Below are 69,168 nucleotides of genomic sequence, written 5' to 3' on the forward strand. Positions count from 1 at the left end.
TTGTTATTGTAAGAGGTTAGCAACCCCTTGCGGCGAAAAAAATTACATATTGTATCTTTAAAGGCAGGGTAGGCAATTTGTTTCTAAAACACTTTTTGCCAAATTTTTTTAAAGTGTCTTTATATACCAATACATATCTAAACACAGCTCATTGTTCCATTCGGACCGAATGCAATGATTGACTGGGCAACTGTCACTCTCCCTCACTGCTATGGCTACCAGCCCTGCTGCAACAGGAGCTGCCCACATGTGCGCCCTCGGTTAAGAACACGCTCATTTCGGAAGAGGAGAGGCGCGTACCGACCGCAAGCCATGAAGTCTCACAATTATGGCAGAGAAAGAGCCAACAGTGCATTCATCGTGGAAGCTCTAACATGCAAAACACCATATGTGTTCTGAATCTTACACGAAATTCACTTTCGTCACAGTTAGCAAGCTAGCTCGTTACCGAATCAAACTCAATATATTTTACACTTTACCAGTATCGATATGCTAGCTTGATAGTGAGTACTAACAGCCATGTTGGTTGTTTATATTCATAACGATAAAGTTAGGTATTTTATTACCTGTGATCAGGGGCCCAACTACCCAGTGTTAGAGGGGTATGCAGCAACAATTTTGGCGCCCCCCAATACACATACATTTATATATATATATATATATATATATATATATTAACAATGTTAACAAATTATAAAAAGTTACAGAATAAACAGTTACAAACATACACATATACACATACATACACACACACACATATATATATATATATAACCAGAGATATTGCATTAGTGGTTTTCCAGATTCTTGTCATTTATTGTACATGCTACCTTATATTTTTTAGTTTTCAGCTCAGCAACCTCGGTTTTGCATATTCTAAACTAGCTAGCTCTGGCTGCTACATTCCCAGAGTTAGCAAACGTTAGTCTGTTAACATGAATATTTGCATCACATACCTGTTGCATTTCACCATCCACTTATTTAGCTGCTGTCGCATCCCTTTACATGCCATCTCCTTTAACCTCCTTCTTTTTCTATTTTTAGCCCCCGACCTCTTTTTTGCTTCATTCATCTTTTTCGAGTTTCAACGATAACGCACTCCTGTACTGCTCACTCAGCGCTCACGCACGCCCCCGCCCGCTCGCGATACCCTTCTATGTCAAAATAAATTCTATGATGGAATATTATGAGGGCGCCGGCGCCTACTCTAGCCTGTTAGTCCTCTAAAATTTATATAACTTTTTTTATATTTAACTTGTATAACTTTTATATAAATGTATAAATGTGTATTTAACCATCGCTTTGGCGCCCCCATGATGCTGCGCCCCTATGCGCCGCATATAGCGCATACCCACTTTTTGCGCCACTGCCTGTGATTCTGACATGATGTCACTCCATCGCACTGCGCTCCTCTCCGCTCCGCACTGGTGAACGCGTCCTCCAGCTTTGTGCGTTCAAGTGTTTTGGGGACGTGGCTTTGGAATGAGCTCAGAAGGAAGGGTGGGAGTTTCTCTGTTGGATACTTTCAAAATCCAGCAGTTTTCTGCTAGTTTCTCAAACTTACCTACCCTGCCTTTAACTAAAGGTAACAAATACAACATTTGATTTTAATAATGTATTAGTAAATGTTGAAATTAACTAAGATTAATAAATGCTATAGAAGTAAATTCATGTAAACTAAAGAAGTTATCTAATGAAACCTTATTGTAAAATTTTATTAATTTTGTAATGTGCCTTTGTATAGTAGTACTTCAGGCACTTTTTATTTCAGTCTTTCATCTAATATTTTATTTTTATTTCACCTTTATTTCAGTACTGAAAAAAGTATTTTTTATAACTTAGTTTAACTTATGATAACAACACTGAAGTCACAGAGGACAGAAATGAATTTTAAAAGTGAATCCAACACACTCTTGAGGCAATTCGTAACTTTTCTACATTTTGGCAAATTGGTGGTTTGTACGAATTTATACGGATTATCGCATTTCTATGTTCACATACGATCTGCTTACTCCACACTGATGGTTAGGTTTATGGGTTGTGGTGGTCGTTTAAAAACAAATCATACATTCCCATTCAAATCACATCATACGAAATTTATTCGAAATCGCCACCTCTTAAAATAATTACATTTTATCATGAGATTGTGTTGGTGGCATCAGGATGTCGTGAACACACAGCAACAAAGACAAATCTGAAAATATATATGGCAAAGTAAAAGTTGTTCAGTCAAGCAAGAGCAGAAGTGACCATGAAATACTCTGCCATGTGATTAAAGAACGAACGATGTCTGATGAATGTCCAGGCAGGAGAAGAAATTGAAGCGGTGGAGATGAAGGATCACATCAAACCCTGTGAAACAGACTGATAATATGTGAATGCGTTCTGCTGCAGTCCAAACCCATGATTTATTCATACAGACAGCAAGCGGGGAGAAGGAAATGGCAATGGTGGGAGCTGACTGTTGAGCGGCTCTCAAGGACGCTGTTGTCTAGCGCAGATCCAGAGACGAGCGCTCTCTAAACGGGCCTCTCTGTATGCGCGATCTCACTGTCGGCCCTTCATTAATTCACGCGCAGCTTTCCCTTCATGCGCCGCGTTCACACTACCAATGGCCGTCTGGCCCTCAGGGACCCCGGCAGAAACACTGTGTCTTTTGAAGAGTTATTTTTGCTCATTTTATGTCCTCAAAGGTGCGGTAGATTAAACAGACTTGTGAATACAGAAAAGCATGGGGAAGAACCTCTCCAAAGTCCTCTGTCACTCACATACAATCTCAACCTGTGTGACTTACTAGCTGTCAAATGGGTTTGATTTGTCAGGATAATGGATCCATGCCACGTTCGCAGCGAATAGCTTACATGTAGAGAGAAGCAGGAAAACAATGTGATGGCAATTCTCTTGTCAATGTTACTGATAATCCAAAAAAAAAAAACTACCCTGAAGACAAACGCTGCGTCTGAAATCGCATACTGAGTAGGTACTACATTTGAACTTACTTCGCAACCGTTAATGAAAGTATGTTCTATATAGTATGAATGTGTGTAATGGAGGACAGCTAGTAAGAGCTGTGTGAGTAAACCTCACTCCCCTGATCTCAAGACGTGCTTTCGGCACAGACGCTAGAGACTGCGGTCTTTAGCCTCATTGTTGGAGAGCTCGTCTAACGTGCCGAAAACCCGGGTTTGAGGCCAGGGGAGAGTAGGACCTGAGGGGTTGCATGTGTGAAATAAAAATGTAATCCGCACGTACATCCGTCATGTTTTCATTATCATGTGACCTACCAACGTCAGTTATGTCGTTTCACCTCCATTCATAAACCCCTTCCTGTGGCCTCATGCGATAGTAAAGTGTCCATGACTGTGTACTTCAGAGTCTTGCTGGAAATAGTAGGTCATCTGGGGACTTTTCGCCTACAGTTTTTTGAAAACTATGTATTCGGACATACTGCTCGGTTGGCATACTGTTTTTTGCATGCTATATAATAGGGAAGTATTTGATTTCGGACGCAGTCGTGTGTCCGACTGCATCCCGCAGTACTACAAACACGTCCCTACTAAATACACCTCCTACCTCAAGTTCCCATACAGTGAAACAGCCATACAGGATGTCACCAGAGCCCCTCCCAACCTTTAATTATTATTTAATTGTAATTTTGGATGCAGCTAAAGTCTTCCCTCAATGGTTGTAAAGATCATAAATGTATGTCTCGTGGGAAATCACCTTTACAGAGAACTGTTATGTAAAACGCTTTTGATAATTTGACAGATATTTTGATAATATGACAGAACTGCACTCCTCTAGCAAAAGTGAAGTATACCTTTGAGACAAGAAAAGAGATTAGGGAAACTCTGCGGCCATATCATTAGTGGACAAACCAGCACTTTTGCCTTTTGTCTCACGATCTGGTTTTAACCCTATTGTCTTCCCATGGCTTACTATTAATATAATTAACAGGATACTGAATTTATAATGCGTAATGAAAGGAAATATGAAATTAAACATCAAATGTATTTCTTACTGATTGTTTTAGATCTAAATATATCTTGCATCTCCGCATATTGCATGTACCACATATTATGCGGTTATTTTATTTTATGTTCTTTTCTTCTTTACTGTATTTTATATGCATTCATTTGTATATATAGGTTTCCTTTACAGCCCTTATAAGTATTTCATGATTGGTCTTGTCAAGTGTAGTAGTTATTTATTGGGGGATATCTAATTCATAAATTTAGTCTCAAAAGGATATTGACTGTAAATAATATGATGTGGTGCAATAATATTTGTTAAGGTCACTCTTAGACATTTTTGTATACTGACCTTCAATTTTATTTGTTGACCGCTAATTTGAATATTCACACATTTCCACCCTACATGGAACTCAATGTCTATTGTGGTTAAATCCCTGCATGGTATTTTGTGGTAATATATGATTTTTTAAAGTTCATAAGTTCATCAGTAACCTTTTCCAAAGGGAAAAAAACCCAGAAATTTTCAATCACTAGGGCACTGTTTCCTGAGAATAACACAACTGGCCACTGTGCTCACATATGATGAAAACTGTGAAACTGCAGACACTGTTTGACATTTAACACTGACATTTTTAATTAAGTCAAGAGGGGTAACTACAAGTTAGTCTGCATGCTCACCCACTCGCAGTGCACAACAACTATATAAAACACTCTTATCTGTGTGCTTTCTCAGCCTCTGACTTCATAAAAGAGTTAATTAAATGTGTAGCCACAGCTGAGAGTGAAGCTGGCCAAGTGATATTGATCGCTGAACAGACTACATTAGAGGATGCTGTGGGGTCTCAGGCTGTAAACAGCCGAGTTGAGTTGTGGTGTGTTGTAGCCTGTGGGTGTGTGAGTTTCAAGTCCTCCCTCCGCTATTCCCTCTGTGATTTAAACTAGTTACAAATGTCTACTATCAAATGACATAGCTATAATCTTTGCAACACAAACAGAAAATGCATGGTTTAGTTCCAAACACGAGGAGTGAAATGTTACAATTCACCCCATAGTTTAGGTTAGTTGTAATATACCCTGGGGTGAGATGTAACATTATGATATCTACCGGGGTGATATGTAACATAGTGAAATAATGATTATGATTTAAAAAATTGTTTTTTTGAAAGCTTTTTTATTCAACACTGTATTTTCAATATAACTGATGTTATAGTCTGTGTAATGTATATAGTGTTTCTGTGTGTGTGTCACTCTCAGTCATAGTAAATGACCATTTTAAACTGAACTTGAAAACAAACATTGTTTGTGTGTAAGCATGTTTGTTACTGTCAGTCATAGTATTGGCCATAGTGTGTGTGTTAGTTTGTAACATTTCATTGTTGTTACAACTAACCCAGAGTCATGTAGCCATGAACTAGCTCACCTTACAGCTAACAGGGAAACCATTAGCACTAACAACTTGCATGAAAAATATCGGTAACACTTTATTTTACAGTGTCCTTGTTACATATGTTACATGTAATTACCATAGTAATAACAGTAAATTATGCCTAATAACATGCAATTAACCCTCAACCAAATCTTAATCCTACCATAACCCTATAAGTACATGTAGTTAATTAATATTACACTGTACTTAAATATTTAATTAAACTATATCAATGACACCTTAAAATAAAGTTAACGGTTTCCCATACATTCATTTATTTGTGGCGGCCCGCCACAATATCAACGCTGATCGCCACACATTGATTTTCGATTGTTTTTTTTTTTTGTTTTTGTTTTTTACTAAGCCTAAAATCGTATTTGATTGCAGAGCGCCGTAACGCATTTGCGCAGCACCACCTCTCGCTCGTCCCTCTCTCTCTCTCTCTCTCTCACTCACCCGTACCTCTCTTGCTCTCTCTCCCTCATGGGACACCGCTGCACAAATCTGTCCAACACAGCGCTGTCAATGTGGGAGACCCAGCTTTAAAAAAAGTTATTAGCCAGCATGCAAGGAGCCTAGCTAATAAGGAGAGCTAAGTTATTGTTAGAATAAGCTGGATTTTCGAGGCTACCATGCTGTATATAGCTGGTAGTCAATATCAATGCACGCGTGCAGCCACAGTTACGCTGTCATTCTGTGGGAAACAATGAAAGTGTAACCAAAATATCTACACAGACACACAATAAACATAAGTTAAATTTTATGACTTTAACTACAAAGCAGAAATTCCCATAACAAAAAAAAAACTAAGTAAAAAAAGTTACTTTCTTACCTCAAAATGGTTTCCACTCTAACATCTGCTGTGTTTGCCACAGGGCTCTACTTTATCACACCTAAACTGAGCATGTGTGAAGTGAATCAGGTGATTTGTAACTAGTTCCTGATTGGACAAATTGGAATTCTTACAACTGACCTGTGTTACAACCATCCCTGGTCTCTCCAACTCATATTGCTGTATGAGGATACAGATACGTTCACTCCATGTGTGAAATAAAATTTTCTCTTATACAAACTTAATAACTTGACACGGGTTTATCTTTGTAAGTGTTTTTACCTTTCCCAAATTTAGTGACGTATCATGTTGCATTTTATGATTTACTGCACTCTGTTGGTGGCGATGATGTGAGATTGTTGTGGGCGGGAGGTGTACTGCTGCTTTCCTATTAAACTGAGCGTCCATCTTTCCCTGTCTGGCTGTTCGTTGTGGTGACAGAAGAGATGGGCATGGTGAAACATGATTAATAATTCTGCTTTGATAAATCTATTCTACCTAATTGTGGAATGTGGAAGACACTTGCTTGAGGGGAGATGTTAAGAGTTACTGTAAAGGTGAGTTTGTTCAATAAAAAGATTTTAGATGAGGACCTCCTTTGAGTGCTGGAGGGTAAAAACAAACATATTGATCACCCTCCTGTTACCTTTGAGCAAGTTGTCTAGAAGGTTGAAACTGTAAGGCCACACAATACCTTCACAGCAGTGCCATCTTCGATTTTTAACGGGAATGAAAGCGGGGCCGTGAGGTATAGACATATATCTCTTCTGTGGTTTGTACTGTTATTTAATGTGTTCTTGGATTGTTCTGCTGACGCAACACTGCATACATATTTTTCAGGGAAATTTCAGTTGGCAAAGAGACCCCAGACAAAATAAGCTGTGGTAAATAAGTGAAATAGGAGCTTTTTGCAGCAGATAGGCTATTGAAAATACGGCAGGTCTATCATTCACGCTCAGCCTCGATTTCGCACTGCTCTGAATAAGGTCTATAGGGTGATTTTATCACTGAAGTTGCCAGGTTTCAGTACTTTTGGATGTTCCTTCTGCAAATTGTTGTCAGAGAACAGCCTTTTAATGTGAAAACACCCCTGCACCCACTGATTTAGCTTTTCTATTAGTTTGAGATTGGCTTTAGATTTTGCAAATGGAGTCAGACTGTTTTATCTGATACCATAGCCAACAAATTGGAGGACGAACACTAACACAAAATTGAAGACAGATTCTTAACTGAGGTAAGTGGTATCCTGTTTTGTTTTAATTTACTTTTAGCAGAGCCCTCACTATTACTAAGTTTTTACACGCACACATAAACGTTTGTGAGGATATTGGAAAAGTAATTATTTGTCATGAATAATCCATATTCTGAAGAGAACCTTGGCCCATGATGGTAATTGCATTCTCTAGAACTCTTTTGTTCTAATTTTTTCACAATAATTGCTTTCCATGTATGTGTTTTCTGATTATGTCTGTGTGTGGTGGGACAAATATTTGTGTGTGCACAGGTATTAATACAGTTTGAATTGCTGTAGCACAGGATTTAATGCTCTACTGTCACAGCAGGACCAAAGCTTTGTAGCTTCCTTCCTCCCCAGCGAGAGCTGAAGTCCAGTAATAATGAGCCCAGTTGAAGCTGGTACAGAATGCATGTTCATCTGGGACCAGACCTGCTACTCCCTAAGACATTACATCCCATAGGCTGATATGACCTGCTGCATTTCTTAGACTAAACTCAGCACAGTTTCTGCAGACCCAGCAGACCTTTCACTCCTTACTGTTTCTGTGTTAATTGATCCAGTGAAGTCAATAAAGAAAGAGTGAACGCGGGGGGAGTTTCGAGGCAAACAGCGAGGTATTTTTGTCATCATGCCAGTTAAAGAAGCAAAATTGCAGCATATTGTACAATTGCTGCCAGATTTTATTACGATTTATTTGAAATATGTTACTGAAACATAATCTTGACAAACCGTTTTGAACATTTCCGTCTTTCCTCATTTAAATAGATGGAGCTGTACCTGAATGCCAAATTCGTACATAATACCCACGCAGAGGTGTTTTTCAAGATGGTCACCAGGAAGAACTCTTAGGTAAATTAAGGCTTTTATTTACATAGCCTATTTCATCACACAGTGGATAATTGCTACATAGAGATGAAAAGTAAAAGAAAAAAATAATGAAAAATTAAAACAAAAGGAAAAAGAATTAATTCAATTCAATTCAAATTTATTTGTATAGCACTTTTCACAATTACGAATTAAGGACTGACTCCTTAGTGTGTATCACCCACACTATTTTAATAAGAAAAAATTCCATGCCGGCTTATTGTAGTGTAATTTCTTTAATTTAGTCCCGTCCCTTAATGGCAGATACTGTTAAAATGTGACCAATCAGAGTTTTTGATTTTAATTTAACCAGAGAGTCTTTTCCACTCTAGGTTAGCAATTTTTGTTCTGAATAAGATGCAATGTGAACCCTTTTTCAAAAATGAAAAAGTCTTTGCAAGACTGAAGAGTGAATTGGAGAAGTTCAGACCAATGGATATAGAGCTTTTCCTCCATTCCTCTTCTCTCTTGTCTCTCCACTATCTCTATATCACATGACCTTCGGATCGTGTTGAACATGAGTGTAGTGTGCAGCGGATCATCTGGGGAATCTGCCCCTGGGTTCATTATTAAAAAGTTTCTCAGGCAGAGAATACAGCAGCTGCGTCTCAGTGGTTCAACATCTGGGGTCTGTTGAGGAAGCAGGGGGGCAATGATGGGTTGTGAGGAGAGAAAAGATAATTGATTAGAGTCATTAAGTAATTAGCACTGCAGTATGCAAGGAGAGAAGGGGTAAACGTGAGGTACAAATGAGGCATGGAGGCTATATCTGGAAGTCGATACCTGCCATGCTCAGTGTTGACATCCAGTTAATAAACTCTTGGTGGTGTGTCAGTGGTCTGCTGAGATGAATATAGAACCAATGTCAATAGAAATGTGATAATACTTCTGGGTGAGAAAAAAGTTCCTGAATAGTGACAAACTTTGGGCTCTCGGGAAACCGAGGTGTCTGATTGCATCATCTAAAATTCACAATCTTCATGTTCATCAGAAAGAGAGGTCATTTTCATAATAACTTAATTTTCATCCATAACCTGCACACAATACAATCTACATGTTGCATCCCTGAAGACCTTATTATCCTGATGTTTGAGGGGTCGTCATTATATTCATGTTCTTGCCCTTTGTACGATATGCGAATATAAACTAACTTACTGTTAGCAAACAACATCTATGACTCTTCTATCTTCTTCTGCATTAGTTGCTTTTGCTGAACTCTCATGGTACAATCAGTCGTACAGTCAGTCTCATTTAATGAACCCGCACCCATTGTCATGCTCTATTATTATTATTTATGATTGTTTTTCTATGATATTCATTCGCATCTATGCATCATTTAGAGAATCCACAAGATGCTTCTATGGAAATCTGACCTAGCCATAGGGCCTCCAATTTTTGAACCTGAAAAAAATGAAAAAAAGTCACCTGACTGCGAGACTTTAAAATCGATATGACCAGACTGCAGTTCCTGGCTCTCCATCTTTTATGCACTAAATATTTATGCAGACACTCCACAGAGTGATGTGATGGCCAGGGAGCTTGTCAGTCAACCCCTCACTGTGGATACCCTATCTATATATAGTCCTATCGATTCTAGAAGTTCCTCATGCAGTTGCGATGGAGCACTAATATGCAAAAGTATCAAAAAGCGCTAAAAAAATGATGTACCTGTGCAAACTGTTCTACAGCTCAATATTTCAATAGATTCCTCCGATAACAGCTTCAGTTGTCATAAGGTCCGTGCTCTAGGGAAATTGAACCTGTATAAGTGAAATGGTTCCTGCTTTCCTAAAACAGCCCCAGGGCAGAGAGAGGGAGAGAAGTATGGAGAGCGATGGAAAGGTTCGAACGCATACCAATAGACAAGCTAAAACCTCATTATTCCAGCTGTCACTAACTGAAGAGATGACATAACCAGGTCTCTATTCTATTCGTTGGCAATTTACAAAATGCTTTTTTCTCATTTTTTTCACCAAGCGTCAATGTCTCGGTTGCGTGCCTTGGCCTTTATGGAGTATTTTAAGCAGTTTATGAAGTCATCTATATTTTATAACAGTGTGACAGTACATCTACACTGACAATCATGGGCTTCCTGTTGGTTGTTTGAGCGATTGCTAGGTCAGCTGCTGCGAAGCACAGAGCAATTATCGGATGTAGTGCCTCTCAGGGGCGCTGTATTTCAATGGAAAAATCACAATTGAAGTTAACCAGGTGCTAAAAACATTAAAATAAAGCTTTGCCTTGAGTATTTTAATTAAGTCGTTAGTTGTGTCCCAAACTCTACCATCTAGTGTCTACATTTTATTTATTTGTCATCCAGCATCAGATTCTTAAGGAAAGCTCCAACACTTGAATGCATGAAATGTCAGGCATTACACAGGTATATTAAGTTGCACCTTTTTAAAAGAAATTAACACTTTTATTCAGCTAGGACATATTAATCAAACGTGACAGTAAAGGCATTCATAATGTTACAAAGGATTTTTCATTTCAAATAAATGTCGTTCTTCTGAACTTTCTATTTATTAAAGAATCCTGAAACCTGAAAAAAAAACGTATCATGGTTTTCACAAAAATATTAAGCAGCTGTTTTTAATATTGATAATAATAATGTTAACACTTTACAATAAGGTTCATTGGTTAACATTAGTTAACTACCTTAGTCAACATCAACTAAGAATGAACAATACTTCTTCAGCGTTTATTAATCTTAGTTAATATTAATTTCAACATTTACTAATACGTTATTAAAGTCAAAGATTGTATTTAACATTAGTTAATGCACTGTGAACTAACATGAACAAACAATGAACAGCTGTATATTTTTAACTAACATTAACAAAGATTAAGCAATACTGTAACAAATGTATTGCTCATGGTTAGTTCATGTTAGTCAATACATTAATTAATGTTATCTAATGAACCTTATTGTAAAGTGTTCCCATAATAATAATAATAATCTATGTTTCTTGCGCAACCAATTAGCATATTAGAATGATTTCTGAGGTATCGTGTGACACTGAAGACTGGAGTAATGATGCTGAAAATTCAGCTTTGCCATCGCAGGAATAAATGACATTTTAAAATGTATTAAAACACAGTTTTAAAATTTTCACAAATAAATCACAATATTACTCTTTTTACTGTATTTTTGATAACATAAATGCAGCCTTGTTGAGCATGAGAGACTTTCAAAACCATAAAAAAAATCTGACTGACCCCACACTTACGGTTGCGTATAATGAACTGGTTCAGTATGGATAGCATCAGTTTGGTTCCCTGACCTACATTAAGGTCTAGATGGTGTGCCTCCATATTTAGCTGTGTGAAATTTCAAATTATTATATCTGGTGAAGACCAACTCTCTGACATACTTTTATGTCTCAGGTTTATTTCTATAGTTTCTCGAAGTGTCAAGATGCTGTTAGGGGGAAATGCTTCAGTTTTCGTTAACATGTTTCCCAGACTAAATATCTTATAATGTTTGAAATAGATTTCATTGGATTCCATTAGTTCAGAAAACCAACTCCCACACAGAAACCATTCAGACTGAAAATTGCTGAATAGCTCTATCGATCACCATATTTCTGGTCACGTATGTGCATGTTATGAGGTTCAGCGTGGGAGCTTTTTTTCTGATAGCAAGCCACAAATCCCATTAAAGGAAGAAAATGAGAGAGAGATGAAGGTGGTGGGAATGCTCATAAAAACAGAGAGGTCTACTGGGACGCATGTTCATTAGCACGGCCCATGGAGTTGGGACAAATTACCTGTATGGATGATTCATTACATTTGCCCTTTACTTATCTCTCATCTTATTTTATTTTCCTCGGGCCAGCTATGTCCCAAACCCCGTCCCTTCGCTATCATCTGTTTAATGGTGTAAATGGTATTGTTCCCAAAACATATTAGGGCCTGACTAAACCCTGGTTGTATTGTGCACCTGCTGCTGTGTGTCCTGGTCGCTAATATATAGTTTATCTGTAATCCGAATCTGTGTGCAGAAGAGTCCACTGTGGTCACTTTGCTGTGATTGGTCACTGGAGTATGACTTCTATTTTGATCATGCTTTTAAAGGGATAGGTGACCTAAAAACGAAAATTCTCAAGAAGTTCCAAAACTGTATTTTTCACTAAGTTGTTTCTAGTTCTTTTTCATATAACTACAATTCATACACAATTCAAATGCCTAGCTTCCAAACAACACCGTAAAATTCATCCATGCAAGAGTTATAGTGCAAAAGATGTGAGCACAGCATTCCAACAGCACATATTTACATAGAAAAACATGGCGCAAAAACGTTCTATGTGAACTTGCTTTTCCTTTGCCATTCGAAAACGTCATGTTTGAACTATTGTCATTACTATTATGCAACAGTTCAATAAACAAGTTAATATTGAGTAACTTACATTTTTTGGTACGTTTACATGACAAAGATGTACTAAAAACAGCACATCCTGAAGGAGCAGTTTTCCTTTGCATATTTGTGCATACACAACGTTGTTAAAACAATCCCCATTCACACGGATCCGTGAAACAACTAAAAACGCTGTAGCTATTATTCATGCCAGACCAGTAGTTGATGATGTCACTTTGATTAAAGAAACACACACCAATAGACTGAACATGTAATATGCATGCGCAGGACGTCACGTTAACGTTTTCACAAATTCGCTTTTTTGTAGTTTACACGGATACGACAATGGTATCATTTTCAAAAACGCAGATGCAGTGTAAATTAACGGCCAAAACACATAAAAAGTTTTCCTTTTTTTAGCTGAAAACGCTATCGTGTAAACGCCCCCTGATGATGATGATGATTAAGCCTTCGATTCAATCCTGATCCATGGTGACTAAATGGATGAACAATCTATAGAGAGATTGCAATTTGAACAAGTTTGTCCAGTGTCTTTCCTGCTGTTGTTAAGATTGTGTCAGGCCATCGAATTGCAAGTCTTCCCCTTTATCTTGATACATCTGTCTTAATCATGCTGTCCTTCTCCAGTGATAGTTCCCTCCTAATCGTGTGACCAAAGTAGGCAAGGCGTAATTTGATCATCTGTGATTGTAGTGACATAGCTGGCTCGGTTTTGTCCAACATGAATTTGTTTGTTAATCTCGCAGTCCATGAAATTGACAGAATTCTTCTCCAGCACCACAATTCAAATGCATCAATTCGTCTTCTGTCTCCTTTCTTTACTGTCCAGCTCTCACATCCATAAATAACCACTGTAGAAATCTGGCTGTTTATGACATATTTTCGTTTTCAGGGACGTGTCTTAGACTTAAACATTTGTCTGACGCCACGTTCAACTTTGAACCTTGACGTTTCTCCATATTCAGTTCAAACTGTTGCTTCCTGTTCGATATAAAGATTTTTCATGAGAATGATCAGATGGTTCAGAACGCCCATGTTCTTTAGACTCACCCAGAATTTCTGGTGGATCCACACAGTCAAAAGCCTTGCTGTAATCAATAAAGCATAGGTAGAGGCTTTTCTGGTATTTATTGGCCTTTTCTAATATCCATCTTAAATCTGCTATGATGTTTCGAGTTCCTGTACCTTTTCTGAAACCGAGTTCTTCTGGCAGTTCTCTCTTGACATGGTTGTAGTTGCCACTGAACGATCTTCAATAGAATCTTACTAGCCTGAGGTATGAGCGCGACTGTTCGATAATTGTTACAGTCGGTGGTGTCTCTTTCATGGGTATGAGAATAAACAATTTAAAGCCATTTTCCTATTTACCATATCTGCTGACATAGTGTTGTGATGGCTTCTATGGCTGCTTTGGAAGACTTGATAAGCTTTATTGGTATGTTATCACACTTGAAATGTCCCCTATAAGACACAATATTGCCAGTAACTTTGTCTGTTTTTGCTCCGCCAACTAAAATAGTTCCAAACAAAGCAGCAGCAAACCGCTGCTCATCTCAGAGCGACACGTGGTGTTTTGTTCCTCAAAATTCATTTGATTCAGCATATGAATCGGTTTTGTAAATGATTTAAATATTCATTCTTAAGAATCTGTGAACGATTGAATGATTCACTCAACAAAATTGTCGGTTTTGAAGAAGTCCGCATTTTTTAATGAACCGATTGAATGGTCGTTTGTCGCCACCTACTGGCGTAATGATGCAACCTGCAGAAAGAGTCATTAAAAAGTCCCAACTAATGCAAAGACTTGACAGCAAAACTGTCTGGACAGCAAACCCAAAGAATCGGAGTGTTAAAAACCTTGAAAGATCCTGGCCCTGTTGGACAGTTTCACATTCTTTAAAATTCCACAGACGAAATAGCACAACATGAATAACATGAGGTTGAGTAAATAATGAGGAAATGAACAATCCCTTTAAATAAAATTTAAATAACCCTGAGTTTTTCTTGCAATCTTGTGTCCAGTGCTAATTGGCAGCTGGGTCAAAGCTGTTTATTCTGGGCTTCTACTTTATTTATATTTCATCAGTGACACATCAGCCCTGAGAGTGTCTGCCACATATGCAGTCAGACATGGCAGATGGCGCCCGAAGGGAGAACGCACGCTTTGACCGAGGCAGATGTGAGCCCGTCCGCCTGGACGCCCTGTTTCCAGAATAAATAAGGGATTATATTGTTATTAATCCACATTGTATCTGTAAATCCCCAGATGTGTTTGCAGAGGTTTCGTTTAAAAAACGAATTGAGCTGTCATCTTTGTTTTAGTACAGAGCCTGTCAGACAAAGTGGGTTAAGATTTTATTAAGCTACTAGAAAATGTAGCATTGTTCTCCCCTGCAATGACTGCCATGTCCTATTTAGCCTACAGGAGAAAGTAAGAAATAATAAAAAGTTTTTGATAAAAAGTTAGTTTTTTAGCATTCCGGAAAGCAGAAGATTTGCTCAACTTTAATACCCTAGACGCAATTCACTGTCCTCTAGATTGCATAGATAGATCACAGCATCTGCTAAGAGCTTGGCAGACTCGTTTTTTGTCATCACTTCTTTATTCATTCATCACAATCAGCCGCTACCCTTGCTGTAGGAATGGTCATGAAAATGGAGATAAGAGAGGATCACACTCATCCATTTTGAGCAGCTCCACCCTCTCTTTCTTATATATATTTTAAAGGTAAATCTCAGCGGTGCTTTCTGAGCACTAGTCAGAGGCTCACCAGCGCAGCAGTCTGTGGCTCCAGGGAAGACCTGTCAGGTCCCGCAACGCTAGCAACTTCACCTGATAAATAGCCAGATGTAGGACTGCACAACTGATCGAAAAAAATAATCAATATAGCTATTACCACTGCTCTGATCAACTAATTGTTGCCGATTACAGCATTCTTTGTCACCGCAATCAAGTGTAGCGTCAGTTCTGGCAGGTCACGCTAGTCAAGCTCTCATCAGCTGACTCGCAGCTGATCCACGTCTACAGGAATATCACTGTATACATATATAAGCTCCTTCAGTATTATCAGCAGCTATCACATTTCTCAGGAGCTAATTACCCTCCTCCCTCCCCAGCTCCTCCAGCTTCCCCCAGAATCAGAATAAATTCTCAAATTATGTTGTACTTTAAAATCTTGAATTAATGATATCTGCATACATTCATGTTGGTTCTGTTCTGTTTACCCTAAGGGGGGTTATTGGTGCTCTTCGTGCTCTTATTCATGCTAGACTGCATGGATGCGCATGCAGGGAGTTCTCACCCAGAACAGAACCGTACCGCCAATCCAAACTGTGCTAATTGTCAATCGTATTTGACGATAGTGGTCCTGACAGAAGTGTCATTGTAACTAATCCAGGGTTTTTCGTCATTCCAAACTGAATTTAGAATGCCTTTTTAATTAATGAATTTGAACTGAGATAGAAAACAGAATACAGAAGTGCAATTTGAATGTAAGGAAGTGCATTTGAAATGAACTGAAATTCATATAACTTTAATTTTTCATAAAAGTTTGTCATGACAGACTTTAAATCTTTGCTTACTAAAGCATTGTTTGAAAATTACGGGGAAAAAACTTGAAGTTTGAAGCTATATAAACCAGATAGATAGGTTGGTAGGTAGATAATAATTTAGTTATAAAACATAGTAGTTATAATTGTGCATCATTTAAATTATACAAATTTTGTCAAATTATGAAAATGTTATTTTAGTATTATATACTATTCTTTTTTAATGTTTTAAATTAATTTTTATATTCTAATATGTTTTCGTTTTAATTTTATTTTTTTAATTTTGTTCTTGTAATGAGTTGTGTCCAAAAAGGAAGATGAGGAGACTAAGAAACTACAAATAAGGTACTACTATCAAAAGATTGCCTTCTACAAAAGCAGATAACCAAGCATGATATAGCTATGTAACAGTGAGTATTTAAACTTAGTCAACACCAGACAAATGAACAAAGGGAATTGAAGGGTATAAATACACACATGTTGAATACAAATAGGTGAACCAATTAATGCATAACCATGGAAACTAAAGATGGCAGGAAACTAAGGACAAAGGAAACAGGATGTAAACTAAAAGTAAACTGAAAAATTAAACCAAACACAATGAAAGTTCTGTGCATTTCTCATTTTTATTAGTTTTTTTTATATTTCAGCTTAATTTTTTTTTTTAGTTTTAGTTTAAGTAATTTTAGTACAACTTAAACTTATTTTATTTCAAAGGCCAATGCAACATTTCTAAAAAAAAAAAAAAAAAAAAAATTTTTAAAGTTATATTTTGTGTCATCTAGTATTTATATTTAATTTTATTTCAGCTTTATCATCTAATGAAAATGATTTTGCAAACGTTTTGGTTAACAACAACAACATTGATTATATAGTTGTGTGTATTTGGGACACATAAAATGCCAATAAAAATGTTAATATGTAATTTCCAATATGTCATTTCTTTTTTTAGATGTTTTAGATGTGTTGAAAATAGTCTTTGATTCTATTTTTTGTAATAATAAGATGTGTAATTCCACTGCAGAACTTTCTGCTCTATGACATGACATATTACATGCAGACTCATATTTACCTGCAGTTTATTTCCACTAGGAGATCATCCAATCATGATGAATCAGATGATAAATAAATATCGCGCACAGATGTTCACGTTATCAAGGGAGGTGTTTTTTAAAAAAAACTTTGCACTTGTTATGTCACGCTCTCAGACAATTCACATTGAGCCTGCAATTCCATAGCGGCTTCTGGCATCAAACCCATCTGTTGCCAAAAGTTTTCTTTTCAACTTAGCCAAAATTGATTTTATTCGAGGGACTAGTTCCACACGCTTTACAGCAAAATCAAATCAGCACGAAAAACTGTTTAAGCTCTTTCTTCCCCTGGAGTTCACTGCTAAAGAAAATAATTCAAATGACGGTACTCCTAGGATATGGGTGAAACTATGCCTGAAGGCATCACTTGAGTTTCAGCTGTAAGGAAGAGCTGTCTGGCAGCCATTTACCTCAGGCAGAGATCATTCCAGTGCACTGATGCGTTACAGTGCCTTGGAGACCGTCAGCAACTTCTCGCTTTCTCCAGAAAAAAGATAAGGGAAAGTGCACTCTTATGGGTGTTCAAAGAAAAATGGACTGAGTATGTGTCAAAGGTCAGGAAAGTCTGATGGCATCAACTGAAGGCTTTGTGCATTGCCCTAGGAGAGGATGCAGGGACTTGTTTCATCTGTCAGAGAGGAACCTGTCTTCTGAGAAACTGCTTTACTCTCTCTTTCTCACACACGGTCAGACCTCAGGCGCCTCGACTGGCTATAACTTCTGGCATCTAACTTCTGACCAATTTAAATGATCAATGACTAAAACCAGGTTCACACTGTATGATTTTGGCCACAAATGACAGCCAATTACTGACCATTGTGATCAAATTTTACCTCAGATGAAATTCTGGCACTGTCGGAAGATTTGATGCACAGTCCTGCAGTGTGGCTTCTCCTTCAACAAACATCAAATCAAAAACCATTAGGTGCACTGAACCCGATGACGCAATTAGTGAGACAACATCAAACAAACACTTGCTCCGCACACATCGTCTTCATTTTTTTTTCAGTTTCCTTTTCAAGAAAAGCCATGATCAAAATTAAAGCTAGAGATTGTTTTTGTTTGCTAGCCACCATTTCAATCCCGCATGTGAAAGCAGCTCACAGTCACCAAGCATGTTAGGTATTGATGTAAAACTCCAGACGAGTTTTCTTGCGTTTTTAACGTGTCTTGACTGCCGTACAGTGTGGTATGAATGATAACTGAGATCCTACTGTGTGACATGGCTTACAATGGGGATTATGTTTGTACAGTCTGACAAGCAACAGTCGTAAAAGACTATTATAAATTGTACAGTGTGCACCCTCCTTAAGACCAATCCCCAGATACGCAATTTATTTCCCACTAAATCAATGCGATCTTTGTTGTCTTTGTGGATTAGTTGGTTGAATTAAAAACATGCAAAAAAGAAACAAAACAAGACTAGAATCTTTATTAAGTCATCTTATTGTGCCATAAAACTGAGTAAAATAAAATAAGTTAATAAGTTGTACTTGTACTGGTGTATTTGAGACAGCTGTGTAAGTGAAGAGTTTGAGACGTGTGATGTATGAAGAAATGTAAAGATCAGAATATTTTTAAATATTTCAATTAAAATAATTAAATTATCCTTAGTAACACAAAAGAGCTGGCCGTTAAATAAAAAAGTCAAAGCGTAATTAGTCTTAATAAAAATAAAAATAATAATAATTTAAATAAAGATATTTTAACTAGGCCGTTTTGGAAATTGTGTAATTACAGATGGTTGTGGTAAAATCTCCCCTGCCTTGACTGTCTAAGACAAATGACAGTGTATTGGGGGAAGCTAATAAGATAAACACCAAAATAGTTCAAGGCTGACAGCAAAATAAAAGCCATCCATCAAGCGAAGGCTGCTTGGACGACCTGCTGTGGCATCTGAGGAGTGCTATGGACTGTCTGCACCTGTCCCATCTGTAGACAGCCCAATGTTAGCCTACACATGCTAAATAACATCTACAAACACAACCTTGGTGCATTAGTTAAAGGTGGGGTATGTGATTTGAAAAACGACCGTCAGATTTTGAAAATACACAATTCAAATGGTCCTACCTTCTTTCCTCCAACGCTGGCTCTGACTCCACCCATTCGAAGAACATGGACGCGCAATCATGCACGAGCAAAAAATTAAGATGCGCGAGAGATTATAATGACGATTTACTACTAATCATGGAATCGGCTTTACTGACGAGATGTGCATGCGTCACGAGCTTTGAGTATGCGCATGAAGGGGGTCACGCGCGCTGGGGGGAGGGGGGTCTGGTGCGACCGCTTGATTGACGAACTTAATGTCCAATGATTCCAGGTGGTCTTGGAAATCATTGGCTGGAGTTTTTCGAGTCCTGCCCGTTCCACAGATCATTAAATTGCTTAATTTTCATTTCAGTGCTTCTAACTCAGTGGCTGTAAGTGTGTTAAGAATAGGATTTCAAGTTATTTTGAAAAAATAGACAAAAAAAGAGAATCACATACCCCACCTTTAAGTTACTTGTGCAACTAATATTGTTAATATAATTCCTTTTTGATTGATTATTAAATAGTTTAATAAGGTTTGTACTGTATATGTTAGGTTCCATGACAGAATTCAACATAATATAAAAAATTTATATTACTATTGGAACTGCCAGTTTGCTAAGTTTCAAATGATTATTAAACAGCAAGGACAAAATATGCAAAACCGGCAGCCCTTCCGGCGCACTTAGTGTCTAAATTCACTCACTCGTTTTTATTCACTCCTTCAAGTGGACTATATTTGTAGGGGGGTATAGGGGGCGATGCCGAACACAGCCCTAGTCTCAGCCTCGGCACACAGAATTGGAAACACTTTAACACTGGTTGAACTTTACAATATGTCCGGGAGCGTGTCGCGTTCTTTAATGGTCCGCATGGAAACAAAGATGCCGTGATGCCAATTCCCCTCATGGAAGAAGCAAGCCATTGTGTTTACAACTGTGACAACGAAAGCTCATATAAGCCAATAAAATCTGCTATGAAGTCCAGACCTTTTGCTGTCAGTCTGAAGGTCTGGCTATGCGAGCCTATTTATATGCAGGCTTGTGCAAAAGTGTATTTTTATAAAATGTTCATGCAGCATCATAAACAAATCGAATCATTTTCCAACTTGTCAGTCAGACCTTCCCCAGTTACTCTCTTTTATGATGATTTATGTGCTTTAAGGCCAAAAGAAGATCTGCCCATGGCCTCATATCCCAGCAATCAAATCCTAGCGGTGCTTCTAGTGACCCATCGGTGCAGCATCCACATCAATCACAGCGTGTGTTTAAAATGTGTTTGTAAGTCATGCATTCAAGAAGCCTCTCACCTAATGAACTGTAATTAATATCCCCTAAATACTGAAGAACAACCCAGGGAGTTATAGCGGATTCATATTTTTCTGCTGTCCAGTGTTTGAAGGATGTTTCTTCCAAATGATTTTCCAACTTAATATCTGGACTTTGAGAAATGATCTGCCATGCTGCCATAAATCTTAATTAAAAACTAGCACAGTTGCCTTCCTCATAGTCATGTTAGAGTGATCAGACGTCTTTGCTTCCAGGGAGGGTCCCCCTTTTTGGTTGCTTGTCCAGAGGTGCAGATGTCCTTTCCTTGAACACGTCCCCATTTTTACTGTCTCAGTAAAATAATAAAGTGTAATAATCTTAATACTGAAATGAAGTGAAACAACCTAATGTGTAATGCACATTAAAAATGTTATTTTAATCATTTAATTAAAAAAACAAATCATTGTGTGATTTCATTTTATTTTAGTCAATGTATTCTATTTTATTTATTATTTTTTTTGTTTTTTTAATAAAAATGATTATCTCCATGTCTGAAGTTCACTGAGTCTGATAGCTGTAAGCTGCTAGTAAAAACAGAACATATATATGTGGATGTAAAAAAGTGCTTCAGTTATTACAAAATTCATCAATTGATTTCATGCGCAATTTCAATTATATATTAAGCTGAACTAATAAAGCCTGGTTTTCATTTCAGAAATGTGGTCAGCTTATCATGTCTAAGCCCCTTAAATGTAAAGAGTTCAGAAGTGATAGTTTACTGAGACTTTCATTAAGCTAATCATTAGAGGTATGGAAGATGAACTTACTGTGAACACGCTATTTGATCAAACGTTAATATCACTGGCACACAATGAAATTTCACTAATTTTCATTATTTCATTCCCAGTTGTGATTAAAGGGATCAAGGTGTCATTCGGCATATGTATATCCAATAGCGAGCTCTGTTTGCACTAACTAGCAGCTTGCCTGAGCTGTCTTCAATAAGAGAGAGATAGACTTTGACAGGCTTTGGGAACTTTTCCTTAAACTTCAGCCTGGCAACTTTCTACCTCCAGCAATATTAAAAGTTACACTTCGAACAGTTTATTCCGAAACATGGGATGTCATTAAAACCCATTTTCAACTGTAACTGCATATTTTCCCCTCCTGAATGAAGCTGTCATAATCATAATAATCCCCTCACAGTATTATTCCTCTATTACCTGTATAATCCAATTCTAGAGGAATCATTTTAGAGCTGCAAACAAGCAGCCACGAATGACTCTCACTAGGCATATTGGAAACCTCTGCAGTAGTAAGATAAGCCTATTTGATTTGCCTTATGCCATTTATGCTGTTCACAGGGCTTTTCCTCCTCGTACTTTTTAAACCGCTGGGTTGAAACTCAGATTCCTCATTTGTATCCATGGTAATCGATGCACACTTGTTTACATTTTGACTCTGATTAGTTCAGTGTGAGTGCGCCCTGAATGATCTCAATGATGACTTTCCCTGCAGCTGCATGTTATTTGTGCTGGCAAAAGATGACTGGTTCAATAGAACGAATCTCTTTAAGGTCTCTGAACTAAATATAGTGCTTTCATGTAAAAAATCTGGTTAATTACTTGGCATGTTACTTAATACTTACATTTAATGCTCCAGTTTTCTCTTTTTGTTTGATAATATAAAACTTCTGTACCAAAACGGATCTAAAATGCTCCTCTAAATCTACATTGCTAATATTTAAATGGCTTTACCAAGTCATTATGTTTTAAAGGTTATTATTTCAAAATCTGCATATTTTGGAAATATTTACTTTTCTCTTTTTTTGTACACACCATTATTGTCAACACTAGAAAGCGGCGAGTACAAGCATTCCATAATACTGTAAAGCCTGACATGTGAAGAAATATGAATTATATATGTGTGTGTGTGTGTGTGTATATATATATATACAGTATACATATGGCCTGTTAAACTGTTTAATTTATATATATGAAAAAATATATACTTTTGTTGTTATTAAGTATCCTCATATTTGATACATCAGTCCTTTATGGCTCATATAGTATGATTTAGGAAAATAGGGAGAAAAAAACTTTTATTCAGAGGCCCAAACTGAGCAAAAAATGTGCAATTTTGCTGATATTTATGTGTCCAAAATCATAAACATTTAATTTAATGTAAATCAATGAGTTCTTTATAATAGTATGGAAGACTACTTGCATAAAATGAAGTAATATGATATTTAAATGCTTAGTTTGATGATCAAAGATTTTTATTGTGGGGGACAAAACATAATGCATACAACCCAATAATAATTGTTTTTTAGCAAAGCTTTGATCATGTTGATAGTTTTGAGGCCTTAATTTCGAGAAATTTGTGTTTCAAATATGATACAGTAGGCTTTATAGGGTTAATAACCCACTCTGTATGTATGACTGACCTATTATGAGCAATTATTGATAAAATTTCAATTAACATGGTCTATTCTTGCTCGACCACAACTAATGTGTTCATTGTGCTCACACCTGATATTGGCTTAAACAAACACAGTAGTAGATCGATGGTGCTGATTCAAAGGTGAAATAGGAGGAGGATTATTCATAGTCGTGACATTTCAGTAAAACATTGTTTTTACCAAAATATGTTGGCATTTTATAATCAGTACAAGCTATACAATTAGTCCAGTGAAGTGTCAGGTGGTGCATAGGGAGCTGTGTGAGATGAACACCGACCTTTTACAGGACAGTTGAGATGGGAAGAGCAGAGAATGGAGAAATTAATAGTTTCCTGTTTTAATGAAGCGTCTAATTAACTCTGAGAGTCCTTATAAAGACCTGGAGACTCATGCAATAGTCTACATAATAGCTTATGCATTATGATAAAATTACCATGTCCGTTAAGCTCGGTTGTGCTAACCTTATTATCAAAGGATGAGGTAGCATTTTGATTCTAGACCAGCCTACCTTGACAGTGCTTCAAACAAAATAATTAACATTTAAATGTAGTTTTGATTAATAATCTACCATATAATAATCTATCATTCGTTTTTGTTACAGAGAACTGTTTCATGAATAATGTGTGTGTATATATATATATATATATATATATATATATATATATATATATATATATACATATATATACACTACCGTTTCAAAGTTTGAGTTCTGTACGAATTTCAAATGTTTTTAAAAATTTTTCACACCAAAGGCTACTTTTTTTAAATCAAAAATACAGTAAAAACTGTAATAGGCTATTGTGAAACAAAGCATTTTTAATATATTTTAAATTAATTCCTGTGATGGCAAAGTGAATTTTCAGCAGTCTTCAGTGTCACGTGATACTTCAGAAATCATTCTAATATGCTTCCAATAATAAATTGTGTCTAATGTACACGCTTTTTCTATAAATAACGATACTTATATTAGCCACAAGGTTGCGCCCTATGATTAGATACAGAAGTTCTCCCTTTTTCATATTAGCTGTTTGGTGAATTGTATGGCTAGATTACAAACTAAATGGGTTTTACCAGGTTAACAGACAGTCATCTCCTCCATTTCCCTCCTGAAATAAGCAGACCCCTCATAATATTCAAAAAGCTTCAAAAACAATCAGATAACATAGCTATGAGCTATCCTTGCCAATTGTGCATTAAACTGACTAGCAGGCAGCAGGAATAAATCAATCAACAACAATAAATATAGAAAACTCTCACCGTCTTATCTGAATGTGAGAGTGTGACCCCTTGTTTAATACCAACAGCTGCTTTGCATGTCCAGTCAGATATTTTTAGGTGTGACAAGCACAGAGGAGACTTGCACACAAGATTTTAAAAGGCAAAAGGACAACAGCTCAAGCTATCACCCCACACAAAACACTGTAAAGAACACACTTTTGATGGCCAGGTAGGACAAAACATGCTTGTCTATTCCTTAAATTTATGTTTATGCTTTCTAAATGCTTTTTTATTGTAACACAACAGATTTGATCACATGGCTGTTGCGATGAAGAGTGCATGGATAGCTGTGCTTTTTGTGATAATGGCAGCCAGACTGGGCGTCTCTCAGGAGGAGAACACAGAGCTGGCTGAGCAGGATAGCAGGGAACCTTGTGCCCGCTGGATGAGGGGTGTTTCTGGAACCCCAGGGTTCAATGGAATCCCCGGGCGGGATGGACGTGATGGGCATGAGGGGGACAAGGGAGATATCGGAGATCCAGGTGATTCATTAGCAGACTCCCAATAGTATTTAGTCCCCATGAAAAATACACTTAAACCACACTTTAATGTCTAATGTCAAAAAAAGACCCTAATTGGTTCCAATAGGCCTACAATTCACAGAAAATCACACTGAAAAACAGACGAATAAATAGGGTAAACAAATAAATCAGGTTAAAACAATAAGCATAAAAAAGCATTTGCCAAAATACATACAGTAAATATGTACAGTTGAATATGTAAATACAGGATACTTGGAAAAAAACTTACATTACAAAATGCATCAAAAATGCTTTTATTTTACAGTTGCATTTGGTGGTGGGGGTTAATTCCAAACCTAATCAAAAGAGTTACTAGAAAATTACAGGTAGGTGAGTCCGATCATGGTTTAAGCTAAACTCTGCAGGAAAGTGGCTCTCCAGGAATCCATCAATTGGGTACCCCAAAGAACCTTTTAGAGAGCAGTTCTTAGAGGAACCTTTTTTTGTGGAATGAAAGTTCGCATGGATGTTAAAAGTTCTTCATTGAACCATCAATGCCACTAAAGAACCATTTGCAAGGCATGTTCATGACCCGAAATGAGAAAAAGTCACAAAAGTTCAACAAACACATCACAGGTTAACCAGTATTTCTGACAACTCAAAATTCTAAATTGACCCGCAACATAAAACTGTGAAACACAAAAAATAATTTGTGAGTGAATATACCTTTGTGGACTCTTCTGTTAACAAGAGAAAATGTTGTCACACAGCAGCTTACAGTAGCGTCTTGAATATTGTCTGTATGAATGAATGAACACAAAACTGACTGGAGCAGCTCCGGTGGACAACAGTGACTGGGTCTAAAACCCTCATACCTCAGTCACTGAATTTTACAGGAAACCACACAAAACTCGCAACACACTTTAGACATGCATTTGTGCTGTGCTGTGCTATTTACAGGTGTGAGTTTGGTTATAGAAAGTATAGTTCTCACTCCCGTAAATAACTGAACTGTGTGTGAACGTAACCATATTAAGGATTCAAATACAGGACTGACAACCGTATTCTACTGCTCTGTGGCCTAAGTCTCTTCAATTATCTTTGTCAAGGCTCCAAAGGACCAAATGGAGAGCCAGGTGAACCAGGGGACGAAGGACATACAGGCAAAAGAGGATTTCCTGGAAACCCAGGTCTGAAAGGAGAAAGTGGAGCGGGTTCCTTCCCCTACTACTCAGCTTTTAGCATGGGACTTACAGGTAAAATCCCCCCCTCTAGTGGAGCTCCAATCCACTTTACAAAGACCTTCTACAATGAGCAGCACCACTACGATGACATCTCCGGAAAGTTTCGTTGTGCGATCCCTGGGATCTACTACTTCACATATCACCTCACTATCAACGGGAAGGATACCAAGGTAGCGATGTTCCAAAATGGCCGGACTGTGGCCTTCACTCTTGACCAGTTCCACAACGGAAATCTAGATCAGGCCTCTGGAGGGACGATTTTAAATCTGTCTGCTGGAGATGAGGTTTGGCTTCAGTTGTATGATGACATATTTGATGAAGGGATTTATGCTGATATCAACAATGACTCCACCTTCACTGGCTTCCTTTTGACTCCTAAAATCTTAAGCAACCCATTTGACAACCGCAGACGATGACACCATCTGTATTTGTATCCATAGGTTCACTTAATCTCATTGAACAGTTTAATGGAGCATGCAAAGCTTATTTGCAGTGTGTTTTTTTATATATATACTGTCAATTTTAGATTTATAGGCCAGATCACAGGGAGTCTGCATGCCCACCCACTAAACATCACATCTAGCCGACTGGCTTCCTTTCAATACAGCAGTGTAGTTTTGCACACATCATCCTAGCAGATCAATGTTCAAGGTCAGTATGTGTCATCATACATGCTGAGCTATGACCTTATAATTATATTTTTGTTTAGAATGTGTATTGGGGTGTAAAATACTTGCAATCTTCTACGTTGTACTCTTTAATCGCTGTAAGTATACTATCGTTTTTAATTAACCAAAATAGCTTCAAAGCTGATGAGAATTTATATTTATTAATGTCAATTAGTCGGTTTCTGTCTCACAACTTTAACTGTGTTCTAGAATTAGAAGAATCCTCTTCATTATGGAATGATTTAGCAAAAATCTGGCAAATTATAAGACTGCTAAAGTTTAAACTACTGTTGGGGTGCTTATTAAATATGGATTTGCATGCTAATTTAGTGCAGGCTATTTCATTATTTTTTAGTGTGTGCATGTCAATTTCCACTCAATCCAGTCGACATTTCTTTGTATAGCACTATTCACATTTCACAATCGTTTCAAAGCAGCTTTACATGAAATGAATGAAAAAGTGTCCATAATTAGTTTATTGCATTGCTCTGTGAATGCCAATAGGAGTTGTGGCATACTAGTTTACTTGTATGATATTCCAATCAAAATAAAAAAAAATTATGCCAAAAGCCTTTTAAAAAAATTAGTTCATTTATTTGTATTGAATTGAAAAACTATTTGTTTGTTAAATTTTGTAGTTTGTCAGTAGAAATCTTACATTGGCAAATAAAAAGACCTCAAGATCATTGAAGCTTTTATTTGAAACATTCAAAGAAAAACATCTTAGAAATATGCAAACAAATCACAAAGCATCAATTTGGCAATTTAAAAAAGAATACAAATAACCAAGGGCCCAGAAGTTCATTAAATATTAATTTGAAGCGAGATTGTCTGTTGAATCTAACCAAAATGGGAGAGGTGATCATGATTACAGTACATTCATTCAATTACACTATTGATCTTTTATACACTTTGTTTGGCTTATTTTTCCCTCCACAAAGATATGAAGAGCTAGGAAGAGTGCTCCTCCGTTAGAAAATAGAGCAGTCAATCTCCTAGAGAAGCTGCGACACACAACCAGGTTACATGGGTAAGAAACAAAAAAATCCCTATACAAGTGCTGTCAAACTCCAGAGCTAGGAAATTTCAGCAGCTCTCGAAAATATTGTGTGAATCAAGTGAAATCCTGTGAAACTTATCTGCACCTTTACTACAAGTGTGCATTTCCATATTTATCTACAAAAAACACATTCTGTCCTGATCTACTATTTTTGGCATACATTGTCACAGGGATTTATTTATTTCTGTAGTCTCCATTGTAGGCACGGTGGTCATCCTGGCCAGGATACCGACCACCATATCCTCTCAGGACATCCTGAAAACTAGTCGCTCCTGGTTCCTGGGGGCCGTATCCTGCATATGGATCCTCTTGTCCACTCATGTAGGGCTCGTATTGCTGCTGTTCATAGCCTGGGGTCTCAGGGTAGGACTCTTCTCGATGCTGGGGGACCTCCTCGTGGGATTGCTCCTGAGCTGGATGCTCCTGTTGTGGTGAAGGATTAGCGGGTTCGGCCGCCTCGTAGCGGCGCAAGCGGCAGTTTCTGTCATACTCTGGGTCGCAGTCAGGATCAGGCTCGACCACCCCATTTCTGGATCCGTCAGCATTCAGGTGAGGCTCGTAGGCTTCGGGCGTCTGTCTGTGCACAGCACGACGGGGCTCGTTTTGGGAACCCAGTGGGAAGCACTCTTCATCATACCCAATGAAACAGTCATATCCCTCTTTGGTCTTCCCACGAGGTCCCAAAGGATGTTGAGTTTCCTCCGGTTGGTGCCTTGGAGGCTGGAACTGTGTAGGCATGTGTCTTCGCAGGTCAGCCCCAGCAGATGCATCTCGGTACATGGCGTAAGGGTCATGATGAGGGCTCAAAGGTGACCGCATGGCACCGGCTTCAGAGGCGGGCTCGTCCTTCAGATCTTCAGAGGCCAAGCTTCCAAACCTTGTGGCTGTCAGAGGGTTGCAGTTATTATCATAGAGAGGGTTGCAGGATCTCTCCAAGCTAGAAGGTGGGGTTTCGAGGTTCTGCGAGGATGCCAGAGCAGCAGCATAAGCACAGTATGGGTCAACCCGAGGGTCACAATGGGGATACCGTAGATACAGACTAGACGGCGCCTTCTGGGCCATATGGGGTACGCAGTGAGGATCCGTCTTTGGGTCGCAGCCGAGATGGGCGTAGGATGGGGCCGGGGCAGTAGCGGGCTTGTATCCGTAAGCAGCACGGAGATGGTACTGCAGACACTCAACATCTTCTGCATCACAGATGCGCAACAACTCAGCTCTCTTCTCAGCTGACAGGAAGGGTTGCACCAACGGAGAGTAGTAGTAGTAACTGGAATGTGGATCCTTCACCACAGGGGTGTGGGGGTAAGCTGGGGCTTTCACTGGAGCAGGTGCAGGGGCTTTGACAGCAGCTGGGGCCGGAGCCAAGTAGGGGTAATATGAGTATCCCTTTGAGTACATGCAATACGGGTCTCTGTAAGGGTCACAAGACTTGACTGGGGCAGGCACTGGTGCCTCAGCCTTGGGCTTGGGTCTGCTGGTGTACGAGGCCACGCAGTTTGGGTCATCAGACTCGTTACAAGACTTGTATATGTCTCCTAGGTGCTGGAGGTACAACTTGTAGGAACTGCGTGACTCAGCCCGATTCTTGTTCTGCAAGTATGCCAGATAGACACGATCCAGCTCTGCAACCTGAAAGTTGACAACGAATGATCTTGATTCAGTACTTGGATTATACAACCAACATAAAAAACATAAGTAGCCTGAATCATACCCTAACTTTTTTATAGTTTTAAATTTACAGTAAGTATTTTCACGTGATGGCCAATAACCGATAAATGGCCGATATTAAACTTTTAAAACTTTTTTTTTAAATAAATTTATAAAAACAATTAAATTAAAAACAAATGATAGAATAAAAATAAAACACTAAAAACAAGTGAATATTGACATCCCAACATTATAATCTGCAGAATTAAAAATGGTTATTCATTTTCAGATTTGCTAAAAATTACATTATTAAATGATAAATAATTTAACTTTTAGGGAGGATTAGAAGATGGCAAAATGTACAATCTAAATGTAAAAATGCACGACGACCATGCGCGTTTAAAAATCATTGGTTGCTACTGATAAATTAAAAAATATCAACCAATAATCGATATGGAAGGTACCAATTATACTGGGCATTCCTCAGATTAACCTATAAAACTACGAACGGTTGTTGTAGGTCCTGCAGGTGCACTGTGTTTTCCTGTTTAGTGCTGTATGTTTAGAATATGCTGTACTCACTCCCTCTTGGTTCCCATTGTCAGTGAAGTATTTATACCAGCTCCAGAAGTCAGAATGCTGCTTGTACCAACTGATGTTTCTCCTGCTGCGGATTAGTCTCTTTGGGCCTGCCTCAACGCCTGCCTTTTCATCACTTCCATCTGGCAGAAACATTATCTATTAGTTAATTATACATATCTAACATTCACACACAGATTATACTGTAGCTATACAACAGATATATGGATTGAATTTGAGGCTCAATAAAGACTGACAGAACAGGAGAACAAGCCATACTTACCATCTCCTTTTAAACGCTGGGTCACAGGGCCAGCCAACAAAAGCTCTGGTAAAGAAGAAGAGTAGAGAGAGAGAAAAAAATTAGGGGGTCCAAGTCTCAACCAGATGTTGCCTTTGTCAAAGACAGAGTAGAAAATGCTTACAGACAGTAAAGACCCAATGAGCTGAGGGCAGCAGGATGCAGTTTTACAAGTTGTGTGGGGGAAGGGAAGGTGGTAATATACAGGGGTTTGTAGGAAATTAATCTTCAAACAGCGCACATCAGCACTTTGATGCCTGACAGGGGGCTACAGTAACTGGGCTCATACAAGCAAAAGCCATAAAATCTACAAAGGGAAGGAGCCTATATACCTACAGGTGAACCTAATTATCCTACCATCAGAAAATGTCTGAACTGACATCTTTTCCATCTTAACTCTCTGAAATAACGTTCATCTCTTCTGGAATGGAAAGGAGGGGATCACGGATGTGTAGTCTTTACTATGAGGTGATCTCAGTGTCTTATTTGATGTAGGTAAAGGAAATGTTGCTCTTTCAGAGGATCAGCAAGTTTATTTTATGAGCTTGTAAACTGCTGCCACATCTGGAAACCTGGTGCACTTAAGAGTTTTGCTGACAACGGTTAATCGTTTTATCAGTTGCAGAGCAAAGAACTCAGAAACCTGACACCCCCTCGTTTGAAACAGGACTTTTGGGAAAAAATAAATAAATAAAAAGGGAAAGCTTTTAACAGATCTGGTATTTTATTATAGAACTAATAAAAATAAGGATTCATACTTAACGTTTTTTCAAATTTTTATTAAAACTGTCAGGAAAACCACAGAACAGATTTTATTAACATAAAAAATAATTCAGAAATCTCACCTGGTAATAATAACGTTGCTAACAGCAACACATGGAAGATGGAAGATCTGGCCATTCTTAACCTTCCTGGTTCATTTGGATAAACAACATTAATTATAGCATTTATTTGCATTTTCAAAAGCTTTCATATCCATACTTTAAAATTATGAACCTCAATCAAGATGATAATGAGAGTTGTTATGAGAAAAAGCTTCCTATTGCTCCCTGATATTTTATGATCTACATTTAAAAATATTTGAAAATTTGGAGATGAAGAATATATCTAGTAGGAAAAGAAAACTTTTACATATAGAAAGAATTTGACAATAAATTTACTCTGTATGGTCGATTAACAGCTCATTATTTGTTGTAACATGTAACAAATGGCACAAAGAAAATGAAGTTTTTTCCCTGTGAGACATTTGCCATTTCAAGGTAAGTTAAAAAAAGTTACACTTTATTTAAAGGTGCCATTGTTAGTGTAATTATATATTTAAGTACAGTGTAATATTAATTAACTACATGTACTTACTATAGGGTTAGGGTAGGATTAGGATTAGGTTGAGGGTTATATGCATGTAATTAGGCATCATTTACTGCTATTACTATGGTAATTACATGTAACATATGTAACATGAACACTGTAAAATAAAGTGTTACCAAAAAAATGTTTACACTATCTCATCATATTCCTGCCAATGTCAGTATTTTTGCTGGCGCAGCTTTCAAGATGAACAGAAACAAAACATTTGAAATATTTTCTTAAACGCATAATTATAAAAGGATTTTCTTATGATCTTTAAATTGTACACGAAATAATTTTGGTGCATTCTGTTAGCATAGTAAAAATTGGAGCACATCTACATATTGTTAATGTGCAATTGTCTGTGTCTTACCTGTGTTAGGATGTGGCGACGTGAACCACTGAAGAGACAGCCGACTGGGCCTGGAAGTTCAGCTCCACAGCTGACTGACTGGAAGAGGAAGGTGAGTCAATCCCCTCGTGTACAAGTCTCAACACACCCCTGTACACCGACTGTGCCACCGCTAGAACCTGGCCACAATTTAAACCCAACCTTGATCATTAAAAACAAAAAAGGTGCATCCCATGGGGCCAAGTACACACTGCTTCCAACACTACCATTGGCTTTCTCTGGCCAAGCAAGTCAACCAATCAGATGTTGTAATTATAGACAGACACCGCAGGAGAGAAAAGAACATCAGATGTTTTACATTTAGAAGGCTCTATTCCTAAACTAGATGCTTTCAGAATTGAGAAGGTAAAAAAAGCATATTTGATAACTTTACATTAGCTTTCAGTTACTAAATAAGTGTTTTGTTGTTGTTTTTTTTTTTGCTTTATTAGAACCAATAACAAATCTAAATTTGTTTTGAAGTAGAATCGGGCCAATATGCGTGCAGTTTACATTTTGTCATTAGCATCTGGGACCATCCTATACGTGTCTTAACATTGCTGAGTAAATGGAGGACGACGCTCCCATAAGGTTTCATTAAGCGACGATTCTTGTCATCTTCAGCTAACAGACATTAAACAAATCTCTATATACTGAATATTGAGTCACAGACGAAATGCACTGAACCGTCAAGTGCAGCAAACTTTGTAAAACCCCTCATGGGACATTTTTTCATACGCACATCTGCCAAGCACCAGCTCAATCCATCATCCCACAATTAACTGCACAGAATGACATTAAAAGTGATCTTTCACAATTAAAACCCTGTTTGTTATGCAGATTGAGTTAAAGGGATAGTTCACCCAAAAATTGAACATTTTGTCATATATACAGGCAGAAAAATATTTTTATGTCAATGTCAGAGCGTAAAACATCTGTGCTTTATGTTAACAGTGAATCGCACATGTAATTATGCACACTTACAGATGTTCAGGAATGTACAAAAACCTACAATCAGGGCTAGAAACAGATTTCAGCCTAGGGAAAAAACGTTTATAATAATTCCAACTTTTGACTTGGAATGTCTGGGATTTTTAAAATGTGGAAACATCTGGCAAAGGGAAGACTTTGTATTGCACACAAGTTTATTAATGAACTGAAGAATTAACAAATGCTACATCACTCACTTAAATGCACAACAATGAACATTTTATACAATGGAGAAAATCGTCCATATTCGTTCTCTTCATCACTGAATATCATCGTCATCAAATAGATCTTCAAAATCTGTGGAGAAAGAGAAGTGTAAAGGAGTAGCACAACACACAAAACTTATCTATGAATACAGTACTTTTAATTTGGCAAATTAACCTGAATACGAAGAGCTTTTTTTATTTTTTTTAAATAAACATGCGTTTATCAAATAGTCTGCACAAATATCCATCTCTGACATGGTGTTCCTAAAATAAGGGTATGAGCTCTTATCGGGGTCTCTGGGTTATTTTCCGTGAAGCTTTCAAAAATAATAGCTTCCCTAATAAAAACGCCTCTGACCGACACGTGTTCAGCTACTTCAAGCGCTGCAGAAGGATACAGGGGCCTTAAGAGGGGAAACCTGCTGCGCTGGAGCCAATGAAGCCCAATAAAAGCACTTTACATGGGCTCAGTTTCATACTCTTTAACTGCCTGTGCCAAGCTGAAACTACCTTTACTATCAGTATATAGAGGAGGCGGAAAAGTATAAAGAAATTGTAGAGTATGCATGCTAAGGCACTTTGCAATATTCTGTTGCCAAGCAAACAAAGAAAACAGCAATTTAAATGATGGAAATAATGTTTTTTAAAAAGAAGCAACACACAGTACATATATCACGGTTATTATCGTTAACTAAAATTATTGAAAACATTTGTGGTAATTGAAATAAAATATAAATGTTAGTTGAATATATAACATACACTGACACATGCATACAGTACATAAACACAAACACAAACACATTATATATGTATATATATAATACATTATACATGTATATATATATATCAGGGTTTTCTGTTTATTGAAAAATTTGCAATAAAATATTAATATTATTTGAAAAACAAACTACACGGAAATTAGAAATGTTGCCTTGGCAAAAAGCTTAAATAAGTTTAAGATGAAGCACTACAAGTATTACCTCGACATAAATAAAAATTAAACTGAAAAAAAATAAGCAATATTTAAATTAAAAAAAAAAAAAAAACGAATAAAATGTCAAAAGCACAAAACGAAATTGCTCAAATTAACTAAAAATATAAAAATAAAAGCTAATTAAAAATGTCCACAAAAAAAACTATGATAAAACTAACATAACACGGATACAAATACAACCTGATTTAACTATTAGACAACCCATAAATATCAAACAAAAAATTGTGCCATACTAAAGATCATATGGAGATATACAAATAAAATTGTAAGCAGACAAAATACCTGATTTCAATATAGAAATTAAAAATAGTCATTTCCAGGCCTGGAAAAGTAAATAAATATTGAACATTTGTAGGTTTTGTACATAAAACAAAATCTTGCACAGGAATTTCCGTTAAAATAATTTCTAGTAATGACAAACCATTGGACATTTCAAATAAAGTAATTGATCAACGTATTGTATTGTATTGTGTTATACAATACAATACATATTGTATATGAGATAATTGAGTCATATATGGAGTTTGTGAGTCTCACCATTAAAAAAGTCTGAGTGTACAGCCTTCTCATTGGCGGCCAGATCCATCAGCAGTCCAGTGCTGCCCCCTGCCTGTGAACACACACGCAGCACTACTACCAATACTCTGCTACTACACAGTGGCCTGACATTTACTCAATCATGTATTTTAAACAAACAAGGTCATACTTTTTAGAACAAATAATTAACCACAAACATCTACAAAACATTTATTGAATAAATACCAATGAGATAGGGTGTGCCTCTGAGGAAATTGGACTTATGTAACGTTACTAGCTAGAAGAAAGATTGGCTACACATAAGCTACGTTACGCTGTTGTTTATACAGACTTAAATGAAATTACACATAAATCTGTTTGATCACATATATTTCAGATTTTTTAGCGTGTGTAAATTTAAAGATAAACGTCTTATAACAGAATTTCGTACTGAGAACCATGTGTAAACACCAACCTCATCCAGGTCCACATACGGACCAGCTCCCTCAGGAAACATTTCATCAACTGCTGGCTTCATAACTTCACCGCGAGTATTTAAAAAAACAAAACAGCGATGAATTAATGTTAAAATTGTGCGTTTTTCAGCTCGTTGTCAAATTCACCAAACCCGTTCGTTCGTTGTGTCCCTCTGTCTGTTTCCGGTGGTGTTTCGATTCGCGTTGTCCGATTCGTGAATGAATTTCCAAAGTCGATTTGAATGATTTCTTCAGACAAAACGTTTTCAATACATGTGCATGAATGCAAACTGTATTTCTAAATGACTGGAGTAAATGTAAAAATGAATTAAGGCTGCAAGTACACTGACTGACAACGAAAACTCTTATTAAGACACTACCTAATCGAAAATAAATAGCATTATAATAAAACATCAACAGCCAAATGAGGCTACATGTGGTTTTACATGACTCTCTAGTATAGTAGTATAGTAGAGCATGAAATATGCCACAATCAATGCCGTAAAACGCATCGAACCAGTTCTTTAAAACGAACGGTCTGGAACGGTTCAAAGGAATCGATTCGGGGATTTTTTTCTCTCAGGCTTCAGCTTCATATGACTAGTTGCGTTACATCAAAATGTAACCGGCTGGAAAACGGGTCCTACTGGCACGGTTGGAGAACCGGTCCCCACGGTTTATCGTAGTTCGTAGTGTTTAAGAAAAGGTATTAAAATAAATCTCTGTGAATCGGGATGACACTTTTGTTTTATTTCTTACATTTCCTACTGATAAATAATACATTACAATCATGCATTCTGAAGCTGTTGATGAAACATTACAATGAAACGGTGAATCCTATAAATTCCTTTTTATTAATAGTAATATGGCACAAGATTCATCATTATAAGGCTATAAGTGTTTTTAGTAATATTTCAATAACCATCTTTAGTTTCAAGTGACTTACACTAAACTATGATTGATAAACAAATCACATCCACTTAGTGTTCATGTTGCTCTGCCACTTCATAACCCAGCGTGTCTCCCAGATGCTGATGGGCGAAGAATGTTCTGGCCATTTCATTGATCTGCTCGTAGGCCCCAATGCTGCGGAAGTATTCCACATAGTTCCAGAAATCTGAGGTGGAATATGACCAGTAGGGCACAGCCGGGGGCTTTTCATAGGGTACTATGTGAGAGAAAGAAAAATAGAGCTTGTGTATTTTTGCTGAATTCTTGCATTCCAGAATTCCTGATGATGTGTAACTGAAGAAGTTATGTCTAAATGTGCCTCTTTGTGTCCTCAGACTGACGAACACAACAATACACTTAATATAGAGAATATAATTATAAAACAGCATCAACATACAATCCAATTATGTGTTCAAACAAAAGCTTCATTGAGCATTTTTTAAATGCTACTATTAATACTGAAGGTTATATACCGGCTAAAGGTGTGTAAACAAAATGATAAATAGTCTGTTTACCCCCTTCAGGAATGAATCTGGCACCTGTGGAAGGAGAAAGTAGAGGAAGAGTGAATGAAATCCCTTACAAAGAGTTGATTCAGGCAACTGAGGATCTCCCGAGGGATTCAAGAAATGTGTGCATTTCCTCCTCAAATATTATTCCTATGTGCAAACTTGTCCTGATGAACACAACTCAAGTCTTTGGTGCTTTTAATATTAACATTTCATTGTTTTCCTTTAAACCTGTATTCCAGTTTGTTTATTTGACAAATACCAAGTGCATGTCTATTAAAATCGGTCTTTTTTAATTCTCATATTCTGAAAATAGCTTTCAAAGCAAATATCCAGCCTACGATGTCTAGAGATAGTTATATGAGGAATATACACTACTTACTGCTGAGATTATTAGCAAGAAAACACAGCAAGAAAACCCCAAAAAGCACACTCCACTTCATCTTTCCCTAAAAAAAAAACACACTTTTACTAATTACAATTAAGGTTAAAATATAACATTGAAAAATAGGTAAACTTTTGCTATACTACATTCACGCATCCCTCATAATTGTGTTGGAAATAAACGACATTACCTCCTTTGCTGCACTGATTGTATGAGGTCCGGCAGTTTCTGCGAGCTAAAAGATTTTGTGCTTGACAGGTTCTGCACAGACTGGACCCTGAGTTCAGGAAAATTGTCCCCTCCCAAACTAGATCTACATCATTGAAACCACCGCAAGACAGTCTATGATATGCATTTCAAATCAAATATGTTTATGAATCATTCCATATAAACAAAACAAAAAAAGCATTAGATTCCAAGAACATAATTCCATTTATTCATATTCCATTAGAAATCTAAACACCAAGCATTCCAAAAGGCATAAAAAAAAATGCACTTTTGAGGACCAATGCACATATCAAATTGTGCAGAACAGACAGGAATTTAGTACATTCACAAAATAAACAACTGTTTATTAAAATCATTATTCAGTAATGACACGACACAGAGAACTTCATAACCGGAAACTTCATTAGCAAAAGGTTATGCTTTTATTTATTTTTCAAGATGTGCAAAAATATGTATAGAGCACTATATTGCAGGCTGGGTTCAGCAAAATTATGCAACATGAATGCACAAAGTTTTCTGAGCCAAAATTATAAATTTTAGTTTCTCTGTTTAAAAAGGACCATCGCATCCTTGCTGATCTGTGGGTATCATTTTGCTCACGTCGATGTTGTCACGTGAGAAGATCTCTTTGGCGTGGTAGACGGCCTCTGCGGGCAGAATGCGGGAGCGTGAGAGGATCCAGGCATAGTCCACATGAAACAGCCTGAGAACATCAGTGCACGAATAAACAAGAGAAATGCTGTTGTAGTCGGTGGACAGGACCCAGTATGGGGCGTAGGGTGTGACTGAAAAAAAAAATTCACAAAGAGTCAATAATAAAAAAAAGAAATGCTATTCAAACTTGAAAACAATAGAAAAGAGATTCTAATGTTCTAGATTTGAAAACATTGATGGACTTACAGTAGGAGAAACTGACTCCAAGCTTTGCTGGCTCCCTCATGTCCTGAACGACTGCTGTACCCTCTGCTTTTCTTATTTTTCCTTTGCTGTTTTATATAGATACATGGATAAATGATTGTGACGAAAACTCTATTTAGAAGTCAAAAGACCTGATTTGGTCTATATATTACTCACTATGTCTGAACATTGAGAACTTCGATGGTGTTGTCAGGTCTTAGCGAGTAATTTGCCTCAATGCACTTGCCTTTCGCAAAGGATGCTGGGAGCTTTTCGATCTCATACCACTTTCCAAGGTACTTGAAATGTAAGGTAGAGCTCATATAAGCAGACAGTACAATGTTAAGAACACAAGTACACTCAACAAACAAAAAAATCAGTAATTATTTTTTCACTCTCATGTCATTCCAAACCACCCAAAAGTTGAAATTTTTGGGGGGTGAAATATATATTTATATAGTCCTACCTTGTTTATTTCAAAGTTTGGCTGTACCATTGGTGTTGGGCAGGGGCCCCAACGAAAAGTCTGAGCAGAAGCCAAGGGAAGCAGAAGAGGTATGAGCAACACAATCATGGCCTTCATCATGTCAAGAACTGCTGTCTCAACTGTGACGAGAAAGTTATGGAGTCATGAGCTCAAGGGCATTAGTCATTTCATGTTGTGACAATGACAGTGTTAAAGGGATATGTGTATGATTTCAGCACAATGGCTTGTTTGAAAATCCATAACTTTACGTGGTTTTGTCTAATTACAATAAGGGCCGGTGTTCTGTGACCCACCGAATTATGTGACTGGCTGTATTGAGCCAATAGGCCTAATCACAATTCCCAACCCTATATCACTACATTAGTTAGCGGTATAAAACTGGTTAACACGCGTCTGGCGTTTACTGCGATGGAGTGTAAAAACAACTTGCATTCGGAAAACTCGCGTATCGTTATTTCTGCCGGTGTCTCACGCGTTCTCCGCGTTTTTAAATTGGCGTTTCAAGTTAACAGAAATAATTTTAAAGTCGCACCTTTTGGATGCGTTTCACCTTTTGCGTTTCTCCGTGTGAATCTGAGAAAATAATCATGTTTTTTTAGACGCCTTTTGTTTTGAATAGCATGTTTTTTTTTTTCTAAAGCTGTCAAACCAGCTGGACCCGTTTGCAAAGACAGAACAAATCAGTGGCGTACACGTGCTATGTAACTATGTTATGTTATAAAACTCTGTGGTTACGACATTTTTTGAATAGTATTTTTTGAATCACGTATTGATTAAATTACGACAGGAATATAGGCCTATATATATATATATATATTTTACTGTAATGCTTTTGTTAAGGCTAGATTAAATCATACTGTTGGATAAAATCAATAGCCTACTGTTTAGTTTTGCTTTTTCTATGAATGTGGTAACGTTAGTCCTAAAAAATACACAATACAAGTATAGACAGAAAATAATACAATTTAAGAATTATGATAAAATATTATGATATAAATATTATTATACAGTAAAAAATCACAAAATACATCACAAAACAGGCATAATAACAATGCAAAGTAAATGGATACCTGTCTCAGGGGAAGATGTTGTTAAGCACAGAGTTGAAGGTGTTGAGTGTGCGCTGCAACACTAACTGTGTGCTGATAAGAGAGGAGGAGACCTCATAACAGACTGAGATTGTGTTGTAACAAGAAGCAGCTGATTATGTAAATAGATATCATGAGAGTAGTACTGCAGAGACAAGGTGTGTGCTGTTTGTATCACTTTATTTGTCCTTTTTACAGAAACATTTCCTATTCAAACAATGACAGAATGGTTTATAATGTGGATCAGGTGACCATAATCAATTATCAAGATTATTTTCAGCAGTTTCAGTTCATTATTCATTCATCAAACTGACAATCAGACTTTCCCAAGGGCTGTAGACATTAAATGAGTCCTCCAATGCTCGTGATGAACAAATGACAGTGGCATAACCTGTTTTAGAGTGATATAACTATGGTAGGCAGTTAAGTATTATTATACAAAACAAATATTAATACTGTTATATAAGTTAGTAAAAGTATATTATATCTCATAGCTTCACCACCTTTTTTGGTTCAATGTCAACTTGGTAAATGCCACTGCTGTTAATTCCTTGATCAAAATCAATAGCAAATTTACAAAAGGTGTTTTTCACAAAACCTTGTGTTAAAACCTTTTTAAATCCAAGGTTTTAACCCCGGGTTAACAATAATAAATGTGAAAAGCAATAATCCCATCTCTCCCAGAAGTTTCAGGAGTCAGCTGCATTTTGATATTGGCTCCCTGACGGCCACAAATTATACAATATTCCAGAAAACGATTTTTTTGGATAGTGAGTGAAATTAGTTTTTGCTGGGTGCGATGTCTGGTAAAGCCCAAGATTTTTGCAATCTGCATACACTCTCAAAAATAAAGGTTCTTTATTGGCATCTATGGTGAAGAACACTTTTCGTTCACAAAATCTTTCCATTCTACAAAAGGTTTTTATTATGCTTGTGGTGGCAAACAATTTTACATCACTGAATAAGAGAGAAACATGTACCAATTGTCTTTAAAGGTTATTTATTTTCTTGCAAGAAAAGGCCAGCGGTCATACAGTCATACAGAATGGCTGCAGAGTGGGACAAATTACAGGAGGGCATCCATCCTTCTTTATAGTTGACTCCCTCTATGTCATCAGAGTGACTAAATGAACAACATGTCCCATAACTAACACATTGTTGCATCTTCCTATTTCTAGTTGTTACTTCCTATATGTTATCAGACTGGCTAAATGAACAACATGACCCATAACTAACACATTGTTGGATACCCTTGAGTAAAGGCCCTTTGTCTCAGTCATACATTAGTCACACATTTCTCATTGTCCAGTCATGTTTTCTAAGATTCTATGCTTTAAAGGTTATGCAAACATATAGAACATATTACATTTCTTCCTCAATGCTTCTTTAGATTATTAAAATGTTCATCACACAAAATGGTTCTTCTATACAATGCTGTGAAAAACGGCAAACTATCGGATCCTTTATTTTATAAAAGTGTATATAGCAACTAAAATCGGTTGAAACGGTCCAGTGGGAAATAAAGACCATTCCTCATCGACCATCAACATTTATGAAGGTTTACCTGAAATGATACATGAATAATTAACCTAACAATATTTTAAATCTAATAGTCCGACTGACTGATGAGATGCCTTCACAAAGACGAATTTGGATACCGAAATGAATAAAATTAGGCCTACCTGTAAAATTAGGCCTACCTGTAAAATTAGGCCTGTAAGCCCAGTATAATGGAGCAAAAAGAGAAAAGATTTTTTTGTCTTGGAATTGTAATTAAACAAAAGTATGCCGTTTCAAAAGAACTTGAGTAAAAATTGAAGTAGGCTACTATTAATTCTGTGCTTTTCTCCTTGAATGCACCAGTGGTCCATTCATGTGCCTGCTGTGTCCTTTGGCTCTTTGGCTCCACCTAATGGTTACAGCTGTTTTTTCTTCTTCTTTTTTTTGGTTCAACTTCAAACACCGGAAATAATTCAGACAGGAGGATATGACGTCACCGACCAATCCCCTTGAAGACCTCGAAAATGGCCGTCAAAGCAAAGAGATTTTAATCTACTGTCGAAATAACGTGAGACCTGAATTTTTATTAAAAAATCGAATTCAGCTTTATATTTAATAATCACATAATTTAAATAATTATTGCACGTCTCTGTTTTGTGTTTGTAATGTATAGACCGAACATGTGAATTGCGGCTCGCGCTCTACCGGATCGAGCATTTTCGAAATAAGAGCCCTTTGTTTTGCATGTCAAAATTACAAACATTCGTCTCTGCATTTATCCCGTAACTAATGCATTTAGCTATTTTTAATGCATATTTACAACTACAATTATTGGGTGCATTGTAATATTATGAGTAGTCTTTTAACAATTATAGTTTGTTATCAAGCTTGTTATTTCAGCCAACTTTTGAGTAATGGGCGGGAACTTTTATTTTCCCTAACTGATGATGTCAAGTTTAAACAATCGCTAATTTTATTTAGCGTTATAGGTTATTTTATATATGCACCTTTTCTTTATTTTTTTTACATGCATGTGTGTTTCATTTAAACAGGTTTTTGGGTGTGGTTTAAACCATCATAAATTTACGTGAGGTAAGTGAATTATTTTAGTTTTCTTTATTGCTTACAAAACGATTACATATAAAATTGCATCATAGGTCTATAGGTCTAGTTCACCCAAAATTATATTATTATTTATTCACCCTAATGTTTGTTCCAAACCTTTATTACATGGCAGAATTCACCACTTTTATTAAATGGAAAAAAGATGCAATGCAAGTGAATGACAACAGACTTTCTCTTTTAGAAGTTTAATAGTGTCTGATATTATAAGATGCTTTTGACATTGCAGGTTGGCAGTCTTACACGTCATGCCACATATCACTCACAGTGAGTTTCTTCTGGAGCAGCTTAAGAGGCAACGTGAGAGAAGCTTTCTGTGTGACTGCACAGTAGCAATAGGACAGGCTCAGTATCAAGGCCACCACAATGTTCTGGCAGCCTTTAGTGAGTATTTCTCCACACAGTCTATTGATGCTGGAAGAGAGGATGCCACCATAACGTTGGACCCAGAGTCAGTGAGCAGTGCTGTGTTTGAAAAACTACTGACATATATTTACACCGGGGAATTGAATATGGACGGGTGAGTTCATGGGAATCTAATTCTTCATTTATATTGCCTTCCTACTGACATAGAAAACCTGACATTTTTTTAAATGTAATATATTTTAGCATCATTTTAAGGTCTCAAAAAGTAATCAAATTGAATTTTTTTATTATAATATATAATTATGGTCTAAATATTATTTTGGCTAAATCTTTACGTCTGTACATTTAAAGCTATATATATATATAGCGCCAATGAAATATTTTATAGCAGAGAAAAATGTAAAAAAAATCATATTCATTACTGATTTTTTTTTTTACTTTAAAACTTTATATATATAGTGCTGGGTGTCCGAAATAAAAGTTTTTGTTTACATAATATATGTGTCTGTACTGTGTATAATTATTTTGTATATATAAATACACACATATGCATGTATATACTTAAGAGAAATGTGTTATTTATGTATAAAATATTTATATATAATATAAATTATGTATAAATATATATACAGTATATACATGCAAATATTTCTTAAATATATACATGCATATGTGTGTATTTATATATACAAAAACATTATCCACAGTACACACATATATATTATGTAAACACAAACTTTTATTTTAATCATTGCCCAGGACTAATATATATATATATATATATATATATATATATATATATATATATATATATATATATATAAAGATAGCAAGAAAGCATTTTTTTTGTGCTTTGTTGTCTACAGGGAAGAAATTGAAAGTGTTCAGAAAGCTGCATCTTATCTTGGTATGCCCGAGGTTGTGGCTCGGTGTACCCTATCCCAAGATGATCTCAAAACTGGTGGCTCGCCCGCAAGACAAATGCAGTATGAAGATCCACATTCCCCCCTGAGCCCAGATGACTACGAACCTTTAGAACCGATCTCACAGGTGGAGGAACGGATGTGGTTAAGGAGAGAGAAAGAAGATGGGTCTCAGGATGATCCCGCCTCTACAGATGAAGCCCAGTCGTCCAGCGAACAAACTCCCCAGAGAATCGGAAAGAGAGGGAGGAAACCCAAAGCCAGGTTGTATGAGGATGATGTTGAGAGAGAGGCCATCGCTGCTCAAAGAGGCAGAGGAAGAGGTCGGGGGAGGCCGAGAGGTCGCCCGCGGGTGAGGCCATTGAATTTCGATTCAACTTATCTATCACCAGCACAGCAAAGCATGACTCCAAATAGCAGCTCTGTAGGGAGAGGATCCGGAAGGCCGAGAGGTCGCCCGCGGATTAGGCCTTTGTCCACTGATAGAGATGATTCTGGTAACGCTGAAGACGATTCTGTAGCAAACAAAGATCAAGAAGGGGAGAACTCTACCCGCAAAAGAGGACGTCCACGAATTAGACCCCTACCATCTGAAGCAGAAGGAGACGAAGAACAAGGAGACACCCAAGAAACGGAGGTGGTTGAAGACGATGCTGTGAATGCTGGTGAGGAAGATGACGGTAAGGAAAAGACTGATACAGAGAACCCTGGTGAAGCTGCGGCTTCTAAACGAGGAAGAGGAAGACCACGGACTAAGCCGTTATCCACTGAGAACCAAACTACAAATGCTGAGACTGCAACTACAAACACAGAAGACGGCTCAGAAACTGCGAAAACAAAAGAGAACGAAGGGACCGGTCGTAAAAGAGGAAGACCTCGTTCTAAGCCTCTTTCTTCTGAGGCACCCGAATCTTCAAATCCAATAGAGAACAGTGGAGAAGAAGCTGGTGAAGAAGCAAACCAAGACTTTGAGAAACAAACTGAAGAAGGCTCATCTCAAGGTACAGAAGATTCAGAGTCAAGTGCTGCGAAGAAAATCCGCGCCAGCACCAGAAAGAGAAGCTTGAGTAGAAAGCTGAAAGAAAGCCAAGCTAGTAATGAGGAAGATGATGACGACGAAGAGGATGACGAATTTGCCAATGACAACGAGGACTGGGCAGGAGAAGAGGAAGTGAAACCTTTGCAGGACAAACACAGGCCTATTTGTAACATCTGCGGAAACCTCTTCTCTGAGATGAGCAGTCTGCGCAGACACATGCGCATACACAAGGGTCTCAAGCCCTATCAGTGCCAACTCTGTACCCGCTCCTTCAGACAGGGAAACCAGCTGAAGACCCACATGCGCATACACACAGGTACGCCTCTCAGATGAAGTTGTTACACTGCATTAATACACTAAATCTCTTGGATTAATCCATAGTCTTGATGAAAAAAAATTACAACTATAGTTTGATATTATAATGTTTGGTGATTAATACACACTGGTATTCAAAAGTTTGGGGTCAGTAAGATTTTTTTGACTCTTTTATGCTCACTAAGGCTGCATGTTTTGATCAAAAATACTGTTTCTTCTTTTTTATTTTTTTTTTTATTTTTTTTATTTTTTCTATTTTACATTTTTGAATACATTTTAAAATGTAATTTGTCCCTGTGATGGCAAATCTGCATTTTCAGCATCATTACTCCAATGTTCAGTGTCACATGATCCTTCAGAAATCTTTCTAATATGCAAGAAACATTTCTTATTATCAATGTTGAAAACAGTTGCTTAGTATTTTTTTTAATCCTTGATGAATTTTTTTTTCATAATTCTTTGTGTTCTTTGATTAATAGAAAGTAAAAAACAGCATTTATTTGAAAAATAAATATTTTTGGGATATTATAATTGAATTTACTGTCACTTTTGATCAATTTAATGCATCCACTGAAGAAAATTTTCTTCCAAATAAAAAAATCTTACTAACCCCAAACTTTTGAACTGTTTGTCATAATTTTGTTTATAGGTTTATGTGGAGTGATGCATGTTCTGTGCTGTTTTCAGGAGAGAAGCCCTTCACTTGTACGTCCTGCGAGGCACGTTTTGCTCAGAAGTGTCAGCTGGTCTATCATTGCCGCATGCATCACGGAGAAGAAAAGCCACATAAATGTGATTTCTGTGGAGCGGCTTTTGCCACATCTAGCAATTTAAAAATTCACATAAGGTATCTATGGCAATTCATCAGAACAATTCCAGTTCATTTTCATTGATAAACTTACACTTAAACATGATTGTGAGTGAGTCTTAGTGTTGTAAAGTAAAAATTTGCATAAATCAAAACTAAAACTAGACTTCACAATGAATGTTTTATCAGGTTTAAATACATTTTTGGACACTAAAACAAAAATAATAATTATCTTATTGGTCAATAAGTTTCCATCAACTTCTCTTTCTTTGCCGTTTGCTCTCAGAAAGCACAGTGGTGAGAAGCCGTATGAATGTGGAGAATGTGGAAAGCGCTTCACACAGGCCAGCACTCTAATGTACCACAAGCGACGACACACGGGAGAGAAACCGTACATCTGCGACACCTGCGGCATGGCCTTCGCTGTGTCCAGCTCTCTCATCGCTCACACCAGGAAACACACCGGTGGGTTTATAATGCATTCATAAAAGCTGTCAGCATTTTCTGGAGTGATTTGCTAACATGTCGACGCTTGGAGTCTGTTTAATAAATGACTTTTTTTAATCAATGCACTCCATTTTTAGGTGTGACTCCATATATATGCTTGGATTGCGGAAAACCTTGCTTAACTGCTGGTGAACTTCGAAAACATATGGACATCCACAACGGTAAATTTAACTAGTTGCGCGTTTTCGAAATGGAAACCTTGTATATCCAAATATGGATTTATTTAGGTCCTTTTTGCCTTTAGGCTCGAGAAAAGTGAGGTGTAACCTGTGTGGGAACATGTTTTCAGACATATATAGCTTGAAGAAGCACAGCATTTTGAAGCATAATGGTGTGTGTTATTTCTTGTTTAATCATATATTATTGCTGAATGGATCCATCCATTCATCTAAATGTCTATTTTAAAACATACTTTTCAGTTCTTCCTGAACAAGAGCAGACTCAGACTGTGAAAACCGACCCGGCGCAGTGTCCTCTCAACATCCCCATCGACCACCAGGGCCTGATTGCACGTGTGCGCTCTGCTCTTGTCGATTCCCAAGACCATGAAATTCAGATGGAGTCCCAGTTGCCAATTTTGCCCCCCGAAGCCCAGCTCATCATCCAACAGTCGGCAGAGCCGCAGATGATCATACAGCACGCAGACGGCTCGGAGTCCTCCATGATCTACCAGCACGCGGACTCATCCGAAGCGCCGGTTCTAATCCAACACGGAGAATCTGGCGAGCAAGTCAGCTACGTTGTGGAACAGTACGAAATCCCAGCGACTGCTGAGATGGAGCACACGCAGATTGTCATCGTTCAGACCATTGATTAAAATACCAGGTTTTACTTCCATTTTAACTGTATTTTCTCCATGAAGTGAAGACTGAAGGTAGGATCAGTCACGCCAGTGCGGAAGCAGTTTGTTATGATTGCTTACTAATCATCTGAATTACAAACTCTTAGATATCAGTTATACAAAGCTATTGTGTGAGCGTGTGAGGCTTCTCTCTCTTTTTTCCTTATTAAAGTCTGCAGAATCTGGATCGTTAAAGGCATTACGTATTTTCTGAAATGAAGGGAAGGCCAAACGTAGGTTTAGCTGTAATATAAAATGCTGTGCTTAGAAAAAAGATTTTGGTTCATACATTTAAAAAAAAGATTTTTCTATTTAATTGAAAGGACAGTGCGGCTATACATTTCAACTGACTTTGTCATTCTGATGTTTTTGAACTTTGCGTTTGTCTTTTAGAAGTATAACATGTAAATACCTATAATGCTATATGACCCAGCCTCTGAAACATTTCATATATTATGTGAAATAATCCTCTAACAAACTGGGCAGCTTTTATAATAAATGATCTCACGTCTGAATATGTGTTGTGGTTGATATATATTTTTGAGTAATGCATAATGCAATACCCCAATGTCCACAGGGTAACACTTTAGTTTAGGGTCCAATTCTCAGTATTAACTAGTTGCTTATTAGCATGCATATTACTAGGATATTGGCTGTTTATTAATACTTATAAAGCACATATTAATAGCTTATTCGGCATGACCATATTCTACATCCCCAATCCTACCCAATACCTAAACTTAACAACTACCTTGCTAACTATTAATAAGCCGTAATTAGGTGTTTACTGAGGCAAAAGTCATAGTAATAGTGAGAATTGGACCCAAGTGTGACTACAGACATTTTTTCAATATTACTATTCCACTGTTTCTATATTGATTGGTTGGTTCTTTAACTAGTTGAAGTTTTCTGTCCCCTAGGATGATTTTAAAGAGAAAAAAGACAAAATTTACAAAAACATTCTAAATTTAAAAACTCTTGCATTTACAAGAATTTTACTATGATATTTTAGCTTTTTATTCGATGTCATTACCTAACAGCATTTGTGAATTTTAATTTAGAAGCAGTCCATTTTTTATTTATATATACTAATAAAATTTACGGGTGGCTAAAATGTTTATTATTGGCCCAGTAATACTTTAGGACAATCTGAGAATTGTCCTTTATTTGTAGATTTGAAGTAGTCAAAAATGAATGATCATTCATATATTTTGAATAGGCCTACTTGTTTGTGTAAATGCATTTATGAAGAAGATAATCAGTGAACAAAGATTGATTAGGCACATTTCACTTATTCTCAGTGACTTATAACATTTGCCCCCGGTTTCACAGACAAGGCTTAAAATAGACCCAGATTAAAATACATGTTTTAGCTGTTTTAACTGAAAGCAACTTGCACTGATCTTGAAATATGTCAGTGCCATTGTTTTGTCTGAAGGCAATTTTATTAAAGCTACTTGCATGTCCTAATTAAACTTTTTTTAAAAGGCCTAATCCTGGATCAATCTAAGCCCTGTCTGTGAAACCAGGCAATTTTGTTTCTTTAAACATATTTTTATGTAATGAATAGAGAGCAGTCATCTAAACGCAGACAACCTGAAGATGTCGCTCTTGCGCAGGCGCATTCAGTGTTGGCATAGCAACTTCAAAGTTAGCCTCTCGGAGCGTAAGCATGGTGGACTTTATGAATCGATATTTAACTGTATGTGCTGAAGATCAGCAGCTCCCAAATATGTGTGTTTTGAAAGTTTTGGAAGACAGCAGGTTGGTTTGAAAAGTAAAATATAAAGTTATTTCTCATTTTGGCTGTTTCATGTTCGTTTATGTTGTTGGTGTTTTTATTCAGCGATGGCTCACTCAAACTAACAGGTAATGATCAACTGAAGAATGGAGACAGAGTGACAGATGACGATGTGCTGGTGTTGTCAAAAACACTCGTGGGAAATTCAGCTATAAAGGGTAAGTATTAACTCGTCCTACCCAGAACAGTTTATGGTTAGACACGCAAATCATAAACCACAGCAGTCTGCAAATATTAGAATGTTTATTGTAACGTTAACCTGATCGTTTGTGTGGTGCAGTGCGTCATGTCACCAAATCAATCACAAGAATCAAGTATTTTTGATTTCATAATGAACTGAAAGTAAACTTCATTGCAGGTTTAGATCTTAGATACAACTGTATCACAGATAAAGGAGCTGTTTATGTTGCGCAACTCATTCAGGTATGTTAAATCATCAGTTGTCCTAAAGACCAGCTATTTAGGTTTCTATTTTCAACCTAACTGAAAACTTGAGAACATATTGTCATTTTAACAGGAGAGTAAGTCCCTTCAATCTCTTGATCTGATGTGTAATAACATTGAGGCAGATGGTGCAGAAGTGATAGCAAAAAGTTTGCATGTAAGTGTGGCTATTTTTGATTTATAATTAATGTTAAAATTTAATTATACAAGAGTTATGAGTTAAGTTATACGAGATTCAACTCAATTATTTAGTCAGTTTAATATAATTTAATTGGCATGACTTGATTTTACTTTTTTTTCATGTAATTTAAAGCAGCAAATGAATTTAATTTGAAAGAGGTGGGCTTTTTTTCTTACAATGCATTTATTTTCTGTTTATTTTACAGAAAAATAAAAGTTTGAAGACACTCAGAATGACTGGAAATAAGATTGGAAATAAAGGTGGCATGCAACTGGCTGCTATGTTGCAGATGAATTCTACTTTAGAAGAAGTAGATGTCTCAGACTGTGATCTGGTAAATTTCCTGAACACAAATATAATCACAAAATGAATGTAATTTGTATTTAAAGTATTGTGCTTGTCTTCTAGACTACACAAAGTATAATAGCATTTGCCATCGTCCTGAAGAACAACAGGGGAATCCGTGCCATTAATGTTAGTCGACCTCTTCTTTTCAGTCTTCAGGTATGTTTTCAGGAAAATTTTGCTTCGATATACTAATTTTATGATTAATATATATGTTAAAAGTCTTTTTTTATTGGTTAAAGTAATCTTAACTTAATTGACAGGAGGAAACAACAGTCCATATGGCACAGATGCTGGTGATGAATAAGACACTGAGGGAGCTGCACATGGGAAAGCATGACATGACTGATACTGGTGTAGAGAGGCTGTGTGAAGCTCTGAAGTTAAACACCTCTCTATGCTATTTGGATCTTCGCTGGTATACACTCATGCACATAATTCTCTAATTCATGATCTTAAAGGCATAGCTCTTCAAAAAAACAAGCAAAAACAATTCTGTCACTGTTTTTTCACTCTCATGTCTTTCACAATCTGTATGACTTATTTTCTTCGGTCAATAGCAAAGGTTTTACTGGTTTTAATAGTAGCTGGGGTTTTTTTTTTTTCAAGTGACCAGGGCTTTCGAGCTAAACTAAGTGAAAAATGACAAAATTGTCTGGAATTGTATGATTCTTTAATCATGGTTTCTTACTTTGGATGGCAGAGATCAACTCATGACGCTCCTTTTGTGCTTCACGAAAAAAAAAAAATTCTGCTTTTTTGTTTGTCTAACAGTAACAAAATTACACGAGATGGAGCTAAATGCTTATCAGAGGTTTTGAAACAAAGTCGCTCTTTGGAGATTCTAGATCTTTCTTCAAATCGCATTGAGGATGATGGAGCAGTGTATCTAAGTGAAGCTATCAAGCTGCCACACTGCAAACTCAAAGCGTAAGTGTCCTCCTATCTATCAAACTATGCTATTGTTAAGTTTACACGACACTATTTCCATTCTTTATGCTTTCCAACTTATCTGGTATCGTGTTTGCCTCCTAGATTGTCTGTTACCAGCAACAACATTGGAAAAAAAGGTCTTATGTCCCTCAACAAGGCAATGTGTGTGAATTCCTGTCTCACACACATTTACATATGGGGGAACAAACTTGAGGAGGCAGTTTGCATGGTGAGATTCCATAGATTTTCCCATTATGAAATACAGTGTTCAACAATCAAATGTCTTGATGTTCTCTCTGCCTGTATAATCAGGCTTTCTCGAGACTGATAAGCAGCGGGCGGCTGTTGGAGGACCACACAGATGTTTCTCCCTATGAAGTGGATGGTCATGTTTTCTTGGCAGAAGTGTCTCATGGTTTATGCAGACATTACTATTGGAGATCCATATATGCGGCTGGAGACTCGAGTAATTCAGCACGGGCCCTGATGTCATCCGATTCATTGGCTCTGCAGATCTACCCAGACTCGCATTCATGAAACAATTCATGATTTTTGGGTTTGTCCGAAAGTATGTGTTCCTGCTTCAGAGTATGACACATTTAGATTGAAATTAAAAGGATAGTTCACCCAAAAATGGAAATTGTCATAATTTACTCACCCTCATGTTGTTACAAACCTTTATGAGTTTCTTTCTACTTTTGAACACAAAAGAAGATATTTTAAAGAATGTCGGTAAGCAGACAGTTGACGGTAGCCATTGACTTCCATAGAATTTTATTTCTTACTATGGAAGTCAATGGGTGCAGTCAACTGTTTGATTAGCAGCATTCTTTAAAATATCTTCTTTTGTGTTAAACAAGAGAAAGAAACTCATACAGGTTGACAATTTTCATTTTTGGGTGAACTATCCCTTTAATTGTGACTTTTTTTTTTGGTTGTTGTTTTTGTCAGTAGTTAGTTGACAGGCAAAATAATCAACAGCACTGTTCGTTACATTTGGATTTATTACAGTTAATCAGATGGTTTGTGTTTTAGATAACAGCCTACATCTTTGTGTCCATGTGTCCAGTGTTTGGAAATGTCACAGGCTGCCATGATGTTTGCGAAAACACGTCATTTATGTAAATAGTTTGCTCTGACACTTAGTCTTAGCTGTATTGGGTGTCACAGGCAAATTTTCCACAGTTTTCTCAGGACAGATAAAAGCCAGAGAGATTTAGTTGATTTAGCAAGTTCAGTCTAAAACATTATATTTTTTATGTAAATGAGAAGGGACACAAAAGAATATAAAAATGATTACTTCATTCAAAACTGTCAGTTCAAATACTGACATAGTGCAACTATGTTAACTATGGTAACGGGTTTCAATGCTATGCTGATAAAACATCCTCTTTTTTTAATATGATCATTTGTGAGATAATAAAATTGAAATGCATAAAATAAAAATGGGTTTAAATAAAAATTACAAAATAGCTGAATGCCTTTCGATCAACACATCATTCTCATTAACATCTTGATTTGCAACTTCAGTAACTTGGAAAACCGTAATTGCCTAAGCGGCTGAAACGCTTGTCGTTAACCTGCTGCCTTTGGTGTGGGCGAAGCCATTCTGTCACATTCCAGGATGACGTTTTTCTTGCTAAGAACTTTTTCCAGCTTCTCCCTCTCAGCTGAACTCAGAGCCCAATGCTGCAGAGATAGACGAGAGAGGGAGGAGAGATGCGGAAGGGCTTCCAACAAGGCGGGCAGCCAGGGGGAGACGGAGAGGAATGCAGAAGGACGCAGACTGACATCCAGCTCCTCCAGTCCCTTTAGACCAGCAGCCTTCCCAAAAAGAGACGTCCAACCGCCATCTCCGACACTGCCATTGTAGGACAAATCCAGCTGCTTCAGATGGGATAGAACTCCACGCTGGCAAGCAGATTCTGCAAGATCACAACAGTTTGCAAAAAATACTCATAGATTACACTTCACGACTATTCAATTCTGAACAGATTACACTAAGCATCATACCATTTGCAGACTTTGTAAATAGTTACAGAGAAAAACTGGGAATCATAAACTAAATGACTAAGGATCACACACTACCAGACTTAGTTGTTGTTCTGAACACAGCAAACTCCCACAGAAAGATGCACTTCAATGCTAGGAGATGCTTGACAAATTAAAATAATATTTCATGGTTTCACATACTGGGTGTAGACTAAGCCAGGATTAGGCCTTAGTTCAATTAGGACATTTAAGTGGCTTTTATAAACATGCCGTAGAAAAAAAACTGCACTGGTGTGTGCATCTTGAGACAAAACAATGGCACTGACATATTTTAAGATATGTAAGTGCAGGTTGCTTTGAGTTAAAACATCTCAAACATGCATTTTAGTCTGGGACTAGGTTTAAGCCTTGTCTTTAAAACCGGGGTATGTGTTCTAAAATCGGCTAAAATATCAAAAATGTTTGATAACTGGATGAAATTGTAGTCTAAAGCTAAAACAAAATCTGTGATTTAGAATAGTCTAGATTAGTCTGTGATTTTCTGGGAAATTTTTCAACTCATATCGGCAAAATGGCTCTGATTTAGGCAACTAGCATCGACTCATCCAAACTGTAAATCAGAGCAAAAATCTTGTTATAATTAAACACTCTTTGACCAAAACTGACCTAGATGGAGCAAATCTTCAGTGGTTAAATTACAGCTACTCAGTCTGAGTTCCTGTAGTTTGCAATCAGACTGCAAAGGCTCCAGAAATTGTCTCAGGTTTTCCCCCACACACTTGTTCCACGACAGGTTCAGACTTTCAAGCTGTTGTAGCTTCTGCATTGCGGTAGCTGTAAGGAATTCCAGAAACATACTTGCATATTTTCATTTAAAGCAAAAACAAGTTCAGTGTTTTCTGAATTTGATTGGATTCATACCAAGATCATGGCACGCAGGTGTGCTCAAAGCACAGTTGTTTAGTGGAAGTTTGGTCATCTGAGAAAGAGGGAGGGTTTGCAGAAGATTCTGGAGTGTATCTCCAACATTTTTATTGGACGACAAATCCAGCTCTCTGAGCTCTTTGAGAGATGGAGCTACCTGGACTGAGAAAGCAAGTTCAAAAGAGAATACAAACAAGTTCAAGTAACTTTAAATCAACAGTAGCTATATTTCCATCCAAAGTTGTGAATTTAACTTTGAATTTAACACAGAATTGTGATATAAACTCGCAATTCGAACTTTTTTTTTCTCAGAATTGCGAATTTATTACTCGTAAATAAATTGAGTTTATATTCTACAAATCTTAGAAAATAAGTCAGAATTCCAAAATATAAACTCGCAATTGAGAAAAAAAGTCCGTTTATTTGTTTCAAAAGTTTATATCTCACAATTCTGACTTTTTTCCCCTCACAATCCTGTCAGAAAAGTCAGAAGTGCGAGATGTAAACTCACAATTGTGAGAAAAGTTTAAAAACTTTTATGCACTTTTTTCTAATTAACTTAGATTCTGTGGAGGAAACAAGCTTCCATACATCTTTGCCTTTCATAGAGCATTTTTTGCGCAATATCCCAAAATCGCATAAAATATCTGAAAGGAAAAATGGCTAGTGTCAACTAGTCTTACCTAAAGCCAACACATCCTCCTTTGTTAGACAGCACAGATGCATACTCAAACTTCTCAAGTGTGTGAGGAGAGTTAGGTTAGTGACCAGTGTGGCAAGACCTCCACCTGCTTCCTTATTGCACGACAGGTCGAAGTGCTCTAGTGCAGGGATGAACTTGAGTGCCTGGCCTTTTACCATTCCACAAAACAAATATTCCTCAAAATTATAATTCAAATGGTTACTCAGTTATCACAGAAATCACAGTCTGCATTTGGAGCTTCCTGGCAGGTAATGTAAGTGTGTGCTCATGGTGCTGCAAATAGTTATGTTTGACTGCATAGTCCATTGAAGGCATTCTTTCATCATCACTCTTACCCAGGACACTGAGACTGTCTTTATTGAGTCCACACATGCTCAGTTTTAGGGTCTTCAGCCGTGGTATCGAGCCTAAAGAGGAGCTGAGGTTCTCCGTTCCCTTGATCGATAGCTTGTTATTGGACAGATCGAACTCCTCCAAACTAGACAACATGGGAAGAGCCTCACCTGAAGAAAATTGTCAGTTCTTTTAAAAGGAAATTGATGAAATATCCTGTTGTAAACAAATCATGACTCATTGTAGGCTTATTCTGAATTCCCAGTTTATAAGAATCCATAAGCAATGGTGAACATTAAAAAAAACCAACAGTAACTTTTCAAGTGTATTTAGCAGTATCAGAGTATTTTCAATTTATAAACTAATATCTGATGTTTTACTATATTCAGAAACCAAATGCAGTTATTTCGAAATGAAATAAATCAGTCCTGAAAATGATGACCGATTTGGGAACAAACCATTCATTTGAGACGAATATTTTCTATGAACAAGTTCGCAAATAAAATTGAATGAATAATTTGTTCAATCATCTGAAACGATTGCAGCTGTTAACAACTGATTTAGTGATTCGGTCAGAGCGAATCTCAACTTTACAAATCACTGAATCAATCAAGTCCGACTCAAAATGAGCCAAGAACCAGGAGTAATAAGATCCCGATCCTCAGAGCTCGAATACGCTGACTCCTAATAATTCATAATAATGTCCGACTTTCCTATCTGGCTGGCCGTGCTCTTTATAGGTATTTTGAGCAGCAGGAATAATAAACAAAAAAAATATAAATTGTAATAGAAAGCTGCCAAGAACATGCCTGGGATATTTCTTCTTCAAATAAATGTAAAAAAAAAGAAAAGAAGAAAAGATATATATATATTAAATAAAAATAAAATAAATGAATGATCTTTAAGATTTTTGCCATTGTGACTACTTTTATAACAATAAAGCACATTTCCCCTAATTTTCAAAACATTACTCAAGTAGACATTTAAAAGAAGTAAAGTTATATTTCCGAAGTATGTATATTTAAATCAAGCGCTGGATTTGTGTACCTTAGTCCACCACTGCCACAAAAAAATAAACTTCATAGTCTTTGATAACACATGAAATCCTTATATGAGGTTTATAGAAAGCAATCTTACTCAGAGCTGTAACGTCTGTCTCAGAGAGCTGACAGTCCACCAGGCGGAGTTCTTTCAGGGTGCTTTCAGGTTGGAGGTGTTCTGTGAAGTGTCTGAAATTTCCTGCACCAACGCCAATATTCCAGGACAAATCTAGCACCTCTATTAGAGGAATGCAGTCAAGAGCCTCACCTGGAATATCATTTTAGGAGAGGTTTGCCAGTGGTTTCAAAATTGTTTCAGCCTTAAATCGGGCCAATTTCAAGATTTCAGATATGATTTTGGTGTATTTAGTATTTTAGCTCATGTGGATTTTTTGTAAGGTCTTTTAATGGGGTAGTTCACCCAAAATGAATATTCTGCCATCATTTACTCACCGTCGTTTCAAACCTGTTTGATTTCCTTTCTTCGGTAGAACATAAAAGAAGATATATTGAAGAATGTTGGTAACCACAGATTTTTGGTTCCCATTGCATGACCAAAAAATATAATGGAAATCAATGGGAACCAAAACTCTTTCATTACCAACATTATTCAAAATATTTTCCACAGAATAAAGTCATACATGTTTGGAACAACATAAGGGTGAGTAAATTATGATATTTTTATATTTGGGTGAACACCCCTTTAAGTCATGATGATACATTTATTAAATGCAAATGGATGGACAGATGATAGATAGATGGATAGATAAATGGATGGACGGCTGGATAGACAGATACAGTAATAGAATGATAGAACGATAAATAGATAGATAGAGATAGTTAGTTAGTTGTTTAATTATTTAATTACATTGTTTTTTCTATAATAAATGAATACTTCGTGTACCGAGAGCAGTGAGGTCTTGAGCTGTTAATCTGCAGTTACACAGCTTCATCACTCTCAGCTTCTCTACATGCTGCAGGTGGACAGTAAGTGCCTTCAGGGAGCCTCCAACCAGATCATTCCAGGACAGATCCATCACCTCCAGCTGAGCCACAAATGGCAGTAAAGTGGCTGAGACAACGTCAGAACGGTAATTAGCGATCCAGACACATGTACGGTCTTGTGTATGTTACTGTGTGAAAACCATTATGTCATGACAACACCCACCTAGTTCCACAACATCTGTGGCTGTCAGATCGCAGTGGCTCAGGCTCAAATTCTGACTGTGAGGGGTTTTTCCAAGCTTCTGAACGAATTGCTTCACCCGACCCCAGCCCACAACAGAGCTGGTCTCATCATCTGTGTTATTGATATCTAAAGGAAAACAAGGGTTTGTTCATTTATATTTACATTGTTATATCTTCTAAATGTCTAATGTAATGCCCACCTTTCCCAGGGTCGTTATTTTCTTTTCCTTCACTGGCCTCTGATTCCTTCATTTCAGGTATGTTGCTGTTTCTCTTGTCACTGCTTTCTGATGGGCGGAAAAGGCGACCCACTGCTGGTTTCTTTCTCTCTGTGAAAGAGGCTTTCCTTCTGAGCTGGTTCATAAGGAGATCCAGAGGAGATCTTTTCTGAACACTCTCCTTCCCTTTGGTAGCTTCTGCAGTGTGACGATAAAAATGGATTTGAAGTTCAATCTAGTAGGCCTACTATTTGTTTGTGTTGAATAAGTGCATCAATGGTGACGTTTGAATAAATAATTTGTGTTAAATACCAAAATCTTAAAAATACAGTAGGCCTAATATTATTTTCATAAAAAGATCGTTATACCATTGATTTTTGATTTGTGACCGTATGTGCTAATGTTTCACTTTTGTGTGTGTGTGGTTTTATGAGGTTTAGATATAAGTTTGGCATGTGCAGGATGATGATGCATAAGCCAATGTGTTAATATAGGAAATAAATAGAAACGTTTGCTAATTTAGTTGTTATAGCACAAAATGTAAAATATAAAAGAGGGGTAAGTTGGCCCAGTACCTGGGGTAGCCTACCCCATCTTACTATATTTTTCTATAAAATTCAACATATTCTGCATTTAACAATAATGGGATGAGGTTCATTCTGATTAACTAGTAATATCAAAATGTTTTTTTTTTTTAAATGTCTCAGTGTGTGTCTCTCCGTGTGTGTGTGTATAAAGTTTCTAATTTGGGGATTCTATGTGACCCGTCCCGGACATGCTTTGACAGACCTCAGAATTCATGCTGCCAACAACATACCTGTCGAATCCATTGCTTTTTAAAAGAAGATCTCGTCTCCTCTGCAGGTAAATTATGTACTGTTATTCTGTCCTTTTCCAAACTGAAATATAAATGCAACAACCATTAAAATCATGACTGACAATCGATTTATTAACTCGTTTACTTTGTCATGACCTGCTCATCGGTGAAACAGGACCTGTTTTAAAATCATTCAATCGAACTTGTTTTATGACTTGAATTGTTCCTACCTCGAAATGTTTCTGGAACCTATTAAATATAATGCATTCATCAGTGCGCGATGATTTTAATACGCAGATTCAGTCCGGATTTACACCTGTTTCGTATTCATACCGGATCCCGGAAGTTAAGCTGAACTTTGGTTTTGTAAAACACTGTAAACAAAGAGCTGTCACATGAATCCGGTCACGTTTAAAGCCCCATTCATTAAAAATCGTAGTTATTCATTTATGAAAATTTCACCAACCCATGAACTGCGGAGGTGGTTAAACTATGTGCCTACAGACCTTCTCAACAAAAAATTGACTATGGTAATCTTGGAAACTGCTGAAATAGTATAAGTTAGTTCCTACAGTTAGTGTTTTAAAACCAATACGGAATTTCCTTTAAACTTGTAAGAAGCTACTAACTATCTTTGTCGTTTTAATTATTTTTGATGAAAGTGACCAAGTTACTATAGTTTTATTGCATTATCTAACATAGAATATTTTTGTGATCACAGAGGTGTTTTACAGAAATGTGCTAAGACAAGCCTTTGAAAAGATACAAGCCAGTGTATATAATTATATATAATCATTTTTATTATTTTCCCCAGCAACAGAACATTAATATATCATTTCCCATGAGTTGACAGATGAAAGATGACATACAAAAGTTGGTGGGTGATACAAAAGTGTCTCGATCACAAGTGGAGGTAGCACAAATGTGTCATGTCATAAGATGGCACTGGCAAAGATAATTAAGTTACATTTCATATGTGACAATATTTTTGTGTGAAATGTTAGGAAACAATACTCAGTATATCTGTATTTTCTACATATTATATATTTCTTCAATTTCACATGCATAAGTCAACTGGAAAATGAAAAAATGAAGAAAATCAAATAAACATCATAGCAGCAGTACAGAGGTATTTATCAGTCATACGCCTGACTACTCCATCCATCCACTTCTATACACAAACTATATTTTATGTTTTTATACGTATATATCTATGTGTTTGTTTGAGGTAGCAACTATTTAATTATTCAGTTAAATTTTGGATATAAAAGCAATTACACATAAACACGCTGATTGTCATTTTCAGCAAACAAAATCAATACATAAATTGTTTTCCCCACACACATAAGAATAATGTCTCTCTCTGAGCAAAGTACACATAGACCTGTTTGTCTAGATAATTTATAGAATGTAAAGTACAAGGAGCATTTCATTTACTTAAACTGTAATTGATGTGAGTGTTTCAACTTCTACCATCACTTTTAAAATCTATAATATTTTATTTTTTTTATTTCCATTTGGTGTTAGAAGTCCTCGAAATGAGAAAGAATAAATTTCTGGTATTCATTAAAGGAGGCAAAACATTCACTGGAAATGGCATAGAAAACATTTTCTGTTATATATTCTGAACTTCATACCACAGTGTAAACATAGTATATTTATCCATATTTAATGAAGGTACACATGCATATATTTTGTACATTCATATTCATAATGAGCACTACCTACATAAAATATAAACAAAGAATATGGCAAAAAGAATGTTAAATAAGTATAATTTGAAAAGATTATTCACATAACATTTATCAATAAATATTTTAAGAAACAATATCAGTTGTGATGTACTTTTAAACAATTCCAATAGTCAAAATGAAATAATTTTCCATTATATCAGTAGCAGTGATAAACCAAGACGTATGGTGTTGATTGTACGCTTGCAGGTTTAGTGCTTTGCATAATGTCTCGAACTACTTAATAAATCCTTATTCACGTGTCTGAAAAAAGAATCAGTTCAGCTCAATAGTTACTCAACCTTTCAACAAATTCACAGCATAAAACCCAAACCTACTCTGGACGGCCCATAATTGTAGAATTGTTCCGTAGAACTGCAATAAAAACAACTTTGGCATCCGGTTCCAAAATGTAGATACCACTCCAAAATGAATTTTGATCACAGAAATCAGGCTGCTGGTTGGTGACCGTAGATCACGCTAGAACTGCAATAAAAACAACTTTGGCATCCGGTTCCAAAATGGAGATACCATTCCAAAATGAATTTCGATCACAGAAATCAGGCTGCTGGTTGGTGACCGTAGATCACGCTAAGGCGTCGGGGACATATGTGTCACTAGAGGCTGAAGAGATGGGACTGTCCATTGCAGCCGGGTGGGGGGACTCCCTCATCTGTTGTTTGAGCTCAGAGATGGTACTTTCCAGCCTCTCTCTGGCTTCTCTCTCCCTGCGTAGCTCTTCTTGCAGCTCCTCGCGGTCTTCCTCAGCGCGGTCCAGCCTCTGACGCAGTTCTGATAACTAACCACAGGAAGCCATTGGTCAGCTAAAGTGATGCGCTTAAATTTACGACAGGTTTGAAATCCAAAAGCTATAAATTTTATAGTTTATTTTTGAGTTTTTTTATGTTAGTGTGTGTGTGTCTGTGTGTATATATATATATATATATATAGTTTATTCCTTCAGTTTAGTTCAATAACTGTGTAAAGTTAATCAATTATGGAATGAGTTCAATTCAGTTCTAAAGCACTTTTTTCTGCAGAACTGCTTTAGAACTGAATTGAACTCATTCCATAATTGATTAACTTTACACAGTTATTGAACTAAACTGAATCAACACCGATTTCAACTGAATAATGACAGTTTACTATTGTCTTTTTAAAACTGCTTTACAGCCAAATTGAATTGTGTTTGCATCATTGAGTCATAATTTCCCTGTTTATCACTGTAAAGCTGCTTTGAAACAATCTGTATTGTATAAAGCGCTATTTAAATAAAGGTTAATTAACTTAACTACTTAACTTATTTAATTATCAAACAATCCTGAATTTCTTTTTATCATGGTTTCGACAAAAATATAAGCAGCACAACTGTGATTATGATAAGAAATCAGCATTTTAAAAGGATTCCTGAAGAATCTTGGTACTCTGAAGATGGGAATAATGCAAAAAATTCAGCCATCACAGGAATAAATTACATTTTAAAATATATTAAAATAGAAAACTGTTATAATTGTAATACATTTTCACAATATTACTCTTTTTAACTTTTTACTGTATTTTTGATTTAAAAAAAACCTTGGTGAGCATAAAAGACTTCAAAAACATTGAAAAATCTAACGAACCCAAACGTTTGAACATTAATACATAATTTAACATGCTAAGACTTCAAATTAAAAAATCTATTTAAAAATTAGGGCTGTAAAATCAATATTAATATTATATTTATAATATTATATTATATTTATATATTATATAATATATTTCTGTGTGCATATAATCATACACACACACATATATACATATATATATATATATATATATATATATTTATTTATTATATATGTCTAAATATATGTGTGTGTGTATATACAGTATACACACATACTTTTGTTGATCCCGATTACTCAATTTTAAAGCCTTAATAAAAATAAAGTATGATAAATGAAGGCCCTGAAAAGGACTTGTGTGGGTGTGTGTGTGACTGGTCAGTACCTGTTTGGCATAGATAGTTTCCTGGTGCGGCTCAGTATTCAGTTCTTTGCATCTGCAGCCTTCCTGCCTCAGCTTGTCGAGTCTGGACTTCAACTTTCTCTGTTCCTGCTGGACTTCACCGAGTCTCTGAGCATGCTCAGTCTGAACCGCCTCCAGCTCCCCGTGTAGATCACAGCGGTCTATGGCTTCACCTTGATGCAGAGCCTGCAGTTCCTGTTCACGTGTATCAGAGAGAGAGAGATCAGATACTCACAAGCACCTTCTGGCGAACAAGGGGCTAAAAACAGACATGTGATGTGTACTGGGGTAAAAACCTTTTCAAGCTGTTTTTGTCTGCATAGTGTCGACTGAAGTTTTTCGTGCTGAGCACTATACATCTGAAGGAGTTCCATCACCATGTAGTCCTTACTGTGATCCACAGTCAAACCAACAGACAGCTTACTAGCTGACGTATCTACTTTCTGCCATTCATTTGGACTGTTATCATCTGACTGGCCACTTTTTTCTTGTCCTGTATCAATTAGATCTTGCATTTAGAAACATATACATTTATTTATGCAACGTTACTTATGATGGGTGCAAACTGACCTGCAAAGGTGGGCGTCTTTGGGTCAGTGACGTGTGGATCCTGGTTCTTTTCGTCCTGAGTATCGCCCAGTGCCTCTATTCCTATAGACCCCATTTCCTTTTCAGACAAACACTCAGAGTGTTGTGCCAAGTTGTTACCTGCCAGCTTGTCAGGCGTGTACTGGTACCAGCTGGAGAGGAAAACGAAAAAGGAAGTTACTTGCAGTTGTGTACTAAAACTACTTCTAGTTGTAGAATTACTGCAGTAATATTGTTTTTTTTTTTAAATGTTAATTGCGAATATGATTATAATCATTAACATGAGATCTGAGTGTTTAACATTGTCCTATACATCCACAGTATACATAAAGGTCACTAAGAATTAGTGTGAAAGCTTTCAAGGAACATGTCCAAATATTTCACCTCAAAATTAACTGAAAGAAATATAAAATTATATTTTATAATCAGACCGCAAGGCCTGTTTTTAATTAAATAATAAATCAATTTAATAATAATAAAAAAAATCATTCCATTTAAGAAAATCACCCTTCATTATCATTATCAAATTGTAAAATATTTATACATCATAATAGCATATATTTATTTATTTATTTGAACCTTTTTAACATTCATTTAAATATGATCCTTTTAAATAATTAATTTACATATACATTATTAATTAATTTTAATATCTTCTTGAGAACAATACATTTTATACTCAAGATGTAAAAAATACAGACGTACAAAAAACATCTTAATAGTCACATAATCTTTATTTTCTTTGTGCTTTGTATATTATCATATTTTTTTCTTTTAATTTTCAGGATGAAATATTGCCAGGACTCTCTTTCTTTCAACTTGCCCCTTTTTGTCAGGGGTTGCCACAGCGGAATAATCCGTATAGCTGATTGTCGGATACCGGATTTTTCTGATATAATATTGAATAATGTATATTTGTTATTGAACTGAACCTTTGCCCCATCATGTCATCCTGATCGGGGTCCTCCTTAAGACTGGCAAGCAAACGTGAGTCAAACACAGAGGCAGGTGAAGATACTTCCTGAAAGAGAGATAAAAAGAACTCGTTAACCTTGTTTCAATAGCAAAGAGGAATTGATTAACCCATTGAGTGTTAATGCAGATTGCTCTTGACGTATTACAAGTCCCTTTAGGTTTCTCACTTAGAGAACATTGATTTGATCCCTTCACATGCCAAGCAGCTTCTTGTGTGTCATTTCTGCACGGCTTCATGCACACACACCGTTAGCTCTTGCGATTTATTCTATTCCAAAAGAGAACCCAGATCTAGAAATATGCAAATAAGACTTAATATCCCTGTGAATGCATTGTGAAATCTTATCCAGGATCAACACTCTCATTCTGCCATGTTTTACAGGCCCTGATGATGTTGCACACCCTAATACAGACAGAAACGTGCATTTGAATACTGGAGCAAATATGGATGCAACAGTCAGTGACGTACGCTGCTTTAATGTAAATAGGCCATCTGATCTATCATGAAGCCTCAGCGACCAGCTTGCACACCACACGCACACTCAGAGCATGTGTGGACTTAAAAAAAACGCCCACATGATGTAGAAACAAAAATTTCCTTTGGTCATAGCGTAACAATTCACACATACTCAAAAGTCCCTCCGCTGTGGTTGCGAAGCACGGTCCTGAAACGGTTCTTCCTTTGATACTTGTGAAGTTCTTCTATGGATATGGAGCCTTTCGAAAGCATATGATTGTAACTGTATACCAGTGGTAATAACGTCTCTTAGAAACAAAACAAGCAATACAGGTTTATTTAAAAAGAAACACGCACACACTTTCATACATTTCCATGTGAAGTCATGTGCAATAGCTCCAGACGACTGTGTGGGGGAGGTGTGGGCTGTCTGGGGGCCATCACGTGGCACTCATGGCACGAGGACTCTAATCTACACTGCTATTTACGACGCGACATGAGCAGGACGGTCAATCTTAATGCACTGCAATGACATGATTCATTTGAGACCTCGTGAAATAGCACAAATGCACCAGATTGATTCAATGGAATGAAACTTCCTGCCTTGACCTTAACCTTGTTATTGATGTGCTCATTACAGTGTTTTTATGTGCAGATAGATAGATAGATAGATAGATAGATAGATAGATAGATAGATAGATAGATAGATAGATAGATAGATAGATAGATAGATAGATAGATAGATAGATAGATAGATAGATAGATAGATAGATAGAAGAGAGACAGTCAGACAGATGGATAAAGACAGACAGAGAGAAAATTAACTATAAAATAAAATGCTGTCTAAGTTTATTATATGTAATAAGTATTAATATATTTATTAAATGTAAACAGAAAGTCCAGTCTGCATCCGGAAAATGGGCTGTCTGAGAACAGCGGTTGCTGGGGATGTTGTTGAGTCTCTGGCTAAGCATTATATAATGAGATGGGAATTCACTGAATGCTCTGAGATTTGATTGGCTGAGAGGGAGGCTGGGGCCAGGGATCTGCTCTCTGATTGGTTGATGATGGAGGTCCTGCAGGGTGAGTGCTGGGCTTGTAAGAGGGAGCAATACTCTGCAGGCACATGTAACATAATGTCCCAGACGCTCTCTTTCACTCTCTCTCTCTCTCTCTCTCGTTCTTTTTGCTCATTCTTTCCTCATTTTTTTCTCTTCCCTCCCACCCACTCTTTTCTCTCTGTTTCTCTCCCCTGTTGCCGTGGCTCTGGCTGTTTGTGCAGACTCTGTCAGGAGTAGTTTAGGAGTCTAGTGACCTGGTTTGAACCACATTCAGCCATTTCCTTTGGAGGGAAACATCTGGTGTGGCATAAGAGCTGGAGTCAGCTGACCCAACATTCGTTTTGCTGTTTACTCTCCAGAAACATTTTTTTAAAATTTGGGACTGAGACAAGTATCATGGTCTTTCAAACATTCTCGGCTACAAGCGCTTTAGACACGATAACTTGCTTAGGGTGAATCTCACAAAACATGTCATATTTCACCTTAAAATGAAAGAAAAAGAACATTGTATTGTACTGTATTACAAATACTTTAATTTGTGGAGAATTTGGGACAATTGGGCTTGAAAATGGGCTTACTTCTGTTTGCTTCATTTTCTTTATGAAAAATAGATAATATATCTTCCTTTTTTTCTTTTTTGTTTGTTTTTGTGAGATTGACTGTAGAGGTGAACAAACTTTAAAAGAACATTAATCTACCTGATAAATGCAGTTGGAGCCATTATTACATTATGATGTCAATACATGAATTGCTTACTTTCTGAAAGAATATAGATACTCACTATATGTGGCTGCCTGATTTCCTGCTGGAACTTCACCTTCATATCATCCAGAGACTGCTTCAGCTTCTCTCCATCCGCTGATCCCAGGTGTCTTTGTGCCAGCTGCAGATAACAGGCCCAGTTGGCAGAATCGAAGCCCCAGTGACATGTACGTTTGTCTGGCTGTCGATGGGAGTGCATGACAAAGCGCTCCGGGCAGAAGAGCATCCGGCATTGGGAGCAGCGGATGCAGGGCGCATCCGGGCTGGAGTAAAGCTGGGGTACAAGCAGGCCTTGACACTTGCCAAGACATTGGTGTTCCACCCAAAATCCTCCAGATTCCTCTGCGTCTTTCTCTTCCTCCTCTTCAGCGCCGTGCCCTTTGTGGGAATCACGAGATGGTTCCTCTCCTGGATGCAGTAAGGTGTTGCAGAGACGTTGAGCATCGGTCAGCGTGATGAGGCCGCAGGATGGAGTCCCTGGAGGAAGGATGGCCAGCACTTTGAGAATGTGTAACTGTGTGGCATCGCAGCGGGAACAGTACAAATACAGCTGGTCACACACTGAGTTGATCTGTTGCAACGAGAAGTCCCGCAGGACGGTGTTTAGCAGCTGGGGCAGACAAAGACGCAGTTCGCCTCCCACAGAGAAGCAGGAGATGGACTCGCCCTCCAGACAGCAGATGCTTAAGTCTGTAGAGCTGTCAGGGGGGACGAGTAGTGGCCCTCCTACAATACCTCCCTGGGCCAGAGGGGGCGCCAGCTTATACTGACCATGATGACCAGTAAACACAGCCGGGCCACCGAGGGAACACTGGCTGCTTAGAGAGAACTGCGCTAGAGTGTGCTTCAAACCAGGGCTCAGATCCGGAGTGGCCTCTATGCTGTTTGTCGCTTTGGAGACCTGATAGCCGAGAGAGGTTTCTGGGATTTTTTTGCAGGATAGATTGAGAGCAGCCATCACACGTTTCTTTATGGGTGCGCCGTCTACACCTTTGTCTCGCATCGACCGCTTTAATGGCACTTTTAGAAGTGCCTGCTCCTTGGGGATGTCTGAACGCTTGTTCTCAGTAGTCGCCATAATGTTGTTTATAGATATAGCTAAGTGGTCTTCTGGGACCGGAAGATACACAGAGGAAGTCTCAGGAATGCAGTGGTTTTTATATGTGGATCATTGTAAAGTCTTCAATGCTTCCCAGATGACTGAAAAGCCAAAACAAGCATCACAGATTAACATATAAAAAGTATTTTAGATGGTAGAAGATTTTTTTAATTAATAAAATAAGATTTTTGTAATAAGTTAATGTAATAAGATATAGAGAAGAAATATTTTAAAATATAATATAATACATTGTTGATCTTATATATTAAAAATCATTAAAATTGTAAATCAAAGAAATAAATAGAATTTTTGTATTAACATCAAATGTAAACCAAGTACTTTAACCTTTTTAAAAAAAAAATATTTGAAAATAAATAGATGTTGACTGGAATAAAATATATATTTTAAATATTTTATTTCAGCTAATTGCCAAGATAATATTTCTCATTTTCATTTAGTTGAAATTGATGCACTAAAATAACTAAAACAAAAATAAAATGAATAAAAACTATAGACATATTTAGAAAAAAAATAGGCTACTTAACTTTAACTGAAATTAAAATGAAAGCAGAAAATGTAAAAAATAAAATCTAATTTAAAATATTGATTAAAAACTACAATAGCATCTCAATGATACTAAAATAAAACTGATGTGTGAACATCTAAATGTCTGGGAAATTCGATTCATTCACAAAATAGTTTAATTTAAATACATGCCCTAACCTCTTTTCCAGGAAAGCTAATGGTATTAGCCTAGTTATTTTAAATGGTTTTGTGTTTCCTCAGCGATAACGAAATCTTGTCTCAAATTAATCATATCTGTAATGTGTTTTGACTGCCTATAATAATAGACTTTCCACCGCCCTGACAGAGGCCCCGCCCTCCGCGCATAAGCCCCGCCTCTTTAACCGGTCTTCTTCAGAGCCAGAGCTCCGCCCCTCCCCCCTCAGCCGTGGTAATGACATTCACTCAGTCGTGCCAGAGACCTCTGCGGGACTACCCCCATATGTTCCCACACCTATGACACTTTCACATCTCACAACAAACTGTGAAGGCACCCCTCGAAAGATTTCAATTGCCGAAAAAATTGTCGAGTTTTTAGAATTAGTGGTAATAAAAATATTTAGGTTCTGCCCATTTGTAATATGATCAACACGATGTTAAAAGAAATATACATTGTTATCTTATCTAACAGCGCTTGAACTAAATGATTTATAATCGTAGTCGATTACTGTCGATTATCAAATGTCATATATATGAGCAATCTTAAAAAATCTATATAAAAATAAATTCAAATAGGCTATAAAATACAACTGAAACAGTCGAAAACAATCCTATAAGAATAAGATTATAAAGGAGGCATTCAATGTGGCACGGGATGGTGCAATAGCCTTATCATGAGAAACTGAATACAGTAATCATATAGAATATTGAAAATACGTTCTTTCGTTATAGAGAATGTAACCCTACATAAAACAACATATATTCAAGCTTACCTTTAAGTTTGAATATTCAATCCAGTTTTTTGACGAGAAGCGAAGGAAAGCGCGTGAGATATTTGTGTTTTTATATCATGGGATTCCGTGTCGGAGTTCACAGTCGAGCGAGCGCCCGTCGCCCTGCCGCTGATAACACTGGTGCTGCTGACTTCATGCTGATAGACTTACAACGTCAATCCACAACCCAACAACCTACGTCACCCGACGGGCTGCCACGGCTAGACGGCGTGATTTAGCGGAGGAAGTGTGTCTGTCTATCTGGGGGGCGTTGCCAGCATTTCTATAAGCCCCGCCCTTAACCTAATCACTGATTGGTTAAGCTCTCTGAATGACTACTGAACTGTTCAATTGCAGTCGGTCGCTCCTATTCTGGCTCCTACCAGCTAGTCATAGCAACCGCAGCAAGAGTAGGAGGTCTGTCTAGCGATCTAGGGTTTAAATGTGGTAAACATTCAAGAATTATTGTGAACCGTGGTAATGGTGTGTGCAGAAATGTGTAAAATCGATTTTATTTTGGTTAGCTTGTTGCTTACTAAACACAGATTGACTAAGCAAATTATTATAAAATGATTAAACATAGATGTAATAAGTAATTTTAAAATTACTTTTATTTATTTTAGGGAGGATTCTCAAAGAGTGGGTTTATTTTAGAAAGGCAAATACTTTTCATTAATAGTGACGAATGTTGTCACCTTTGCATGTTTTGTGTCATATTTATATCTGGTGTAGGGTTTGGGGGGGGGGGGTCATACCATTGTTTTGAATAACAGAAATACAAATACCAGTTAATAAATGTTATTGTATACTTTTGATTGAACACATACCCAAGA

At 37.0% G+C, this 69,168-nt stretch overlaps 9 protein-coding genes across 15 annotated transcripts in view; 3 read left to right on the forward strand and 6 right to left on the reverse strand.

Annotated features, from left to right (window-relative positions):
• Positions 1-24,435: 24,435 nt before the first annotated feature.
• adipoqa (adiponectin, C1Q and collagen domain containing, a) lies at positions 24,436-27,451 on the forward strand. Its single transcript, XM_077244918.1, has 3 exons — positions 24,436-24,561; positions 24,639-24,874; positions 25,963-27,451. The coding sequence occupies exons 1-3, from the start codon at positions 24,554-24,556 to the stop codon at positions 26,511-26,513; spliced, it is 795 nt and encodes a 264-aa protein (XP_077101033.1). The 5' UTR covers positions 24,436-24,553; the 3' UTR covers positions 26,514-27,451.
• and1 (actinodin1) lies at positions 27,338-32,152 on the reverse strand. Its single transcript, XM_077244917.1, has 5 exons — positions 32,073-32,152; positions 31,198-31,263; positions 30,335-30,379; positions 30,055-30,194; positions 27,338-29,454 (listed from the first exon to the last, which is right to left on the reverse strand). The coding sequence occupies exons 2-5, from the start codon at positions 31,250-31,252 to the stop codon at positions 28,000-28,002; spliced, it is 1,695 nt and encodes a 564-aa protein (XP_077101032.1). The 5' UTR covers positions 31,253-31,263; positions 32,073-32,152; the 3' UTR covers positions 27,338-27,999.
• A 1,065-nt stretch (positions 32,153-33,217) lies between these two features.
• On the reverse strand, positions 33,218-35,817 carry cops9 (COP9 signalosome subunit 9). Its single transcript, XM_077244071.1, has 3 exons — positions 35,272-35,817; positions 34,818-34,890; positions 33,218-33,377 (listed from the first exon to the last, which is right to left on the reverse strand). The coding sequence occupies exons 1-3, from the start codon at positions 35,332-35,334 to the stop codon at positions 33,340-33,342; spliced, it is 174 nt and encodes a 57-aa protein (XP_077100186.1). The 5' UTR covers positions 35,335-35,817; the 3' UTR covers positions 33,218-33,339.
• Positions 35,818-36,161: 344 nt separating this feature from the next.
• On the reverse strand, positions 36,162-37,379 carry otos (otospiralin). 2 transcript variants are annotated; one of them, XM_077244921.1, is made up of 4 exons: positions 37,308-37,379; positions 37,115-37,181; positions 36,739-36,762; positions 36,162-36,440 (listed from the first exon to the last, which is right to left on the reverse strand). In XM_077244921.1, exons 2-4 carry the CDS (start codon positions 37,173-37,175, stop codon positions 36,253-36,255), a joined length of 273 nt encoding a protein of 90 aa, XP_077101036.1. In that variant the 5' UTR covers positions 37,176-37,181; positions 37,308-37,379; the 3' UTR covers positions 36,162-36,252. The 2 variants fall into 2 exon arrangements, with proteins under 2 accessions (XP_077101036.1, XP_077101037.1); XM_077244922.1 differs by lacking the exon at positions 37,308-37,379 and having other exon boundaries at positions 37,115-37,249.
• A 151-nt stretch (positions 37,380-37,530) lies between these two features.
• apodb (apolipoprotein Db) lies at positions 37,531-39,943 on the reverse strand. Its single transcript, XM_077244919.1, has 5 exons — positions 39,800-39,943; positions 38,709-38,848; positions 38,420-38,541; positions 38,246-38,331; positions 37,531-38,130 (listed from the first exon to the last, which is right to left on the reverse strand). The coding sequence occupies exons 2-5, from the start codon at positions 38,826-38,828 to the stop codon at positions 37,895-37,897; spliced, it is 564 nt and encodes a 187-aa protein (XP_077101034.1). The 5' UTR covers positions 38,829-38,848; positions 39,800-39,943; the 3' UTR covers positions 37,531-37,894.
• A 1,849-nt stretch (positions 39,944-41,792) lies between these two features.
• On the forward strand, positions 41,793-47,753 carry mynn (myoneurin). 2 transcript variants are annotated; one of them, XM_077244897.1, is made up of 9 exons: positions 41,793-41,885; positions 42,370-42,409; positions 42,669-42,959; positions 43,672-45,083; positions 45,770-45,929; positions 46,177-46,355; positions 46,475-46,558; positions 46,642-46,728; positions 46,817-47,753. In XM_077244897.1, exons 3-9 carry the CDS (start codon positions 42,688-42,690, stop codon positions 47,212-47,214), a joined length of 2,592 nt encoding a protein of 863 aa, XP_077101012.1. In that variant the 5' UTR covers positions 41,793-41,885; positions 42,370-42,409; positions 42,669-42,687; the 3' UTR covers positions 47,215-47,753. The 2 variants fall into 2 exon arrangements, with proteins under 2 accessions (XP_077101012.1, XP_077101013.1); XM_077244898.1 differs by lacking the exon at positions 46,642-46,728.
• A 1,088-nt stretch (positions 47,754-48,841) lies between these two features.
• lrrc34 (leucine rich repeat containing 34) lies at positions 48,842-52,415 on the forward strand. Of its 2 annotated transcripts, none has more exons than XM_077244901.1 (10): positions 48,842-49,002; positions 49,085-49,197; positions 49,398-49,462; positions 49,557-49,640; positions 49,870-49,998; positions 50,073-50,168; positions 50,273-50,427; positions 50,784-50,939; positions 51,045-51,171; positions 51,255-52,415. In XM_077244901.1, exons 1-10 carry the CDS (start codon positions 48,911-48,913, stop codon positions 51,477-51,479), a joined length of 1,242 nt encoding a protein of 413 aa, XP_077101016.1. In that variant the 5' UTR covers positions 48,842-48,910; the 3' UTR covers positions 51,480-52,415. The 2 variants fall into 2 exon arrangements, with proteins under 2 accessions (XP_077101016.1, XP_077101017.1); XM_077244902.1 differs by having other exon boundaries at positions 51,278-51,460.
• Positions 51,929-58,539, reverse strand: lrrc31 (leucine rich repeat containing 31). 2 transcript variants are annotated; one of them, XM_077244899.1, is made up of 11 exons: positions 58,388-58,539; positions 58,158-58,239; positions 57,323-57,538; positions 57,103-57,249; positions 56,839-57,006; positions 56,032-56,202; positions 54,897-55,064; positions 54,542-54,709; positions 53,856-54,020; positions 53,601-53,768; positions 51,929-52,867 (listed from the first exon to the last, which is right to left on the reverse strand). In XM_077244899.1, exons 2-11 carry the CDS (start codon positions 58,168-58,170, stop codon positions 52,518-52,520), a joined length of 1,734 nt encoding a protein of 577 aa, XP_077101014.1. In that variant the 5' UTR covers positions 58,171-58,239; positions 58,388-58,539; the 3' UTR covers positions 51,929-52,517. The 2 variants fall into 2 exon arrangements, with proteins under 2 accessions (XP_077101014.1, XP_077101015.1); XM_077244900.1 differs by having other exon boundaries at positions 58,158-58,198; positions 58,388-58,514.
• Positions 58,540-58,936: 397 nt separating this feature from the next.
• Positions 58,937-69,168, reverse strand: part of skilb (SKI-like proto-oncogene b) — an 11,831-nt gene continuing 1,599 nt past the window's right edge. The window contains exons 1-8 of one of the 3 annotated variants that reach the window (XM_077244904.1): positions 68,336-68,599; positions 65,760-66,940; positions 63,418-63,506; positions 62,468-62,637; positions 62,194-62,390; positions 61,880-62,092; positions 60,452-60,686; positions 58,937-60,340 (exon numbers count right to left, since the gene is read on the reverse strand). In XM_077244904.1, the coding sequence (XP_077101019.1) occupies positions 60,474-60,686; positions 61,880-62,092; positions 62,194-62,390; positions 62,468-62,637; positions 63,418-63,506; positions 65,760-66,818 (1,941 nt within the window). In that variant the 5' untranslated portion in view covers positions 66,819-66,940; positions 68,336-68,599 and the 3' untranslated portion in view covers positions 58,937-60,340; positions 60,452-60,473. Of the gene's footprint in view, positions 60,687-61,879; positions 62,093-62,193; positions 62,391-62,467; positions 62,638-63,417; positions 63,507-65,759; positions 66,941-68,335; positions 68,600-69,168 lie in introns of those variants that run through there. The other 2 variants (XM_077244903.1, XM_077244905.1) reach the window with 2 other exon arrangements.

This window comes from Siphateles boraxobius, unplaced genomic scaffold, assembly GCF_051911475.1.
Source record: "Siphateles boraxobius isolate OS27281-9 unplaced genomic scaffold, OSU_SipBor_1 26, whole genome shotgun sequence".
Lineage (NCBI taxonomy): Eukaryota > Metazoa > Chordata > Actinopteri > Cypriniformes > Leuciscidae > Siphateles > Siphateles boraxobius.

Bases quoted from the DNA above. Each gene is read 5' to 3' on its own strand.
- adipoqa (XM_077244918.1), top strand. The intron at 24,875-25,962 runs GTGATTCATTAG...ATCTTTGTCAAG, and splicing joins GGGAGATATCGGAGATCCAG to GCTCCAAAGGACCAAATGGA.
- and1 (XM_077244917.1), bottom strand. From the start codon at position 31,252: ATGGCCAGATCTTCCATCTTCCATGTGTTGCTGTTAGCAACGTTATTA. The intron at 30,380-31,197 runs GTGAGATTTCTG...CTTCTTTACCAG, and splicing joins AGCAACGTTATTATTACCAG to AGCTTTTGTTGGCTGGCCCT. The intron at 29,455-30,054 runs GTGAGTACAGCA...GTCAACTTTCAG, and splicing joins ACAATGGGAACCAAGAGGGA to GTTGCAGAGCTGGATCGTGT.
- cops9 (XM_077244071.1), bottom strand. From the start codon at position 35,334: ATGAAGCCAGCAGTTGATGAAATGTTTCCTGAGGGAGCTGGTCCGTAT. The intron at 34,891-35,271 runs GTTGGTGTTTAC...GTGTGTTCACAG, and splicing joins CGTATGTGGACCTGGATGAG to GCAGGGGGCAGCACTGGACT. The intron at 33,378-34,817 runs GTGAGACTCACA...CTTTCTCCACAG, and splicing joins ACACTCAGACTTTTTTAATG to ATTTTGAAGATCTATTTGAT.
- otos (XM_077244921.1), bottom strand. From the start codon at position 37,175: ATGAAGTGGAGTGTGCTTTTTGGGGTTTTCTTGCTGTGTTTTCTTGCT. The intron at 36,763-37,114 runs GTAAGTAGTGTA...CTCCTTCCACAG, and splicing joins TCTTGCTAATAATCTCAGCA to GTGCCAGATTCATTCCTGAA. The intron at 36,441-36,738 runs GTAAACAGACTA...TCTCTCACATAG, and splicing joins CAGATTCATTCCTGAAGGGG to TACCCTATGAAAAGCCCCCG.
- apodb (XM_077244919.1), bottom strand. From the start codon at position 38,828: ATGATGAAGGCCATGATTGTGTTGCTCATACCTCTTCTGCTTCCCTTG. The intron at 38,542-38,708 runs GTAGGACTATAT...TTACATTTCAAG, and splicing joins CAAACTTTGAAATAAACAAG to TACCTTGGAAAGTGGTATGA. The intron at 38,332-38,419 runs GTGAGTAATATA...TATATAAAACAG, and splicing joins GTTCTCAATGTTCAGACATA to CAAAGGAAAAATAAGAAAAG.
- mynn (XM_077244897.1), top strand. From the start codon at position 42,688: ATGCCACATATCACTCACAGTGAGTTTCTTCTGGAGCAGCTTAAGAGG. The intron at 45,084-45,769 runs GTACGCCTCTCA...TGCTGTTTTCAG, and splicing joins CCACATGCGCATACACACAG to GAGAGAAGCCCTTCACTTGT. The intron at 46,729-46,816 runs GTGTGTGTTATT...CATACTTTTCAG, and splicing joins CAGCATTTTGAAGCATAATG to TTCTTCCTGAACAAGAGCAG.
- lrrc34 (XM_077244901.1), top strand. From the start codon at position 48,911: ATGGTGGACTTTATGAATCGATATTTAACTGTATGTGCTGAAGATCAG. The intron at 49,003-49,084 runs GTTGGTTTGAAA...GTTTTTATTCAG, and splicing joins AAAGTTTTGGAAGACAGCAG to CGATGGCTCACTCAAACTAA. The intron at 50,169-50,272 runs GTATGTTTTCAG...CTTAATTGACAG, and splicing joins CTCTTCTTTTCAGTCTTCAG to GAGGAAACAACAGTCCATAT.
- lrrc31 (XM_077244899.1), bottom strand. The intron at 57,007-57,102 runs GTGGGTGTTGTC...ACGTTGTCTCAG, and splicing joins CACAGATGTTGTGGAACTAG to CCACTTTACTGCCATTTGTG. The intron at 54,710-54,896 runs GTAAGAGTGATG...GAATGGTAAAAG, and splicing joins AGACAGTCTCAGTGTCCTGG to GCCAGGCACTCAAGTTCATC.